Raw genomic sequence first — 51,347 nt, 5'->3', positions numbered from 1 at the left:
ATTTTATTTCCTGTTTTTATTATTATTATTAATAATTTTTCGAGGCGTGAAAAAAAAAAAAAAAGAAAATAAGATTTTGAATTATTAATTTTCGAAAATTTAGAAATTCGATATAATTTTTCTTCCCTCCCTACCTACCTCCCACCCTCCCCCTCTCTTCCTTCCCTCCCCCCACGCATTTCTTTTCACATTCGTACGTTTCGCATTACTCAACTTTTTTATTTTTATAACTTTCGAAAAAAAAAGAAAATCAAAACGAGAGAGGCTTAAAAGCAAGAAGGATTTGAGTTTTTTTTTTTTTATTAAAAAAAATAAACCGCCGCGATGAGATTTTTTTTTCGGGGGGAGGGGAAGCGAATGGGGGGGAGGCAAATTCAAATTTGAATCACGTTTATTGCAAAGGAAGGAAAAAAAATATATACACACACTTCCATACATAGATATAAAACCCGAAAAGCACTTCCATACGATTTTTCGAAAAACCATCATAAATCATTGTCTTATGACTCGATGGGGGGCGGGGCGGGGTGGGTGGATGTGTGGGGATTAAGTTAAAAGGAAAAAAGAAATTTGAAAATCTCTCGACTTAATTTTTCCCCATCACATATAAATTATTATCATTTCGAAAGCAGAAGAAAAAAAAAAAAGGAGACGAAAAATTCGATTATACCGAAATTTACTAACCAACCCAAAAAATATTATTACGCATAAATAAAAACATTATCATTATTATTATTTTATTGTTTTTTTGTCGTAATTCGACTAAAAAAATGTGCGACAAAAATTTTGTCGCATAAATTTAATTTTTCCCTCCTTTTTGTTTTTTAATTAATTTTTCCGAAAAAAATTTTTTTTATTTTTTTTTACGCTACGTTTTTCGGTTATCGTGATTCCGAAATTTTTTCCCTCCCCTCCCTCCATTCCAGGGTCATAAATTCGTTCGTGGGGTCCGTTGTTTGTTTGCATTATTCGTTGTAAACACGTTTTGTATGCGAACACGCGCGCACACACACACACACACACACACACACGCATAACATGAAACGATCGCATGATTAAAAAAAAAAAAAAAAATATGGAGAATTATGCTTGTGACTTTTTTTTTGTTTTGTTTTAATCACAGGGTTCGAAGCATGTTTTAAATCTATTATTTTATGTTAATCAGATTGAATTTATTATTATTATTATCATTATTATTATTATTATTGTCGTTGTCGTTGTTGCTATTATTATTATTTTTTTTTTTTGTAATTTAAAAAAGGGAAAATAAAATGAAAGAATGCTGCATGACATGTCTTTCGTAATGACTTTTTTTTTTATTTCGGTTTTTTGGTTTTACGACGTCATCGAGAATCGATCGATATTTTCAATTAATCGATAATTATTATTATTATTAATATTATTATTATTATTTTCTCCCTCGTGCACGTACGTACGGATTATAAATATTTAGTTATTTATTTGGAAAAAGTTTTGCGTGAAGAGATTTGTGCGTACTGCGTACGTTTATTCGTTTGCTTGTTTGTTTGTTTGTTTGTTTGAGTGTATTTAAATAAGCACATCTCACTCATTTTTTTCTCTTTTCCTTATTGGATCTTAATAATAATAATAATAATCGTTAAAGTTAAAAAGGAACGAAGCGACGAACGAAAACCGAAAAATTAATAACCGGTAATATCGTTTTTTTTTTTTTTCTTTTTTTTTTTTTTCTTATTTAAATTGTCGTTTATACGTGAATGCGTGTGCGTGTGCGTGCGTGTGCGTGCGTGCGTGCGTGTGTATATACATATATAAGATAACAGTTTACAAAATAAAATACAACACAAACACAACAACAACAACAACAACACAATGGAGCTGCTGCTTTGGAACGATCAATTGGAGGAAAACAAAAAAAAAAAAAAAAACAAAACAAAACAAAACAAAATAAAAACTCAAAACAGAAAAAGTTTTCATCGGAATATCTGTCGGATGATAACTTCTGGAAAATCTAATTTAAAAAACAAACAAACAAACAAACAATCGTTCATCGAAAGATTACCAACAACAACAACAACAACAACAAACATTCAACAATTATAATAATTTTAACTTGATTAATTTTTTTCTTCTTCTTTCGATAAATTTTTCATTTATTTATTTCGGGATACGATTGATAATGAAAGAAAGAAATGGGGAAAAAAACAATAATAATAATGATAATGATAATGATGATAAACAGCCAAGGCAGAGATCCAAAACAACACAATTTAAAATATACATATACTGTCACACAAAATAAATAAAAAAAAAAATCAACCACAACATTTTCCACTCGAACAACGGAAGCAGAAAGAAAAAAAAAAAAAAGAAAGAAAATTGATTTCATTAAATAAGAAAAAAAAAAAAAAAAAAAAAAATTTTTTTTAATTTTTAAATAAGAAAAAAAAAAAAGAAATAATAAAAAAAAAAGTTTTGGTTGATAATAAGAAAATTGTGTTTGTTCAGGATTTTTGACTTGGCTGGAGGAGGGTCTTCGTCTCTCTCCGACAAGAGGATAAAACAGCATCACGTTAAGATGCATGCAAGAGATGTTGGTTGTGTGTGTTTAGTTGTCAATGATTGTTGTTGGACGCCGATCATAGCGACGAGGTAATATTTACATTTTATTTTACTATTTTTTTTTTTGTTGTTGTTGTTGGCAACATTGTCGCGTTTAACTTTTAATAATAATAATAATAAGAAGAAGAAAAAAAGATCAAAACAAAAAAAAAAAACAAAAAGATCCATTAACGGTTAAACGGAATTAAACGGATTAATTTTTACGGATTTTGAGAAAAAGGAAAGAAAAAGGAAAAAGGAAAGTTTTAAAAGGAAAATAGAAAATTCGAGAAAATGTATATCTTAAATTTGAATCATCCGAATTTTTTTTTTTTTTTTATTTAATATTTTGACGTCATTTGGAAAAAATTTTTTTTCTAAACTCGACGCCACACAACCGCCAAATCGATTATTGATTTTTTTTTGCTTCTTTCGCCCCCTTGCCCCCCTTTCCCCCTTCCCTCTTTTCCTCTTTTCCCGTGCTTTTCCTCCTTTCCCTCCCTTTTCTTCATACTCCCCTCGCGGCTCACATTTATTTGCCTGTTGCGAATTTCGAAACGTTTTTTTAATTTTTTTAATTTTTTTTTTATTTAAAATTTTAATTAATTAATACGAGTGAGATAGATAGATAGATAGGTAGAGAGAGAGAGAGAGAGAAAGAGAGAGAGAGAGTTTCCTGTTTGGATGGGACTCTAGGTCATATACAAAAAAAAAAAAAATTTAATTTGAGAAATTTAATATGAGAAAAAAAAAATTTTTTTTTGTTTTCTTCTGCCTAGCGATCGAATATTTGTCGCCATATTGTTTGTAAAAAAAAAAAAAAAAGAAAATTTTTAAACCGGAAATTTAAGACAAAAAAGAAAAAAATTTTTTTTTTTTTATCGTGGATTTCCGCTTTATAAATCTCGGGTTTAAATTTTGATAAAATTTTCTTTCTTTTTTTTTTTTTTTTTTTTTGTACGACGTTGCATTTAGTTGATAAAGAAAAAAATATGGTCAGTCAAATAATAATTCACCTCTAGAATTTTCTAGAAAGAGAGAGAAAAAGAAAATAAATTTTTTTTCTCTCTCTCTTTCTCTAGAAGTTTGTGTTGTTGTTGTTGTTGTTTCTGCTGCTGCTGTTGTTGTTGCCGTGGCATTAGCTGTTGTTGTTGTTTTCGTATTAAAAAAAAAATTTTCTTTGTCTTTTTCTCCTCATTGTTTAAATTCCCCCCCCCCATTTCCATGTATTTTTAATCATTGCATTTATTATTAATGACGATTATTATTATTATTATCATCATTATTATTATTATCATCATTATTATTATTTGATCAGTTTTTCTTTTTTTGTGAATCATCGAGTAAAACAAAATATTTCAATAAGATTTTCTTTTTTTTGTTTGATTTTTCATTATTCGAAAAACTCGAAAGGTAATAACAATAATAATAATAATAATTTTTTTTGTTATTAAAAGTAATTATGAAAATTCTTTTTTTTTTTACCTTATTTTCTCTTCCCCCCTCTCTCTCTTCCTCCTCCCCTGTTTTCTCTCTTTTTTCTTCTCGTTTTCTTGTTACGAAGGGATTTTCAAAGTTCCATTTTAATAATAATCAAGCATTTTAACATTATTAGCATCTGTTTCGTGTTTCGGAATCATTAATTCTTCCTTTTATTATTATTATTATCATTATTATCATTATTATTACTATCATTATTATTTTTCTTTCTGTGTATTAAAAAAAAAAAAAAAAAAAAAAAAAAAAATTAAAATCAAGGTTGAATTAAAGAAAAAGGAAAAAGGAAAAAAGAAAAAAAAAATCGTTTTAAAAAAATAACCTTTTTAGTAAATAGATTAATCTCTCTCTCTCTCTCTCTCTCTCTCTCTCTCTCTCTCTCTCTCTCTCTCTCTCTCTTTCTACCTCCTTCCCCCTTCCCTTTCTCTCTCTCTTTCTACCTCCTTCCCCCCTTCCCTTTCTCTCTCTCTTTCTACTTCCCCCTCTTTCTCTCTCTCTCTCTCTTTCCAACAACCTGGCAAAAAACCGTATCGAATCCATTTACTTCTTCTCCTTCTTTTTCTTTACTTAACCTTTTCTTTTAACTTTGTTTAATTTTAATTACGTGAAGAGAGGGAGGGGGAAGGGAAAGAAGGGGAGGGGAGGAAATTAACGAATTTCAACGATGAAGAAAAATGAAAAAAAAAATTTTTTATTTGAGGTTAAAAAAGAATCGAAAGAAAGATTAAAAAAGGTGGATAAAAAAGGACTGGAAAAGATTTTTTTTTAAAAAGAAAATGTTTGATTTTTCCAAAAAAACTTAAATTACGTAACCCACATCTTCGTGGATTTTTTTTTTTTTTTTTTATCTTTTTTTTTTTTGCTGGAGAAAGAGTTTTTGATTTATCGCCATTTTGTTTTTTTTTACGCGATGAAAGTTTTTTTTTTTTTTTTAAATCTTCAATAGAAAATTTTGTTGTGCTGAAAAAAGTTTTACTTCACTTTTTAAAACCGTATGATTTAATTTATTGCATTTGATTGTTGTTGTTGTTGATGATGATGATATAATGGAAAAGTTTTCGGTTGTTTGTTTGCAGGTAAAGGAGATTATTTTCCATTGCGACCTCCTCCACTTTTGGAAGAGCCTAGATTAGGTGCCGGTCCACAGCCTTACAGTAAGTATAATATTACCTTCGTTTGTTTTCTCTCTCTCCCTCCCTCTCTCTCCTCGAAGGAAAGGATAGGGTGAGGGAGAGAGAGAGAGAGAGAGGGGGGGGGCGGGGGATTCGGATTTTAAAATGGGGAAAAAGAGAAAAAATTTACTTGAAAAAGAAAGAGAATGAGAAAAAAGAATGTTAAAATTTTAGGACCCGATTTCGGTCGAAATTATCCCGGAGGATCATACGGAAATACTGATAAATATGATGATTTTCTCGGTGGTGGTGGTGGCGGAGGCGGAGGAGGCGGTGGTGGAGGAGGAGGAGGAGGTGGCGGAGGCGGTGGCGGCGGCGGCGTAGGAGAATACGGCGATCATTATCCTCCGGAAAGATTTTCTTCCGTTCACGCGAGCGGTGAATTCAATCGCGACTCATCATCCATGACACCTTCCATGAATTTTCGTCATAATCCAGGTTTTCAAGGGAGTCCGGCTTTATTGAGCACTTCCGGAGCTCTCGGAGTCACGACGGGTCCCGTCATGATGGTCTACGGTCTCGACACGAAAAAACTCAACTGCGACAAATTGTTTAATTTATTTTGCCTCTATGGAAATATCGCGAGGGTGAGTTTTTTTTTTTTTTTTTTTTTTTGAGAAAACCGGAAATGAAATTTTCCCCCGTTTCCGGTTTATTTATTTATCGTGACGTAATTTTCAGATAAAATTTTTAAAAACGAAAGAAGGTGCGGCCATGATACAAATGGGTGATGGTTCGGCCGTGGAAAGATGCGTTCAACATTTGAACAACGCTCCAATGTTCGATTCGAAAAATCGTTTGCAGTTGGGTTTTTCAAAGCAGCCATTTTTAAGTGACGTAACAAATCCGTTCGTGTTACCGGACGGAAGTCCATCTTTCAAAGATTTCATTCGTAACAAATACAATAGATTTGCTAATCTTGCTATGTCTCTTAAAAATAGGATTCAATCACCTTCGAGAGTGAGTTTTTTTTTTTTTTTTGTTTGTTATCACCAATAATGATAATGATAATAATGATAATGATAACGATGATGTTTAAAATGTGCAGATTCTTCATTTTTTCAACACGCCTCCGTCGCTCACGGAAAAAATGCTTTTGGATTTATTCGAAGAAAAGAAAATAGTACCTCCGTTGACGATAAAAATATTTCCAATGAAAAGTAATTGATTGATTGATTGATTGATTGATCCATTGATTGATTGATCCATTGATTGATTTCGATAATTTTGACGATAAATTAATTTTAATGTTTAGGCGAAAGAAGTTCTTCTGGTCTCATTGAATTTGAAGACATCGAAGGTGCTATAGAAGCTCTAGTGGTTCTCAATCACGCTCCAATAGAAAATCCAAACGGTAAATTTCCATACACTATGAAATTATGTTTTTCCTCGTCGCGACAAGTGAACGTGAACGGTACGACAAGAGTAGTTCAAAACAACGGTAATAATAATAATAATAATAATAATAATAATGATAATAATAACGGACAACAGAGTACTTAAAAATTATTAATTAATTAATTAAATGAATAAATAAATGAAGAAAATGTGTACGAAAGAATGATTCTGATTCGTTGAGGTCGCGAAATAATAATAATAATAATAATAATGATAATTAATTAAAAAAAAAAAATGAGGAACGAAAAAAAAAAAATCAACGTTCGTTAAAAAAAAAAAAAAAACAAAAACAAAACAAAAAAAAGGGAAAAATGTCGACAAAGAGTTAAAAAAAAAAAAAAAAAAAAAAAAAAATTTCCCTGTCGTTTGTTTTTGTCTCATTACAAGAGTAAGGAGGAGAGGGAAAAAAGTAAAAAGAATATTTTTTTTTTGAGGGGGAGGGAAGGGGAGGGAAAGGGAAACGTTTCAAACAAACATTTTTTTTCGCGTTTGTTACAATAATAATAATAATAATTATTGTTATAACAAGGGAAACCGTTTCACAGTTAAAAAGAAAACGTTGATTTTTTTCGTTTTTTACTCTTTTTTTTTTCCCTATTAATAATTATTTAAATAATAGAATGTAAGTATAAAAAAAAAAAAAAAAATGTAAAAATGTATTTTATTATTATTATTATTATTATTATTATTATTATTATTAAGAATGTTACCAGTCGAATGGGGGTAAAAAAAAAAAAAAAAAAAAATTAAAATTAAAATAATTAAAAATTAAAATTAAGTCAAAGTGTAAAAAGTCACGAGAGAAAAAAAGTTTTTCTTTTTTTTTTAAAAAAAAAAAAAAGGAAAACTTTTTTTTTTCATTTCATTATTATCATTATCATTGTTATTATTATTACGATTATTATTATTATTATTATTATTATTATTACTTATTGTCGTTGAAAAGTTTAAGCAAGAAAAAAAAGAGAAAAGAGAAAAGAAGGTAACAATTTTGAATTTTTTTTTTTTTTTATTGGACGAGAAGAAAAAATTATTATTATTATTATTCATTTTTTCCTCCCGATTTTTATTTGGGAAAATGAGTTGAGCGGGGGAAGAGTGGAGTTAGTAGCAAAGTGGGCGTGTACCGAGGGGGGGGGTGGGAAACGAAGGGAATCTGTTTGGTACGTTCGTTGACAATTAAAACAAAACAAAGAAATAAATAATAATAATGTTTATACACGCACGCACGTGAGACACGCCACGTGACGTGACGTAATGCGGCGTTGTCAGACCCCCGGGGAGGAGGAGAGAGTGAGGGAGGGAGAGAGGAAGCTTCCCCGTCGTTTTTTTTTTTTTTGTTATTGATAATCGTCCAGTTTTTCCACAAACAAAAAAAAAAATGTTTATTAATAATAATAATAATGATGATGATGATGATGATGATGATTACGTTTGTAGAATCGTTATTATTATTATTATTATTATTATTTATATTTATTTATTGTATAAGAAAATGAAAAGACATTAAAGTTTATTATTTTATTCCTTTTTTTTTCTTTTTTTTTCGTTTCTTTTGTTTTATTATTATTATTATTATTATTATTATTATTAATATTATTAATTTAATTTTAAATTGTCTTCCATTCCTGATCGGTAACACGGTCCGTTTTATTATTATTATTATTATTATTAATACTTTATTAAACCGTTTCCGGTTTTTTTTTTTTTTTTTTTTTTTAAACGAGGGTTAATTTAAAATGGGCTACTACTACTACTACTACCTACTAATGGTTACTAATAAGTACAAATTAAATAAATTATTATTATTATTATTATTTTTAATTGAACATAATAATATTTCATTTATTGATATAATTATGTATTATAATAAATATTATTATTATTATTAAGGTTTTATTTTAATTAATGATAATGATGATGATGAGAAAGTATCTAAATATATTAATCGAAGGTACGAATGACGTTTTGACATGATTAAAAATGATAATAATAATAATAATAATAATAATAATAATAATAATATTGCGTTTTTTTGTTCGTTTGTTTGTTTGTTTTTCTTTCTCTCTCTCTCTCTCTCTCTCTCTTTGTATTTTGGAAGAAAAAAAAAATTGTTACCTTTTTTTTTTAGTTGTTTATCGATTAATTAAATTTTTTTTCTTCTGCTAGAAAACGGAAATCCGGCCAGAAATCTAAAAAAAAAAAAAAAAAAAAGATTTTTTTTTTTTTTTAAAATTGTTTTTATATCTACAATTATTATTATTATTATTATTATTATTATTTACTTTTATGAAATTCAATCGTGAATTAAAATATAAAAAAAAAACAAAAAGATAATAATGATGATAATAAAACTATTATTATTATTATTACATATATTTATTTATTGAATGTAAATAATAAGTGGAAACAAAAAAAAAAAAATTATAAATATTTATACATATATATATAAAATTAGGATAATGATGATGAGAAATTAATAAACATACGATAATGATAAATGATAATAATAATAATAATGATAATGATAAAAAAAATAATGATAAAAAAAAAAAAAAAAAAATTTGAGCTTGACTGAAAGAAATTCCAGGGAAGCTGACCGAAACATATCAATATAGTGCTTATTAATGTATAATAAATAATAATAATAATTATTAATATTATTATTATGATTATTATTAATGTAATACAAAACCTAAATGTGAGAAAAAAACCACACACCGCGCCCCCCGCCCCGCCCCAAAAAAAAAAAAAAGAAAATTTTTTTTCTTTTTTTTTTTTTTTTTTTTGGAAATTGTTTGTTTGTTTTTTTTAAATTTTCAACGGTTTTTTTTTTTTTTTATTTGTCTAGTCTAAATTAATATTATTATTATTATCAACAATTGTATAAATGTTTTTTTTTTCTTTTGTTTTTTTTTTGGGGTATAAAAAAAAAAAAAAATGAATATTATAAAAAATTAATTGAAGAAAAATTCTTTAATGATATAATCTACTAATGATGATAATGATGATAATTTGTTTTTTTTTTTTTATAAATAAAATTATTTGATTTGATATTCAACAACAACAACAACAAACTAAAGTGGAAAAAAAAAAATGTGTATAAATGATTTATATTAAACAAAAATATTATTTATTTTAAAGAAATAATAATAATAATAATAATAATAATTGATAATTTAAATTGTTTATATATATATAACAAACATAAATTAATTTTAAATTTTAAATATTTAAATTGTTTCATTTTAATTACCCTCCCCCTTTTTTTGTTTAAATTATAATTTTTTGTGTTATGTAAAAAACAAGATGGCGCTCCGTCAAGAAAAACAAAAGAAAAAAAGAATTTTTTTATTTGAAAGAATGTTTAATGTTTAAAAAAATCCCCCACCCCCCTTCCCCTCTCCCGCCGTCATAAAACATTATGATTTATTTTTACTTACTGATTTGTTTATTACCTAATTATATTAAAAACATTATTTAATTCTTATATTGAGAATAATAATAATTTTAAAAACAAATTAGTAAATATTAAATGGCGCGATAATTATTATAAATCACCGCCTTTTCATATAAACAAGTCCGCCATTTTTCTTTACGTTGACCGCTTTTTCATTTGTTTATATTCATTCGTCATGCAAAGTCATTCGAAATTAAATTTTCTTTTTTTTTTTTTTTTTTTTTTCTCATTTAATTTGATTTTAGGGAAAGTTTATTATAATAAAAATGTGTTGTTTTTAATTGTTAAAAGAATAATTTTATTGTTATTAAATTAAATAACGTGAAGTTTATATAAATTTAAAAAGTTTTTTCTTTTTTTTTTTTATCATTAAAATTATTTATTTTAAATGAGAATAGAATTTGTGTTGTTATAACGCGCATGATATTTAACAATAAATAATAATCGTTTAATATTTAAATAATAATTATCACGAAATAAAAATAATTTATAATAATTAATATTCATGATATAAAATAAATTAAGCTTTTTTTTTTAACAAGATTTATTATAATTAGTTTTTTTTGTGTGTGGTATTTGATATAAAGTTTAATTGAACACGTTTAAAAAAGGAATTCAAGGGGTAAGTTTTTATTCTTTTTTTCTTTTTCTAATTTATTTTTTACTAGAATCTTATTTTCAATGAAAATGATTATATAATTTTTACCTGCTTGATAAATTTTATAATTGAAATTACATTTTTTCTTCTATCAAATCTGCCATTTTAAATTAAAACGTTAATAACAAAACAAAAAAAGGTTTAATCAGTTGTTATTTGATATAAAATTTCAATCATTTGAATAATTTATCATTTTAATAAACTTTTTTTCAATTTTCTCGCGTTTTTTATATAAATTTTACAGGGAAAGGAAAAAACGCAACGGTTAAGTGTGACGTAACGTTCGAAAACGTTTAAATTTAAAAAATTTCCGTTAGGACGCTACGTTGGGGACGTCGGTTGGGAAATTTAAAAATATAATTAATTTCAACGTTTAATAAATATATTAATCGATTTTAATTCTATTTACAATCGTGTAATAAATATAAACGTTTGCCCAAGTTTTTTTTTTTTCTTATTAGTGTAAAAAAATATTTATTTTAGCTGGTCAAGGGTCCGACAATTCTTGTTAATATGTTTTCACTTATGTACCATAATTTTTTAGCAAGTTCTTCGTCACGTCCTTCTTTACTCATCACGCAAGGACAACAATTGTTTAGGTATATCCCACCGGAACCAGTCATTTCGGAAGCAATGGCGGCATATACGGTTGTAGCTGCAGCTTGTTGCTTTTAACGGAAAATGATTAAAATTATTATTATTATTTTCTTTATTTAATTACTAATTTTAATAAATTGTTTTCATTTACCAGTGATTTAGTAAAAGGTCTGACGATTGTAAATATCAAACGATAGAGACAGGAATGTTTTTTTAAGTTTGTATTAACCATGTTTCCAGGATGAACCATGAATACATCTATGTTACGATGAGCCCATCGATTTTGTAATTCGACACCGAATAAAACATTACATAATTTACTGTTATTATAAATCATCATGTCCCAGTATCCGCTGGGAGAAGTTGGATTTAATTTTTCTTCACTTATATTCAGTTTGTTAATGTTGCTAAACCTGAAAGAGGAGGATTATAGGATTATTAGGATTTTTTTTGTAAACCGCAATCACAAGTCATTCTTGGAGATCATAATATACCTGTGCGATTCAGATGAAAGAATAACAACTCTCGAACCAGATTTTAAATTGTTTTGAAGTAATAGGGTTAAGTAAAAATGCGATAAATGATTAACTTGAAAAACAGATTCGATTCCATCGACTGTTTGCATCCAACCAACCCCCATAATTCCTGCATTCAGTATAAGAACATCTAAAAAACTAAAAATTATTTTTTAAATTTAAAACAAGGTTGAGGTTTCTCATTAAAAAAAAAAAAAATATTCTAAATAAAGTATTTTACTTACTTATAATGGTGTTTAACAGTTTCAGCTGCGTACTTAACACTTTGTAAAGATGTCAAGTCGATTTGCAGTGGTCTGATTTTACCATTTGGATAATCTTGTAATATTTTATTTTCAGCTGCTTTACAAGTTGTTTCAGTTCGACCGCAAAGAATCACTTCTGCACCATGTCGAACAAATGATTTTGCTGTTTCAAATCCTTAAATATTAACCAATAGTTTACAAAGTTATAAATAAATTCTTCTTCTCGATTTATAATAGTTTCTAAATTAATGTTTTTAGCAAATGAGTACTTATACATTTTGAAAAATGTGGCCATAAGATGATTTGTTAAAGTCAAATAAGGGCAGTTTCAAGTTACATGCTCCTTACCTATACCGCTTGTGGCTCCAGTAATTAAAATAACTTTTCCAGACAAATCGATTCCATGTAAAACTTGAAGGGCAGTAGATGATCCATCGAATCTTTGTCTAAAATCCATTTTATGATTTTTTTCTTCGACTGCAAAAGCTAAACGAGGATCAGTGAAAGTTTTTTGTTGAGTCGTACGATCAATAAATATCATTTGTCCATTTTCAATTATTTTTTCCCAATTAGGAGGAAGTTCTACATGATGAAAAAGAAAAATTCACAATTTTTTTCGGTGTATCATTTAAAAAAAAAAAAAAAAATGAACTAACCACCAAATGTTTTTTTCTTTTTTCCCGTTCTAGGATGCGTCCACTGATAACTTTTGGTAATTTGACTAAAAAATAATAATTCGAATCAGGTACAGCTTCAATGTTTAATAAAAAAAAAAAAAAATTTCATGAGGTACGTACTTTACGTAATACACGGTACCATCTAATGCTGCTCTTTCTTCCCATCCAGGCGGTAATTCATCTTCGCTATCAGAATCAGGGGGAGCGGTTGCCATTTATCTTAATTAATCTTCATTAACCTCTTGCGGTAATTATTCATCAAATTATGTACAAAAAAAAAAAAAAAAAAAAACCACTTGCGGCGAAGAAAGGTAAATTTTCATAGTCGTAGAATAATTTAAAATAAAAAAATTTTTTCTTTTTAAAAGATAAATGAAATAAATTTACATTTAAATTATATTTTTTCATTAATTATTATCTATAATGTGATGATAAACTTTATATATCGAAGTCTTGTTGGTTAAAAAAAATTTCATAGAGTAAGAAACACGTACACTTGATTTAGTGTGTAAACGTTTACTTGCTTGTAAAAGTATTCATTTAATTAATATTATTATTCATTTATCGAATTGTTGTATTTGTTTATATTAAAATAATATTTTAAAATGTCTTTAAATCGGGATATGATGAGATTAATGGATAAAAATGATTCTCCGATCGATTACGTACAGATGGATGGTTTGGTGAGTAACCATATTAGGTTATATCATTTTAATATGATTATTTTTTTTTTAATTGTATTTTTTTGTTAACAGGCCGTTATGAAAATGGTTAAACACTGTCACGAAGAATCATCTGGAAATTTTGAAATAGCACAAGGAGCTTTGTTGGGTCTCGTAGTCGAAACGCGACTCGAAATAACAAATTGTTTTCCATTTCCAAAGCACGATGATAGCATCGACGAGGAACAATATCAGCTTGATATGATGAGACGTTTGAGAAGAGTTAACGTCGATCATTTTCACGTTGGATGGTATCAAAGCTCGGACGTTGGAAATTTTCTTAGCCTTCCACTTTTAGAATCACAATATCATTATCAGATCTCAATAGAAGAATCTGTTGTTGTTATATATGGTAAGATTTCTCATGTTTCCTTTTTGAAATTTTTGCATTTTGTTCGATTTACAAAAAAAAATTAAATTTTTTTAGATACCCAAAAATCTGCAAATGGTTTTCTGACTTTAAAAGCATATCGTCTAACTCCTCAAGCAATAAACATGTACAAGGATAATGAATTCACTCCAGAAGCTTTGAGAAATTTAAAAATTGGATTTGAAAATTTATTTACCGAAATACCGATTGAAGTTCGTAATTCTCCACTAACAAACATCATGTTGTCGGAGTTAACGGAAATGGTTCCGGAAGAAGAAGGAAATAATTTTTTGGATTTGGGCACAGCGTGAGTTTTCAAATTTTTTTACTCTGTGAAATTTGAATTAGAGATTTAATTGCCAAGTTCTTTAAAATTTATTTATAGGTCTGTACTTGAAGGACAATTAAGAGCCATGATGTACAGGGTAGATGAATTAAATCAAGAAGCCATTAAATTTAACAGGTTCCAACAGCAAGTTATCAGGCAGCAACAAGATAAACATAGGCTATTGCAAAAAAGGGTAACGAAATAATAATAATTATTTTTTTTTAAATTTTTTTTAAATGGTGATAAATTTAACGATTGATTCATTTATTGCAGGCTGTTGAGAATTCAGCCAGGCAAGCTAAGGATGAACCTTTATTACCTGAAGACGATATAAATAAAATGTTCAGACCAATCCCTACTCCTCCGAGATTAAATCCAATGATTGTATCGGGTCAAGTAAATGCATATGGTCAAGCCATAACTCAGTTCTGTGCTCAGTCGTTAGCCAAACTTTATGTAACTCAAGCTTTGCAAAATGCCAAAGAAGGTAAGTTTTTGATAGAAAAAAAAGACAGAGAAAGAATTCAAGATTTTGTTTTTTAAATGGCTATTAACCTTAAATTTTTTTTCTCTCTCTCTCTCTCTCTCTAATTACAGAAACCAGAATTTAATTAAAATCATCGAAGAAAAATTTTTTAAAAAGGAAGCTGACTGAGGATTGGAGACAACACATCGTATAAAAAAAAATAATAATTTGTTTGTTTTTATTCTGTCTGTTTATCAATAGGGATTAATAATTAATTGTTTCCATTTCATAAAATTAAAAAAAAAAAAATAATAATAATAATAATAATAAATAAACTTATAAGAATATTTCTACCGAAAAAAAACTTTTAAAAAAATTTTTTTTTCTTATCTTTATTAAAATTTGCAGGAATGCAAATCTCACGTGACGGGAAAAGAAGGAGAAAAAAAAAGTAAGATGGAGGAAAGAGAGAAAATAAATAAAATTTTTCTAAATATCATTCATATACGTATTTTTATATATAAACACGTGAGCATAAATTTAAACGAACGGAAAGGTTCGATAAAAATTTTTATTTTTTAATTTTTTTTTTTTTTTTACAATCTAATAATAATAATAATAATGATAAACATTTTTTTTCTTTATTTTTCGTAAATATTTAGAATAATAATATCATTATTAAATATGAATTTTTTTTTTTTTAATTTTAGCACACACAACACTACGAAAACGAATAATTTTTTTTTTTTTTTTTTTGTTAATTTTAATTTAAATGGACAAATCGGTATATATATATATAAAAAGATAAAATGGACGGGATGGGAGGACGGTGCAAAAGTATTTGAAATTGGCACAAAATTTCGTATCATTTTTAATTGACGACAACGATTCTAAAAAAAAAAAAAAAAGCGAATAGAAATTTTAGTTTTTCCGTACGACTAACGTTTAACTAATACCTAATATTTAATACTGGCGTAAAATTTCGTTGTATTATTATTATTATTTAAAAAACATTTTAGGTACGAATCAAGTGCAAATCAAGTGCAGCACAATTTTTTTAATAATAAGTGTCGTGATGATGATGATGATAATAATAATTAATTAATTAATATTTAGCATTTGTCTAAATGTAAACAGCTGACAGCAGTTAAAATTACAATCAAGCTACTAACGATAGTAATTATTATTATTATTATTATTATTATTATTGCTACTGCCGAGAAAAAAAAAATTGTTTTTTTTTTTTTTTTTATTAAAACATTTTCTCTCTTTCTTTTTTAGTTTTAATTTGTTCAACCTATGAGTTTGCTAAAAATATATGGATAAAAAGATGGAGGATTTGAATGTACGATAAGCCTTCCTCTATTCGGCCTCTGTGGATATTCATATTCGTTATTATCCTTAACGAAATCAATGGCGTTTCTCGGCGCTCTATCGGTTTTTTCGGTAACTAAAACATCCGTTTGTTTACTCGATGACGTCATGATGTGATTTTGTGTATTGTAAGTACCGGAAACGGTGTTTAAAGTAGTCGTCGTAACCGTCGGAGTCGGATCGTTTTTCTTTTCGTTTGACATATTAGTGACGTTATTGTTAATTTTTTCACCCATTCGTAACGGATGAACTCCGTGATGGATTTGTGGCGTGTTTGTCGTCGTTGTCGTCGTCGCCGTCGCGGTTAACGGGATTTGACTTGTTTGTTCGGTCGAATTGTTGTTATTTTTAACCGTTGTGAAATTATCTATTTCAACCAAATCGACGTTAATAACTTCCATCGGAGACATGGGCGAATTATTTATCATCGTATCAACATTCAATGGCACCAAATAAGATTCAGCAAAATTTTCACCTTCTTTTTCATCTATCATAAATACCAATTGTGGATTATCGGATGATGAATTATTATTGCTGTTGCTGTTGCTGTTGTCGGGTAATGTTTCGTTACTTTTTTCACTTGTTATTATTAGCGTGGGCAATTCTTTTCCAACCATCATTGGTGCCGATGTTTTGTCGTTTGTATCTTTGTCGTTAATTTTAACCGGGCTCAAAAGAAACGTTTTGTTATCCTTAAAAGGTTTCGTGGGATGTGATATTGTGCCGTTGCTTTTCGTGACTTGTGCCTGTGACGTCATATTGTTATTAGGTGTATGATCGATTTCGTTCGTTGTCAAACTAACCGTGTTCTGTGTCAAAGTCGTTAGATTTTCCGTCGTCGTCGTTGTCGTCGTCGTCGTCGTCGATGCTTTTGTCACGACGACATGAGATGAATGTTTTTCAAACGGTAAATGTGGGGGATGTGGAAAAGAACTCTGAGGAGGGGGGACTTTTAAAACGTTTGGATCTTGCGTTGATGTTATTTGGGTCGATGATTCGACAGGTGTGACAACATCGGAAATCAAAGTCGAAGAATTTACGTCTCGTCTGTGTCTCGTTTGTGAAAAATACGCCGACAAAGATTTCAACGATTCCGAATTTCCGGTGTTGCGATTTTTCAATTTCGAATTGTTGTTGTTGTTGTTGTTGTTGTTATTCGCACCGGAAGTCTCGCGATTTTTATCGTCGTTAAATGCATCCGTTGTTAACTTATTGAAAAACGTACTCGCAAATGCATCTTCGTCGCAAGATAATCTTTTCATTAATTTTTCACGATCCTGAAATATTAAAATTAATCACGTGACGTTTCACAATGGGAAATTTTTTTTTAGAAAAAAAAGGAGTCGCTTACTTCGCCACCCTTGCAAGCAATTCTTCGTGTACCATCCAAACCGCAATCGGAAAACAATTGAACGATATTCATTTCCGGTATGAAAGTAACAGTTAAACTCGGAAGTGACGTTATCATACAACCATCTTCTTTTTTGGTCCATTCCGGTACTGAAACGAATGAATTTTTTTTTTTTTACCGGTTCATCTTTCACTCAAAAAAACAAACATGTCGGTGTTACCTGGTAGCTCGCAAACAAACGATGCCATTTGAGGACCCCGGCAATAATAACTATTCCAACGAAAATCAGAAATCGGATCAATGGCGGCACATAATCTTTCGTTCGTTTTCGGTATGGGTTCCAACCAATAACCGTCGCCCAATAGTTTTTCACCGTTTCTGCAATTATTATTATTATTATTATTATTATTATTATTATAGTCAAAAAGGTCGTAAAAAAGGGGAAATATTTACTCACGTCCACGAAAATGGTTTTTCCGACGATTCTTTTCTTAATCCTATCCAAATGTTGTCGGTGACGTCGAGTTCTTTTAAATAAGCTCGAGCCGCATCCATTTGAACATTGTTTTGAACTGGAAAATTTTTTTTTAAAAAAAAAAATGTTTTAAGGGGTTTTTCTTTTTTAAAAACGTTTTTTAAAAGAAAATGTACCTGAAAGTAAATCGGCGTGATGAAATCCGCAAATGGCTTCGGCTTCGTTCCACGTTACTTTATTATTAAAAAACCGGTAAAAAACTGGAAAATTTTCCTGTGGTAAAAACCATACGTTCGATATGTTTACCTAATGAAAAACAAATAGATTTTTTTTTTTTTTTTTACGATGTTGTTTGTTTGTTCAGAAACTTGTTCAGAAAATAATTTTTCTTTTTTTTTTTTTTTGTGATTTCAGTTATTTGAAGGGGGCATCGGTTAAAACGCGGGGAGTCATGTCACCAAAGAGAGAGAGAGTCCTTGTTATGTGGAAACCCTGGAATGAATAATTGAGGAAAACTCGGACCAATTCCGTCAAAGGAACGTGTCGTGATGATAATGATGACAAAATCAACGTTACAAGGTTTTTATTTTATTTTTTTTCTATTTTTTTTATAAGAGATATTATTATTATTATTGTTGTTAGGGTTTCCCCTTACGTATTGACAAACGATTTAATTATTAAAATTAAAGGAGGTGGGAGGAAAATAGGGGAGGGGAGAGATGTGGGGGGAGGGGTTAGAGAACCGGCGAAAAAATTAATAAAATTTTCTTTACGAATGATTTTTCCGGTTTGCACGATGGATTTATCAGTCGAGTATATTTGGGGGGAGGGGGGAAAAACAAGAAAATTAAATCGTTTTTCAAATTTAAAAAAAAAAAAATATTTATATATATATATATATTATACTCACGGATTTTCCGTCGGCGACGTAACCGTAAAAATTAATAATTAATAAAAATCCCGAAAAAAAATTCATTTCCGAAAAAATTTAAATATTTCACATGAGAAAATTTTGTTTAATTGTAATTTATGTTTTCATATTATTAGATTTCTTTCTTTTTTTTCTTGTCTCCAAAAAAAAAAAAAGCGCGTGCGCTCGCACCGATAAAATCGATACAACGTAATAATTATATTCTATTTTGGAATTAAGTTAAAAAAGAAAAAAAAAGGAAGAAACGGGAAAAAATCGGAAAGGGAAAAAAAATTATTATTATTATTATTATCAAAAAAATTTTCTTATATTAATCATTTTGTTTAAACATTTCATTTTTTTTTTATTAATGAAAATTATTTTTTTAAAATATTCGATTTCGCTCGTCCGCCATTTTTGTTTTTGTTTTTTTCAAAAATTATTAATTTTTTTTTTTTTTTTTTATAATGTTACGTTTTATAATTTTTATACTTAATGCCCTATAAAAAACATTAAAATTAAAATAATAGATGTGTTGGGAAAAATGGCGGCAAAATTGTATATATCTAATTCCACGTTTTGATCACGTGTTTCTTACAGCCGATTATTTAAATTCACGTCTATGGTTAAAAATGTATTATTTACGTTACTTGTCGTTGTTTCAAACTTCACTATTAATTTTAATGTATAATTTATTTAATTTTTACGATTTAATCACGATGAATGATTAGTTAATACGTCATAATAATAAAAGTATTAAATGTTATTAATGCAATCATCTTATTTCGGAAAATAAAAATGGATTTGGATGAATTTGCAAAACCGAATTTCGATCCTAAAAAATGGATAGATAACATGACGAAAGACGTTGATAAAGGAGAAGAAAGAGAGAAATCCGTTATGAGTTTAATTGCCAAACTTCAAGTACAGTTTCATAGATTAAATGGTGATTTCGAATCGACGGCACGTGACGTGATACATCATTTGCCCAAAATAAATAAGGATGCTGGCAAGCTGTCAGAAGATGCGGGTGATTTGCAAGATAAAATGAACGCCGTACGAGATGAAATTGATAAAATTAAAAAGAACACGGATATGACGATATCGTCATTGGAAAAAATCGACAGGGTTAAAATGGAATTGATGAAATATAAGGAAGCTTTGCACGAAGCTGACAAATGGACAATGTTGAGCAACGACATAAAAGCTGCTTTGGATGTCAGAGACATTGACACTGTCACATGTAAAGTTTTGACAATGCAACAATCTTTGAGCATATTGACAAATGCTCATGATTACGAAGATAAAAAATTAGAATTGGAAAGTTTTAAAAATCAATTGGAAGCCATGGCCAGTCCACTGTTGTTGCAAGCGTTCACTTCGAAATCAATCGAGCAATCTAAAAAATATGTTGAAACGTTTAAAAGCATAAACAGGTTGCCACAACTTTTGAAACTTTACTCTCAGAATCAAAAATCATTATTGATACAAGCGTGGGAAATAATGAGCGATGTTGACTCTGATGAAAATGTTGTCGAATCATTTCGAAATTATTACAATACACTGTATTCGACATGGATTGAACAAATCAAATGGTTTGATTGTGTGTTCTCTGAGAAAACCGGTGTCGACGTATTGTTGGAACTGTTCAAAGATTTATGTCAAGCATTGAGTCCGAAATTTATCAAACACATGGACAACAGTTTGAAACAAGTGTCAGAACCTCTCATCTTGCTCATGGACCTGAAAACATGCGCTCAACAATTTGCCAACAATCTCAAATCAGCAATCGGTACATTGAGCAACAATTCAAACATTGATAAGGTCAAAAGTCTCGGGAAGGCAATTTATTTACCCTACAAAAATCACATATCCAAGTATGGAGTATATCAGGAAGCAGCTCTTCATCCTCACCTGGCCTCATTGAACGTTCTGACTGACGACATAATGGAATCCGTTCAAAATCTGGGTAGTCAAAATTCCAAAGCGTTCTCTTATTTGGACGATGCAAATAATCTTTGCGTGAATTTGACGGAATCCTGCGGGTATCCCGGGTACCTCAAAGTCGCAGAAAATTTTTTAAATTCTTATTTGAATCAGTACAGGCTCATAAAGAAGAAAATAAACGAAAGTCAACAGAAAAACTACGAGGAAGTCAACATGTTTCAAATGTGTCTCAACATATTGCAATATTTGGGTAATTTTTTAAACCGGGTCAAACAATTGGATCAAGAATGCATGTTGAATTTAACAAAAGTCAAAATGGAATATTCAAAACCGGATGTTCATCCATTTTACAATTATCCGGAATTATTGCTCGACGAGACGAAGAGAGGAGAATTCGACAACGTTCTACGAAATTTGTCGGAAACGAATCAATTGAACGAATTCAAATCCGTTTTCGACAACGTGAGAGATTTGTGTCGAGATGTTTACGACGCGTCGTATAAAATAATGTTCGAACCAATATTGACGATACTCAATTCTTTGGGTACGTCAATGTGGGATGTGAAAAGGGGAACGACGACGTCGACGTCGGATTTACCGGATTACAGTTTCGTGCCGCAAGAGTACATAACGCAAATCGGACAGTATTTGATGAACATGCCGCAACTTTTGGATCCTTTTTCCCTTTCGAAAAATTTAGAACTCGCTCTGGCTTTGAGCTTGGTCGGATCGTATTATTCCGAATTGCTCGACAGCACCGCGACGGACGAAAATAGTTTTGCGGAATTGTTTCTGAGTCAAATTTCGAAGGGAACGTGCAAAGCGTATGCGAAACAAATTTTGGCAATACAAAAACTGTCGAATTTCGCATCGAAACAATTGGCGACGGACATTAATTATTTGGGTAACGTTCTCGAAGACATGGGATTCAATTTGACGAAGAAATTACAGGACATTGCAATTTTGTTGAAACTCTCACCGTCGGAATTCAATGGGAAATGTACGGATTGTTCGCCGCAAATCGTGGCAGAAGTGAGACAAATGAGAAATTTGAACATTAATTAATATAAAAAAAAATTTTCTTTTTAAATAAATAATATATATATATATATAAATTAATACAAACGCCAAATAAAAATTCAAGTTTTTCCTGTTTTCGTAATAGCGGGATTCATTCCGATCGGTCGTGATTTTTTACTCGAAACCGTTCGAACGTCTTTTGACACGTCGTCGTTATTTTTTTTATTATTTTCATCCGTGGATTTTTTTTCACCGGATTCAATTTCATAATTGACGTCTTCTATGGCTTTTAATTTAAGTCCGAGTTCCGTGCAAAGTATCAAAGCGTTGAAAAATTCCAAAAATGTCAACTGTTTGGAAAAATGATAGCCGAGTGTGATCAGTCTTGCCGAAAAAAAATCGATGATGATAATAATGATAAATTAACATACTCTGTGATTCATGTTTATGATGATTCCGTCGGATTCGAATCCCGGACAAACTTTTGTCAGGCATTCTAATATATTTTTAGCATTTAATTTATTAAAATGTAAAATTTCGCATTCGGGTTTTTCCGTATTGATTTCTTCGCAATTTAATACTTCCGGAAAATTAAATGGCAAAGGACTCGGAATGTATTTTAATTCGCCGGCAACGGTCATTGCATTTTTTCCAGACATCATGTAATTGGGTAACTTTTCTAACGTCCCGAAAAAAGAAAAAAATTCAACTCGCGACGATTTCACATAATAATAATAATAATATAGTTATTAATACCGAAATATTTAATAATTTCCGGTTTTGAATTTTCATCATCGCATTTTTTCTGATAGGTTTTCATTAGGAAATCTCTCACAGTGTGAGGTTCGCCGATTCTTTTATAAATTGCATACATGGCATCGAGGGGAACGATATCCGTTTCTAAAAATTTTTTCTCTTCTGAACAAATTGAAAAAAAAAAAAAAAAACAATTATTATTATTATTATTATTATTATTATTATTTCAGTAGAAAAATCCGAGAAAAGGGTATGAAACGCATGAAAAGAAAACCTTTATTATTATTATTTTTACAAAAATTTAAAAAAATTTTTTCAATGTCGTTTTTTAAAAAATATTTAAAAGCGGACGCGAGAATGTTTTTTATTTCTAAATTTTCATAATAATTAATAAATTGTAATATTTTATCATCGTCTAATTTGACTTTGTCGTAGAGTATGTATTTCCCGTAGGAATCCCAGGATAAAAATATTATTATGTGTACGAATTGTCCGAGTCGTATGGGTTCGAACGGATCGTGAACGGTTTTCAATAATAAATAATCTTCTTGTGCTAAAAAAAAAAAAAAAAAAAAAAAAACAAGATGGGAACGTTAATGATGTCTTTTTTTTTTTGTTGTAGGTGAGAGAGAGAGAGAGAGGGAGAAGGGGATATGGGATACCTAATTTTTCATCCATATCAACGAGGGATTGATAATTATTTGGTATTTCGCAATCAATGAGGAATTGCCATAGGAAAAGTCTTAGGAGAACGCATTTAAACGATGGGATTTGTTCGCATGCCAAAGTCGCGTAAAGGTTATAACAATTCTATAATTAATTTTATTATTATTATTATTATTATTGTTATTATTATTATTTAATGAATTTGTTTGTTTGTAGGCGTTTTTTTCGTACGTACTTTCAATTCGGATACGCTACACGTGATTGCATTTCTTAAATATTTTTCTTCTTGCGTTAGTGCAAGATCCGATAGGAAAATTTCTTCCATGCAATGAAAAGACTCGACGTCGTCGAAATCTCCGGATTTTATGGGGAGTTTCGGATATGGATTTAAATCCTTTTCGAAAAATTTTTCCACGTGAGTTTTATATCTTGTTAAATGCATTGTTAAATCTAACGATTTTATCGATGAATGCGCCGGAATGGTGATAACTTTTGACGTTCTTGAAACCGTCAAATAATTTGCCAAAGCCTACACGGGGGGGGGGGGGGCGTGTCATTAGAAAAAAAAAAAAAAAAAATGGGGGAGGTCATTTGTTGCATTGCAACATCACTCACTCACTCACCTCGTTTTCCTTACTCTTAAATCTTCTACCGAGCGTACGATTTTTAACATCCAAACCTAATAAATCATCATCGTTTGAATTTAACAAACCTTGTTTGTCGTTGTAAAAAAGATTTTTAGCCGTGACGACTTTGTTGTTGACGCACACGACGGTACCGGATCCCCATTTTAAATCATCTTTCCAAATCGTATCGATGAGAACCCCTTGTATCGTTTCTAAAATTCCATTTCCGTTTCTTTTCTAATTAACGTCAAAAACGAGTAAAATAAAATTAAGAAGGAAAGAAAAAGTGGGGGGTGGGGGTTGCGGGGGGGGGAAAGTGAAAAATTACTCCGTCGATCCAATAACCACGATAAGTGTTCGTTGCCGGATATGATAAAGTTTTATTTATGAATCCGTTCCAAGTGTATTCGCCGTAACCGTTCATCAAATCGTTTTTCCATTCTCCGCGATATATCTACGAAAATACGAAAGAAAATTCTTATTTTTCTTCCCCGTCCCCTATCCCCGTTTTCCAGGAGTGAAAATTTATATACAAACGTCGTTATTGTTCCAAATCATGACACCGTTTCCGTTTCTTTTATCTCGGCTCCAGTAACCTATATATTTCGAACCGGATGGATATTGTCTGTACCCGAAACCTTCTTTCATTCCATTTTCCCATTGCCCCCTGTAAAAATCCTGTTCTTTCGATGGATCTTTGTAAACGATCAAACCCTCGCCGTGTCTTTTACCGAGCCACCTTTTTTTTTTTATAAAAAATGATTTCGTCACGATGACGTCAGCAAAGGGGAAAAAAATTGAGAATATCCCTACCAGTGACCCGTGTACACGACTGGAGAATTGTACAAACAGTAAATCCCTTCTCCGTGCCTGTACGCTTTATAAACACCACCCTCGTAAGTGTTTTGATTGGAAAAATCAAATCTTCCTTTTCCCGTCGCGCAACCACCGATAAAATCACCCTAAAAAAAAAAAATTCCAATCATAATAATGATAATTACGCACACGCGTGCACGCACGCACACGCACCGCGAAGACGGTTCCGTCGTTCCAAAAATAAGTTCCTTCTCCTTCCATTAACCTTCTCGAAACTCGACCCCTATACCAGGCACCGTTAACGAAAGTCAAATTAACATCTTCGTCAGGTTCAGGTTTTGTAAATTCATTTATATCGAATATTTCGGATTCGTATTCGCCGCATTCGAATTCGGTTTCGTTCGATTCGCTACTCATAAAAATAAAATTTTTAATCAATCAACCAATCAGTGAATGAATGAACGAATGAAATTTGTATAAAGTTTGTACGAACGTTTTCGAAGGATTTTGTTGTAAGTTATTTTTATTGCCCAATGATAATGATGATCTTTTCGAATAAACATTTTTTAAAAAATCAATCTAAATAAATAAATAAGGATTTTATTAATAATAATAATGATTTTTTTAAATAGGGATTAAAAGAAAAAAATACCGACGGAAACAGTCGATGGATATTCGCAGGGATACAATTCGCCATAATCTTCAGTGTCGTCATTTGATAACAAATCGGGATTATCTAATTTTTCCTTCTGGCAAAATTTACCATTCCAACTGTAAGTTAAAAAACATTTTATTTACGTCATCATCATCATCATCATCATTATCATTATTATCATCACCGTTTGAAAACAAACGGGGGGAGGGGAGGGGGGGTGTCGTCGTACCTTTTTACGAGTACGTCCAAAGCGCAATTGATAAAAAAATAAATTAAACTTTCTCGTGCCGTTACCGGACATCTTTTATCCGCTTTCACGCTGTCCAAATCTAATTTTTCATCCGATTGTGATTTGACACCTTCTTCTATTTTCAATAATCAATCAATCAATCAATCAATTAATTAATTATGGGGGGGTGGGTGGGTGCGTGGGAGGAGTTACACAAACGACAATTTTATTTACCGTGTGATAAAAGGACGTCATCATCCAAATTAATCGAATCCGGTTCCGGTTTTTTGATTGATTTTAATTGATCGGCTTTTATTTGAGCCGGAGTACCTTTCGGACATTTAAACATAATTTCAATAATAATAATAATAATCTTTACATCATTCAAAACAAAAGGGAAAAGGGAAAAAGAATTTGAAAATGACTAGGGAAATTTTTTCCCTACTTTTTCATATTCGATATATCGAAATGCGAAAACGATCGATATATCGAAATGCGAAAACGATCGATATATCGATCCCGCACGCACATTTTTAGTTTAAATATCATATAGAAAGAGACAATTTAAAAAAAAAAAAAAGTTTTATTATTATTATTATTATTACTATCAATAGTATTTTTTTTTTTTTACATGTTTTTCAAATTTTTTTTTTTTGTAAAAATTCTTAATAGTTTTTGTGCAAATTGAAATTTTTCTAAAAATACGCGTCCCTCGTTTCGTGTTTGTTTGTGTGTGTGTGTGTCGTTGTGTTTGTACACCCTAAATGTTGTTTTATAAAACAAACAAAGTTTTTTTTTTTTTTTTTGCCAATTTTAAATTTATACGAACATCATCACTTGACAGAATTCGTTTACAGAAAAATCCTATTAATAATAATAATAATGATAATAGTTTGCTTCGTTTGTTTGTTTGTTTTTCACGTTCGTAATAATAATGATAACGTTTATAATCCATTGGTTTATTGTCTTATGTAAAGAGAGAGATAGAATGAAAGAAAGGTTCGAATGTTTTTTCGATTGAATTCGTTACGAGCGGCAGTGCGTTTGTTTGTGTTTGTCTCTGTGTGTGTGTATGAGCGCGCACGTTTGTTTGTTTATAAAAATTTACGTGGAATTAACGGGGGTGCCATCATGCATTTATACAAAAAAAAAAAAAAAAAAAAAAAAAAACTTAATTTAAATATAATAAAGTAAATAATGTTGAACGAACGCGACGCATTAATCTGTATATATATATATGTACAATTATTATAGTAGATCGATACAAAGGTTAAATGTGTGGCTACTACGTGTCGTAATCTTCATCTATAACACATTCTTTAGCAACGTTTTCTTCGTCTTCGTGATATCCATTTTCTTTCTTATTATTTCTTTCGTCACTCTTTTCATCATCGTCTTCCTCTTTGTTGTCGTCATCATCATCTTCATAATTCTCATCATCATCATCATTTTTATTTATTTTTATCTTATCCTCCTCCTCTTCCTCGACTTCCTTTTCACCATTAGATTTAAAATTATCACTCATTTTAGAACAATTAGAAAGTTTAAGTTCGTTGAGCTGAGTTATATTACGACCCGACATGTTTCTTATCGAAGATGGCATTAATTCGTTTGTTTTCACGTTCGTAAAAGGGAAATTTGTTGAATAATTATTTGACATCATTTGTGAACTCGACGTGTGTTGTATAACCGTTGTCGTACCAACAAACAAAGAGGACGGAGTGATAATATTAGGTTCCGCAGGTTTATTCTCCTATAAAAATTTAAGGTTTTTCCATTAGGTTGTTACTTTGTCAAAATTTGTGTCGAATGATTTGATTGAATGAAAACTTACATAATCATCACTACCGATAGGAATTTCTTTATAAAACTTTGGTTGAGATGTTTGTAATAGGGGAGGTTGACTAGTAGCAACGCTTGAACTTCTCGATGAACCCCCATCCGATTGTGGTGGTGGTGGTGGCTGATTTTGAAATTGAAAACAATTATAATATTTAGTCGATGGTGCAGGACTTATGACGACACCTGCTTGACTGTTGTTTACGCAGGGAGATGTAAAATCATCTTCAATACTAGACACATCTGGAATACCTTTGACTAGATCTTTTAAAAAATCAAATCGACTTTCTGAAAGTATGCACTGTTTCCTGCAACACCACCACCATTTAAATTAATACAAGTTTATTATTATTATTATTATTATTTCAAAATTATCGATAATACATTTATACAATCGATTGTAATGAATGCATCACAAATAATAATAATAATAACAACGGTGACAAGGTTGACAAAAATTAAAAGCTTTTATTTACTATTTACTCATTTACAATTACAATCTCATACAAATATAAAAGGAATGTAAGAATGAATAATAATAATAATAATGGTTAAATGAGTGTGGACACTTACATGTGTGTAGGAGTCAATGTTTTAGCATTTTTAGCACTAGTGATCTGCATGGCTCTTTTTAATAATGATTCGACAAACAATTCTAACGTTCTTGATATGATAACTGGCACAGCTTGAGCCACTTTTCCAATTTCTTCATCTGTTTGCATTATTTTTTTTATACGCCCCTTTTTATAACCAAACCAAAAAAGAAAACAAACAAACAATAAATAAATAAAAGCAAACTCATAATAGGATTTATAAGAATGTTCTAGAAACGTATCGAATAAGTAAAATAATTAAAATTAATGTGAATATGTATAAACACATACACGCATAAATAAATACTCACAGCTGGAAATCTAGCGTTATATTTTTTCTTTTTGCTAGGCATTTTCAATATATATGTGTGTGTATTTAATTATCGAAAATAATTCTCGTTTTATATTTATATAAGAATTAATCGATCGTAGGTTTACCGATGATAATAATATTAATATTAATAATTCTCATGTTTTTACTCGGTTAGAAAAAAACAAACAAACAAACAAACAAAAAAAAACAAAAAAATTAAATGTTATATATCTCCTCGTTCTCGCGACTAACAACAATCTCGTTTTCTTTTTTTTTTAACCATAGAGTTTCCGGTTTAGCGATTATTATGATGGCGGTGGTGGCGGTAGAAGCGGTAAAGTCGGCAACTATGGTGACTGCTCAACTCATCGTTAGAGCCACCATAGTTTTAAAAATTGGTTTTATTTATTTATTTATTTATTTATTCACTTTCGATTTTATTAAAATAAATTATGATTTTACGGTTTTTTTTTATTAAGGTTTGGTTAGTTAGGACGCCATGTTAATAATAATAATAATAATAATTGATTGCGTGTTAATAATTTTATTATTTATTTATTGTGTTTATATTTTTTATTGGTCGTTGAGAGAGAGAGAAAACATGCAACAATGGATTCGTAACATTTAATAATAATGAAAAAAAAAAAAACATAAAATTATGTAAATGGCCTTGAAAAAAAATTGACAGGTTTTTTTTTTATTAAAAAATGTGCGTGTGCGTGAGTGCGTGAGTGCGCGTGTTAATCGTTTTTATTTATTTAGGGAGACCGACTCGTTTCCCCCCTCCCCCTTCGCCACTCCCGCACGACGCCATTTTGGTTTAGTATCAAATTTCGACGAGGATTTCGTCGAGAGATTTTCTTTTCAAATCCGGTACGAGTGCATTTTCCGACGGGTATCCGACGGGAAGTAACAAAGTTAATTTTTCATAAGTTGGCCGCCCTAGTAAATTTCTCAAAGCGGGACCACAATTTAATGGCGTGCTAGTCAACGAAACTAATCCGGCGTTCTAATTAAAAACAAAAAAAAAAAAAAATTTTTTTTATTAATATAAATGTTCTGGTTGTTGTTGTTGTGGTTGTTGGTGTTGTCGTTTGTGTTTGTTTCTACTCACGTGAATGGCTGCTAATAAAAATCCGGCTGCTATCGATACGCTTATTTCATTATAATAATGTATTTTTTTCGTACCGTCATTTTTATAACTATATATTTGTTTGAAAACTAAAATCAAATATGGCGCATCCGTTAAATATTCCTTTATCCAATTTGTTTTTAACGGTTTTAAATCTGTCGTCCATTGAATACCTGTCGGTGGTTTAGACAAAAATAATACGAATTGAAAAAAAAAAAAAATTAAATGACGTGGAAGGAGAAAGTAAGTGTTATACCCATTCTTTTTTCATAATTGATTTTTTCTTCTTCTTCGACGATTTCTCGTATTTTTAATTTCATTAAAGGATCCGATACTGTGACGTATGTCCAAGGTTCCGTATGTGCTCCACTTGGTGATGTACCTGGAATTTTAAAAGGTTCGTGTCATTAGCATTGCTCCCGTCGGACGGTTTCTCTCTCTCTCTTTCTCTCACCTGCCGTTTTTATTATGTTACGTATTATTTCCGGGGATATCATTTCTTTGCTAAAATGTCTTATAGTTCTTCTTTCGTTCATCAAATTGTAAAAATTCAAAGAACGTTTTAAACTTTCTTCCATTGGTAATTTATTAAATTTGTAAGGTACGTGTTGTAAATTTTCAGGTAGAGAACTTTGTACGTACTTTTCACCATCGAATTCCTTTTCATCAAAATCATCTTCCCCTAAAAACAGGCACACAAAAATTAATCGAATAACCTCTTCCCTCCCCTCCTCCCCTACAAAAAAACAAAAAAAATTGTTCGTACCTTCGTCGTGTATCCCGTCGCGTTCGTGATTCATCCTTTTCATCTTTTCATCTATTTTCACGTCATTTTTATTTTTACTTCCACGATTGAATAACGTAAACGATAGAAAACACAAAAATGCACAAACGAATATATTACTCCAATTATCAATGACGAATTTATCGAATTTAGACATTTTTTTTTTTTTTTATTAAATAAAATCCTTCGTTCACATTTAAAAAACTACGCAATGATAATAATGATAATAATAATAATAATAATTAACAATCTATCGGAGACGTTGACCGATTTTTTTTTTTTTTATATACGCCCGATTGATAAGACCGCAATTTAAATTATTATTATTATTATTATTATTATTGTTCTGTTACCACTTTTTTTTTTTTTTTTTTTATAGTTAATCCGTGCGAATGTTAACGTAACAATGTTTTTATTATTATTATTATTTTTTAAATAATGTATAATTGATAGCAACGATAAAATTTATATAAAACGAGAAAAAAAAAAAAAAAAGTTTTTTAATTTCAAGGCGGTTAACATTTGAATAAATTGCGCAAAATAATTGGCAATAAACCATGACCCGACTCACTTTTCTACTGCCACTTTAAAATTTTTTTTTTTTTTTTTTTTGTATTGGAAGTTTTTAATGCGAATGAAAATTAATTAACGTCGTGGAGTTAAAATATTGTTTGTTGTTTGTCTCGTTTCCTACCACAATTTTTTTTAGGTTGTCTCTCTCTCTCTCTCTTTCTCTTTTACGTACATCTCCCCTCTCTCTCTTTCTCTTTTACGTACATCCCCCCTCTCTCTCTTTCCCTCTCTCTCTCTGTAATTTTCAAAAGTTAAAATTTTGTTTTTCCGAGGTTATCGAAAATTAATTAAACCGGTATTAATCAATCAATCAGTCAGTCAGTCAATCAATCCGTTTTATAAACGTATAAATTGTTAAAATTTTCATTTTGGTATTTTTCAAATATTTTTTCCAGGGGTACCAACTTCATTTTTATACAATGATAATAATAATAATAAATTTTTCAAAGGTCGTAAAAGAAATTCGTATGTATCGTTATACGTTATTATTATTATTATTATTATTATTATTACTGATATTCGTTATCAATGTGTACTCATTTAATTATTTCCTATTGATTACCAATAATAATTCGAACGATGATAATAATAATATCTGTACGTAAAAATTTATTTATTAAAAATAAATCGGTCGAACGATTGAAACAAACGCATTATTATTATTATTATTAATGTCAAATATTACGGACGGATGAGGTGAAAAAAAATATTGTCGAATTTTTATTTATTTAAGGCGCTTGCGTATCCACCCACGCATGCACGCACGCACGCACGCACGAAAAAAAAATTTTTTTTAAAGCGACGGTAAAAATAATAATAAAAAAAAAAAAAAAAATTGAGTTAAAATTTTGTTTTATTTACTCACAAACACCGTCAGCCCCTGTGGCCTAATGGATAAGGCATCGGTCTCCTAAACCGGGGATTGTGGGTTCGAGTCCCACCAGGGGTAACGCGAATCAAAAAATTTTTTTTATTTATTATTATTATTTTAAATCGCGAATGGTTGTAATTTTTAACGCCGTAATTATTATTATTATTATTTTTTTTTTACGAGGCCGAGAAAAAAAGAAGAAAAAAAATTCCGACGCGAATCTCGAATCTTTAAATATCACTGTTATTATTATTATTATTATTCAATAGAATTTTTTTTCTTAGAATCGGATTTATACGCTGTTAGAGTTCGTAATTTACCCGATAGATGGTGTTGAAACAATCTGTTAACTCTACCATAATTTTTATAAAACATTCAGTAAATTTATTCGACGCCGTAATAATAAGTAATCGTAGCGACGTAAACAAATTTCGTTTGTTTGTTTTTTCCTTTTGTTTGTTTGTTTGTTTTAAACTAAAAAAATTACATAGAGTATTTAAATCAGATTTAATCGACTGTGTCAATCATTTTTCATAGAATAAAAAAAAAAAATTTTACACGTGATACAATTTACGTTAATGTGACAAACGTTTACACAACGTCGATGAGAGAATTTTTTTTTCATTCTTTTAGAAATTTATTAATAATAATAATAATAATGATAATAATGATAATAATATTATTAATAATAATAATAATAATGATAATAATAATAATAATGATAATAATAACAATAAATCACTTTCATCTTTTACTTTTATATTTACGAAAAACATTCATTGGTTTAAATTTTTACTTTCTACATAAAAAAATGGAAAACCTCAATTTAGGTTTAGGTTTAGGTTTATACATTCATAAATATTTAAGGACAAAAAATTTGAATGCGAGTAGTATTATTATTATTATCATTATCAATATTATTCTAACTGTTACGATTAGTTATTATTATCTTGAGTAACATTAACCTAGTGACACGTTTACTTACCTTAATTAATTACTTGAAATTTTTTTATTTATTTTAAATTTCGAATTACCCCCACCACCACCACCGTCAAGCACGAATTTTTCTACATAACAATAAATTTACTTATAAAGATTTTCTAGAACGTTCTAGAAAAGAAAAAAATAAATAAATAAATTTATGTAATTAAAAATGTTAATAGGAAAGTTTTATTAAAACGATTAAATGTTAGTAAATATTTATTTATTCTCTCTTTCTCTCTCTCTCTCTCTCTCTCTTTTTAATAATTAATTACGTAATAAAATTATTGTTGCTGTAACATATGTTAAAATCATCATCATCATCATCGATAGGAAAAAAAAAATGGCAAATTTTTGTATCGAAAGTGAAACGTGATTTTTTTTTTTAAACGAAAAAACTTATCATTATTATTATCATTATTATTATTTATCCAGGACTTTCTTTTTTGTTTAAGTAACCGACTGACCGAAATCTGTCATGAATGTTTTTTTTTTTTTTTACATAATTGTTAAAAAGTATTAAAAGGCCGTTATTTAAATGTTAGGCGGCGACGGGGCGGTGGTGGTGGGGAGGGTGATGGGGGCGGGGGGTAGGGAAGGGAAATTTTAACGTCCTTCGTTAACGACAATAATAATAATAATTTTTTATTTTTGACGACCGAAAAAAAATCGTTTAATATATATTGTGAGGGAGAGTGAGAGAGAGAGAAGTCGACCGAACTTCTCACGATAATCGCAGTAATGTTTCTTTTTTTCACATTAACAAAAACTCGACTCGCTAACACACTCACACACACACACACGCACGCACGCACACGCACGCTAAACGTCGTCGAAGCTTTTCTTTTTTAAATCAGTTTGCTAATAGTAGTAGTAGTAGTAATAATAATAATAATAAATAAATAGTCGACTTTATGAAACGTAAACGGATTGATATAGAGTTTATCATTTGAATAACGATAATAATAATAATAATAATAATAATAGTAAGGAAAAAGAAAAAAGGAAAAAAAGGAAAAAAATTTTGTTTTTTTTTTTAAAATTTAAATCCCGAGTGTATCCATGGTTTTGTTTTGTTTTTCTAAATATTAATTAAAATATCATTATTATTATTATTATTATTATTATTATTATTATTATTATGTATTAATAAATTGCGTCGTCGTCGTTTGTTTATGTTTTTTGATTGCTATGTTTTGCTTATGAGTAAATTAATATCAGTGCGTTTGTTCGTTTGTTCGCGTTGACCGTACGTATATATTCGTGTTTTACTTATTTAATTATTATTATTATTATTGATGTTAATTATTATTATTATTATTATTATTATTATTATTATTATTATTATTATTATTATTATTATTATTATCATTATTATTATTATTATGCGGCATGTAAATGTGTTGAATGTTTTTTTTTTTTTTTTTTTTTTTCGCGAGGATTTAAAAAGAAAACAAAAAAATACTAATAATAATGATAATAATTGAAATGTTTTTTTTTGACGTCCTCGACCTTGACCCCGTTCCCGTCTTCCCACCACCACCGCTGCCGCCCCCACTCCCTCTCCCACCGAACGGTTACTTTTTCCCCGTTGTTAATTATCATTATTATTAATTTTTTTTTGTAAATAATTGTTTGGGGGATTCGATTCGGGAAAGTGATTTGATTTCCGGGTTATTTTATATTATTCGAGTGATATGTACACGTTTGTCGTGTCAATAGACAAATAAAATTAATTAAAGGCTCTTCTACTACCACTACTACTAAATAATATAATAATTCGGTTGATGATAAATTTCGTTTTCGTTTTGTCGCACGATAAGTAAATCGATGAATGATGATGACCTTGACTAATGAAAACAACCTTTGAAATTCGTTTGTTGTTGTTGTTGTTGTTGTTTACTAAAAGGAAAAAGAATTTTTTTTTTTTTTTTAAATTTGAAATTTTTGACGTCGTAGAAATTTCCGTATCGCGCATGACGACGTGTAAAAGGTTATGGATTTTATTATTATCATTATTATTATCATTATTATCATTCACCGATTTAAGGTTTTTTTTTTTTTTTACTCAGGTTTTTTATTTTTACGAACCTTGAAAAACGTTATTATTATTTGGAAAAATAAAAACAAACGTCGTAATCGAACGAAGCATATAAAAAAAAAAAAAAACTAATCGATAAATTAAAAAAAAAAAAACTTTTCTTTTTTCTCTCACTTCCGTTTCCTCTTTCACCACCACCACCGCCGCCATCTTTTATTTCACACAATACCTGACGATGAGAAAATGTATAAAAAAATTCGATTAAATTTTTAAAAGGAAACCGCTTTAGTCGTACAAAACGTCGAACGAAAAAACAAACCCAAATCGTTTGTATGCAAACGTTTGTTATCACGTTATCAAAATACGTATCGACTTCTCCCCTCTTCCCCTCTTCCCTCCCCTTCCCCCACCGCCTCCTCCTCCACCTTCCCCCTCCTCTTTATTACGTGATTGAATTAATTAAAAAAAATTTTTTCAACCGGAGGAAATGAAATAGAAAATTTTTAATAATCGATCGCCGCAATGATTATTAGTATTATTATTGTGATGGTGATGGGGGGAATGTGGGGAGGTGGTGGGGAAGGTGACATAATGAATCGTCAGTCGGTTAGGTGATAATCATTATTATTATTATTATTTATTACGTGTAATAGTTTTTTTTGTCGATTCGCCACGTGTACATCATAAAGAGAGAGAAAGAAATTTTTTTTTTTTTTTTCTGTTTTCTTTATTTCTAATTTCTTCTGCTCACGCTAAACGATAGAAAAAAAAACATCATCATCATCATTATCATCATCATTATTATTATTATTGTTATTATTATTATTATTGTTTTAAAAAAATGGCGAGAAATCATGATGAAATGTTGAATTTTTTATTTTTTTTTATTTTATTTTTTTCACATAGTAGGTGGGAAGGGGGGCTGGGAAGGAAAGGAAAGGGTTGTTACAAAAAAGGGGGGAGTGAGGAAGACGGGAACGAGAAGGAGGAGGGATGATGAAAAAAAGGGAAGGGGAAGCGTGGGAAAAAATTTTTCTACTAAAATCGAAAAAAAAAAAAGATTTTATTTCACGCTTGTTCAAAAGAATTTTTTTTTATGCTTTACCTTTTATTATCATTATCATTATCATCATTATCATCATCATTATTATTATTATTATTATTATCATCATTATTATTATTATTAGAAAAATATTTCGCGCGTGTATAAGTCGTATAGGAATTTTTAAACTTTTTTATATTTTTTACCTTATTTTTCATTTTTCCACCTTTTTAACCTTTTCCGACATTTTTTTTTCTCTTTTTTTTTTATTCACTTTCTTTTAACCCAAAACCTTTTTTTTTTTTTTTTTTTTATTCTTTTCATAAACTTTAATAAATTTTCTTTTCCTTTTTCTTCTCTGTTGTTATTTAACAACTTAGAACAACAACAACAACAACAAACACGTCGTTGAGAAAAATTTATTTCTAATGCGCTTGTCTTATTCGTACAAACGAATGAAAAATAAAAAAAAATTATTCGTAAAATGATTTTCGAATTGTTTTGTTGTTATTAAATTTTCACGATTTAAATTTTCTTTTTTCTTTTTTTTTTTTTTTTTGCAAATGTTGGTAGTAGTGACGTTATAATAATAATAATAATAATAAAAACGTGATTTACGTAATTTTTCTTATTTTTTTTTAATAAAAATTTCCACGAATGTTTTTGACAGTTATTTCGTTGTGAAAAAAAAATTAAAATTTTTTTTATTATTATTTTTAATTAATATTAAAAACGAAAATTATTATTATTATTATTATTATTATTATTATTATTATTATTATTATTATTATTATTATTATTATTATTATTATTATTATTATTTATTTAAACAAACAAAAAATAAAAATAAAACAATAATAATAATAATAATAATTTTTTTCTGATGTTTCCAAATCGAAGAACAAACAAACATTAAAAAAAAAAAAAAAAAATTTGGCAATGTTATTGTACTTTTTCTTCTTTTAAATATTTATTTTCTTCTGCTTGAAATTTTATTCGAACGTATTGAACGCACTAATAATAATAATAATAAATAATTTTAGTTTAAAATTTAAGGGATTGGGGGGAAAAAAGGAAATAAGTAAAAAAAAAAAAAAAAGAAACGAAATGTATAAAAAAAAAAATAACAATAGTGATAAAGATGATGAAAAAAAATTAAAAAAAAAACTTTGTGATAAAAATAATGATGACGTTTGTGATAAGGGAAGTGATAAGAAGAAGAAGAATTTAAGTGACGAAAGGTTAAATACGGTCATAGTGAAAAACGCGAGTAAAAACGATGATGATGATGATGATGATAGTGACGATAGTGAAAAAATAAAATCACGGAGTGATGAAAATGATGAAAAAGTTCGCGAACGTGATGACGATGGTGGCGGTGACGGTGGAGAAAACGAAAACGACGGGGAGGAGGAGGTGGAGGAGGAACAAACACAACAACAACAACAACAACAAACGGGAAAATTATTGAAAAAATTAATACAACCTTACGAAGAAACAGTCACTCACGTCCTCACATACGGTGAGTTTTTTTTTTACTTTTTTACTTTTTCTTATTCATTTCGTCCGTTTGTTTGTTTGTTTGTTTGGGTGTTTGTACCTGTTTGTTTATTACCCGAATGATTTCGTCACAAATCGGAAAAATTTTGCTTTGATTTTTTTTTGACCTTTCGACCTCGATGTAATGATTTTTAAACGATTTTGTTGTATATTTAAAGTATACAAATTTTTTGTTCCCTCGACACGATAAGTTTTCCATTCATCGTTATCATTATTATCATCATCATCGTCATCATCATCATTATTATTATCATTATCATTATTATTATCATTATCGTTATTATTATTATTATCAATTTATTTATTATTATTACAATATACAAAAATATTTAAAATGTTTATAGCGGTAAAATAAAATTTATGGAGGATTAAACGGGATCCCCGTTTTATATGGGAGGGGGGGGGAATATACCACGTGATTGATTGATCCCCTTTGTCTTTATACGGGATTTTTTTTTTTAATGATGATGATGATGATGATTAGATTTCATTTTGATATATATATATTTACGTACATAATTTTATTAATAATTAGATTAATATAAGTTAATCGGTTCACGATATAAAACGATTGATTGATTGATTGACTGATTGATTGGTTGAATCGTGGTAAAAGAAGAGAGAGAGAGAGAGAGAGAGAGAGAAAATGGTAACGATACGTCGTGTCGCTGTTAAAAATATTTATTTAAAAAAAAATTTAACAAATTATTATTATTATTATTATTATTATTTAAATAATGATTTTGTTGACGGTTTTCATGTCGATGATGATGATGATGATGATGATGATAATAATAATTTGTGTAATGGATTTTAACGGAGATTTAAAAAAATAAAAAATAAAAAAAAAACAAATTAATTAATTTAACCGTTCGGGGCGGGCGGACGGGGAGGGGCGGCGGCAGCGGGGGGCAGTCTAACGAGAACAGAAATTTTAATTTAATTTTTTTTTTTTTTTTTTTTTTTTGCGGTCGTTAATAAAATTTTGGCGTATTTTCGTTTCTCGTTACAAAAAAAAATATATTTTGGTCGTTTTTTTTTTTTTTTTTTGTTTTCGTATTTATTTTTGCTGTCGTTTACATTTAACCGTTTTTTTTTGCCAAACGTCCAAAAAAAATACGTTCGATTATAATAAAGTTTTGAACGGCAAGATGATGATGATGATGATGATGTTACGACGGGGTTCGAACGAAATTAATTTTTTTATTTATTATTATCATTATTATTTTCGGGGTATTCGTATGGTCGGTATTAAAATTAGTAATACGTTTGTTTGCCTGTTTGTTTGTTTGTTTGTTTGCGTTTTTAAGGGGGGGGGTGTATGTGTGTTATAAATAAAATTCGCGGCGTAACGAATAAATAAGGTTGGATTGATAAGGAAATTTTTATTTATTTATTGATTTAGTATTTTTAATAATGTAAACAATTTATGGGAGGGAGATGTGGGGAGGGGGAGGGAGAATTTTTTTTTAATCAATGAACACGTGAATAATATTTAACTGGAAAATAGGAAAAAATTTTTTTTCCTTTATTTTTGAAGTTTTTGTAAATGTTTAAAGTTTCCGTTTCGGGTGCGAAAATGATTTTTTTAAAAGGTTTTAATTATTCGAAAGCTAAGTATAATTACAGGATGGCTTTTTATATTCTTATTTTTATATTTTTCCCTCTTATTATTTTAAATCTTTTTTATTTTTATTCCTCTTTCTCTTTCTCTCCATTTGTTTTCTCCTTCTGTCTTTATTGACTTTTCTTATTTTTTTCTTTCTCTTCTTTTTATTCCCTTCTCTCTCTCTCTCTCTCTTTTTCATTTTTCCGATCTCTATCTTTTCTCCTTTTTTTTTTCTTCGTATATATATTTGTATCGTTTTCATCAATATTTTTATTTTCTTTTTCCTTTTATTTCTTTTTCTCTCTCTTTCTTTCTCTACTTTTTTTTTCTCTTCTTTTCCTCCTCTTCTCTTCTTCAAAATTTTTTACTTACTCCCTTCACGTTTTTATCTTTTTTTTTTTTTTTTTACGATTTACTTACTCCGTTCGATGTATTTTTATTTAATTTTTTTTTTTTTTTTTTAAATTTTTCATTCATTTTTTAAAATGTTTCAGTGTTAAATTACATTAGTTTTTTTTTTTTCAACCCCCGCCTTCCCCCGATGATAAAAAATTCACCCTTCGATTTGCGCGCCATCTTAAATCCAATACCAAAACTAATAATGATAAAATAAAATTTCGGATCAATTTCTGAGAAAAAAATTTTTCTTTTTTTTTTCATTTTGAATTTGAAAAGGGTTGATTTTATTAAGCGACGAATGCCGTTTTGGAAGGCGGGGGATGAAGGAAGCAATAACATTATTTACACCTGGAAAATCTTAAAGGATAATTTTTGTACTAAAAATAAATCTAATTAACAAAAAGAAGAAGAAGAAGACGAAAAAGTTTTAATTGCCTTTTATTTACAAATTACCGGGGAGATTAAGAAGAAAAACGTAATTTTTTTTTTTTTATTACTCTCGTAATATTTAAATGTAAGGAAGAAAAGAGAAAAAAAAACGGGTAATAAAATAATTTTAAAATGTATAATAATAATAATAATAATAATAATAATAATAATAATAATAATAATAATAATCATCATCATCATTTAAAAAAGAATAAAATTTTAAAATGTTGAAACTTACTACACAGATGGTAATAGAATCGTACGATGAATAGAAAAAACGAGAGAGAGAGAGAGAGAAAAAAAACTTTTGTAACAAATCTAAATGTGTATGAGGAGAGAGACAAAGAGAGAGAGAGAGAGGTTAGAAATAAATGTCGATTTTCCATACAGGTAGTAGAATGAGAGAGAGAGAGAGAGATATGTTTATTCAAGGTTAAAAACATGTTTATGCCATTTTTGGCACTCCCACGCCTTAAAAAATAATTTTTTTTTTTTTTTTTTTTTTTACGAAATGTAAATTAATTTGTTTAAAATTTATTATCATTATTATTATTATCATTATTATTATTTTTACTTTAATTATAATTCGTAGGTGTGAATGAAATAGAATGAAAAAAAAAATTATTTATTTATATGACCTTTGACACGATAAAAATTATAATATTTATTTATTTTGTGTAAATGTACAATGAAAACTTTACCACTTCTCTCTCTCTCTCTCTCTCTCTGTTTCTCTTTCTCTCTGTTTCTCTCTCTCCGTTTCTCCCTCCCCTCTCTCTCTCTCTCTCTGTTTAGAAAAATGCGATTTTCTTCTTGTTCCACGATCGTCGTCGTCGTCGTCGTCGTCGACGCCACGACGCAATTTTCAACGCTTTCGCATTTCGTTACTATTATTATTATTATTAAATGTTTTTTTTTGGGGGGGGTAAAAACTCGGTAATGGTGTTGATATGACGTCGTTGAATCCAGCTAATTTATGCCCCTCCCCTCTTCCCCCTCCCTCTTTCCCTTCCCGCCCGAGTTTTTTTAAAAAAAATATTTATTCGAAATAAAATCTTTAATATTTTTATTATTATTATTATTATTATTTAGTGTTTCTTAATAAAATTTTCATTATGCAATTCGGATGTGAATAGAAAATTCGAGAAAGAGTGAGAGAGTAAGAGAGTGAGAGAGTGAGAGAGTGAGAGAGTGAGAGAGAGAGAGAGAGAGAGAGAGAGAGAGAGAGAGAGAGAGAGAGAGAGAGAGAGAGAGAGAGAGAGAGAGAGAGAGAGAGAGAATTCGAAGTAAACGAACGAAATTTTTCTATTCTATTCTATTTCGACTTTAAATAGGTTTTTTTTGTGTGTGTGTGTTTTTGACAAGGTTGTTTGTTTTCTTTTTTTCTTTTTCCATTTTATTTTATTCGGGTCGTAGTCGGTGAGGGGGGAGGCGAGCGGGCGGATGTAACGATGATGATATTGTTTATTTAAAAAAAAAATTTCTCAACAATAAAAAAATAATGATAATAATAATAATAATCGGAATAATCGTGAATTTATTTATTTTTTTTTTTTTTTAAATATTTTTCTCATGTGAAATCCTCGTTTTTGAAAACGTTTTTTTTTTTTTTTTTTTTCTTATTTAAAAAGAAAAATTTCGAAAAGTTGTAACGGGGGGAGAGAGAGAGAGAGAGAGAGAGAGGGGAATGTGGGAGAAGGGGAAGGGGAAGAGAGAGGGAGGAAGGGAAAAGGAGAAGGGAGAGAGAAAGAGAGAAAGGAAACTGATGCGGTTATACCTAAAAGTTTATTTATTTTAAGAGGACGTGACATCGATTACCGTCGGAAAATTGTAATAAATTCGACAGGACCGTATTAAGGAAATATTTCGTTAATTTTTCAATATTATTATTATTATTCGGTTATGATAAATGATAAAATGACTTTGTTGTTTGTTGTTGTTGAGAAATATCAAAAGGCGAAGGTGGACAAAAAAAAAAAAAAAAACAAATCGAAACGTGGAGATATCGAGAGTGGGGTGGAAGGGGAGGGAGAAGGAGGGTAGGAACAGCTGTTTGGATTTATAAAAAAAAAAAAATTTTTTTTACGGTTAACCCGATACTTTAAAAATTCAAGTTTCCGCCATTTTTTTTCTCCCTTTTTTTTTGTTCCCTTTAATTTTTTAGTAGCATTTCAAAAAAAAAAAAAAAAAGTTTTATTTTGTTTTGTTAACCAAACTTTAGCCGATTTGAAAAAAAAAAAAAAAAAAACTTTTCCACTTTTAAAAAATTTTTTGTTGTTGTTGTTTGTTGTTTGTTGTTGTTGTTTTTGTAATTAATAACAAACAAAACCTTTTTTTTTTTAATAGAAAAATAATATTTTGATAAAAACAACCAAAAAAAAAAAAAACTTTTAATAACGATGACCATATCGTGATTTTTGATAACGTCCTCATTATTATTATTATTATTGTTGTTGTTGTTGTTGTTGTTGTTGTTGTTGTTCTGGTTGTTGGGATTACAAACAAAACGTTTTGAAAAAAAAAAAATTTGATGATTCAGACGTGAAAAATTAAAAAAAAAAAAAAAAAAAAATTTTCGTTAAATAAATTAATAATAATTATTCGATCACGTGTTGAGAAAACGTGAACCTTTTTTATTTTGGAAAAGGTTAAAAAGGTCAAAAGGCACAAAAAGGTATTTATATATAAAAAGGTTAAGAAGTTTTAAAACACAAAATTTTCTTTTCATTGATTTAATTTTACAAGCAAAAAAAAAAAAAAGGTTACGAAACGATTTCTTCCTTTTTTTTTTTTTTGTTTTACTAAACAAATAATCGTTTATCGATCATAACCTGTTGTGATTGTTATAACCGATTGGTAAACCTTCTCCCCCCTCCCTCCCCGAAATGTTCCCTTGGGAGGAGGAACAAATGCTCCTGCTGCTCCTGCTGTTGTTTGTACGTAATCCTATTAATTAATTTATTTAAAAAATTGAAATTTTTTGTATCTTTTTTTATATATATAAAAAATATTTAATTTGGGTTTTCTGTTTGTTTGTTCGTTTGTTTGTTTGTTTATAAAAAATAATAATTTTAGGTCAAAGGTCACGAAAGAAAGAAAATTTATAACTTTTGGTGAAAAAATTTTTTTTTTACTCTTTTCTCTACCGCTCTACATTTGAAATTATTTACAAACAACGATTATTATTATTATTATTATTTATTACTTCTTCGGAGTAATTCGTTGTTGCCACTTTCCTCCCCCTCCCTCCCTCTTTCCGCCGCCTCCCCAATTAAAAAAACTTAATAAATTAAATATTCAAAAGAAATGAAAATTTGAAAAAAGTTTGGGGAGTAAATTCAAAGTAAAAAAAAAAATTTTTTTTTTCGTTTCGACCCCACCCCTCTGCTCCCCCCCCGGTCGTTTCGCTCCCCTCCTTCTCTCCTCCCCTCCCCCCGTAAACCCTTTTAAAATGTTTTTTTTTTTGTTTTTAAAAAGTAAATTTTAACTTTTTTTTTTTTTCTATTTACTCCTGATGAATTAACAAGAAAAGTTTTTAATTAATTAATTTATTAATTTATTTTTTTTTCTTTCGAAAAAACATAATTAAAGTCTTAAATTTATTAAGTAATGATTATAATGATGATAATTTTGATTAACGTTTTTCCCCCTTCCCCCCAATCTCTCTCTCTCTCTCTCTTTCACGTTATGATTTTTTTAATTTTTTCGATTCGATTTGAATTTGATTTATGTATAATCAATCATTTATTTTTATTTGTCGATTTTTGTTTGTATATATATTTTATAGAAATTTCCAGGGAAAAATATTGCTGCTGGAAAAAATTTTTATTTATTTTATTTATGTTGGCAAAACTGGACGAAAATTAAATTTATCAAAAAAGCATTTTTCACGTTTTTTTTTTTTTTTTTTTTTTTTTTTTTTTTTAAATGAAATGTTTATTATTATTATTATTTTTTTGAGGAAAAGAGGGAGAGGGGGGAGAGAGAGTGAGTTCTAGACGAAAATCAATCAATAAATGATCGATAATAATTATTAATACGTCAAATAAATTTTTATTTATTTATTTATTACTGTTTAACTAAATAATAATATAATGTAATGTAAAAAAAAAGAAAAAAAAATTTCCGGCGGGCAAAGAAGAGATTAAATAAAAGAGTGAGAGAGAGAATGAGAGAGAGACAGAGAGACAGAGATTGAATAAGAGAGAAAGAGAGAGTGAGAACAAACACACAGACAAAGGCACAGAGAGAAAAAAAAGACAGGGAGGGAAAAAGGGAGAGACAGTTAAATTCAGAAAGAGAGAGAGAGAAACACACACACACAAACAGCAGACAGATAAATACAGAAAGAAAGAAAAAGAGAGACAGATAAATAGAGAATGAGAGAGAGAGAGAGAGAGAGGGAGAAAGTTAGAAAAAGATTGTGAGAGACAGATACAGACTATCAAAGGGACAGGGACAGACTATCAGAGGGATAGAAAAAGAATGAAGAGAGAGAGAGAGAATAAGAGATAGATGAGTAGAGAATGAAAGAGAGAGATAGACAGACAAATAAATACTGAAAGTGAAAGAGAATAAAAGAAAGAGAGGCATATAAATGGCGAATGAGAGAGAGAAATAGTTAGAAAAAGATTATGAGAAACGCAGACAGATTGTCAGAGCAACAGAGAAAGAATAAAGAGAAAAAGAGAGAGAAAGAGAGAGAGAGAGACAGATAAATACAGAAAGAGAGAGAGAGTGTGCGAGGGGGAGAGAGAGGGGGGGAAATTAAACAATTTTAAAAAAATTATTAAAATTTTTTTTTTTTTGTAAACGGTTATAAAAAAATATGTAAAAAAGAATCAACAGGTCGATTTGTAACTAAATAAACCATAGAAACGCGGATTTAAATACGCGACATATAATAAAATTTTTTTTTATTTTCAACCGTACAAAGTTCGACGGAAAAATAATAATAATAATAATAATAATAATAATAATAATAATAATAATAATAATAATAATAAAACCGGAAATGGAAAAACAAAAAAACAAAACTTTTTATTTTTTATTTTATTTTAAATGTTTTTTCCGTCACATTATTTCACAGATTTTATTCGATATAATTTTCATTTTGACGTATCAATAATAATAATAATAATAATAAAACGATACAAAGTACGAAAAAAAAAAAAACATTTTATTAAACGATATATATATGACATCCTGCCACGTTTTCATTTCATTTTTATTGTTGCTAACACGGTTTAAATAAAAAAAAAAATACACATCGTGTAATTAGCAGAACTTTTTAACATTTCGACCTTCTTCTTCTTCTTAAAATACATTTTTAACAAATTAGCATGAAATTTTATCGTCTGCTACGGTTATAAAAAAAAAAATGAAATGAACAATTCGACGAAAAGTGAAAAAAAAAGATATACGTGCGTTATTATTTCGTAAAATAAATGATGACGTCATTTGACATAAACGAAACCCATAATTATTATTATTATTATTATTATTATTTATTTTTCCTATACCTAAACAGGTATAATAGAATTCGTAAACAAAAAAAAAATGATGAAAACCTTTTCAAATTCGTACAAAAACTAAATTTAATTAAAATTATTAACGACGTGTCTCGTGAATCGTGGTTTTAATTTATATACGTGTAATTTAACGTGTAAGAAGAATAAAAATCGATGAAAAAAATTTAAAATAAAAAAAATAAAAAAAAAAAATAAAAATTTTTTTTATTCGAAACGTTTTCTCTTCTTTTTACTTTTTCCATTGGGAAAATTACAAAATTTTTAAATTATTATTCGCGAAGGGAAAGGGGAAGGGGAGGGGAAGGAGGAAGGGAAGAGAGAAAAAGAGAGAGGGGAGAAGGAGAGGAAGAAATTCAAAGGTTAATAAATAAATAAATAATTTTTAATACCGAAATGAAAAAGTTATTTAAAAATTTTTTTTTTTTTTTTGAAATATTCCCGCCAAAAAAAAAACTTATTTCCGGTTTATTATTATTATTATTATTATTATTATTATTATTATTATTATTATTATTATCATTATTTAATTTTTCACATTACGTTTTTCCACGTTTTAAATTTTTTAAAAAAAGGAAAAAAGGGAAAAAAAATGATAAAACCATTGAAAACCTTTTTCAACCTTTTTTTACACTTTTATAAATCGTTACGTGTTGTTTCAATATGGATAAAAAAAAAATTCAAGTTGGGAAGGAAAAAGAAAAATTTTTTTTTTATCTGGAAAAAGAGTCATGGAGAAAGAGAAATTTATTTTTGCACGGTAAAAAGGGTTTCTGGAAACGAAAATGAAAAGTTTTTATTACGAAAAGAGAGAGAGTGAAAGAGAAAGAGAGAGAGAAAAAAAAAATTAAATTTCTTAAAAGTTTTTCCTTTTTTTCTTTTTTTTTCTAGAACTTTATTTATTTATTTATTTATTTCAAAGTTAAAAAAAAAATTAATAATTTATTAATTTAGATACATTATTATTATTATTATTTAATACGTTTCGAAATTGTTTTTCTTTCTGGAACATTAAAGGAAAGAAAAAAATGTACTGGAAAATTCGTGAAAATTCGCCATTTTTTCCTTTTCCATCGTTTTCCACGTGATTTTCTTATTTTTTTCTTTTTAAATGTCGAATACCTGAAAAGTACGATAAGGTACTCCCCAAGGAAAAATTAATTAGGTTGTTGCAAGAGAGAGAGAGAGAGAGAAAATTCAAAAAGCAATAAAAAAAAATATTTTCCGATGCCATTATAATACACACATAAACCGAGTCAATGTCAAGTGCTTATTAAACATACGGCAAATTGCCAATCGAATGAGTTAAAAAGAGAGAGAGAGAGAGAGAGAGAGTAAATAAAAATTAAATGAAACGAATTAGTTAGAAAGACAGAGAGAGAGAGAGAGAGAGTGAAAAATAAAATTAAATCGAGAGTCCCACATCGTCGTATTAAAAACCGTTTTTAAAAAATTAGATTTTAGCGCTCCGAGCGGATTTTTCACGAAACTATATTTTTTCTTTTATTTTTATCTTTTCCATTTTTCTCTCTCTTTTTTCCTTTGAGAATTTTTTTTTTAGTTTTTCACGTATAAATAATAATAATAATAATAAAATGTAACCTTTTTAAAAGTTACGTTCTAATAATTAAATAAATAAATAAATTTTTCTAGAAAAATCGTCGTTTGTTGTTTGTTTTCCATTTAAATTTATTATAAACTCGTTTGTTTTGATTTGTTTAATATAATAATCATCATTATCTCATCGTTAAGTTTGTGGTTGTTATTTATATACGAGTTAACGAATTTTTTTGCTTTTCGCTTCGGTATTAGATTAGAATAAGAATGGTTGGTTAGGTTAATAAACTTTAAAGATATCATTGTTAAATTGTAACAAACACAAACAATGAAATGAACAACAACGACAACAACAACAACCACAACAACGACAAAATGTTTTCCCGTTAAATTAATTCATTCTAATTATTATCCTAAATTTTTTTTTTTTTTTTTTTTTATTATTAATTTTATTCGTGTGTGTGTGTATATATAATCATCATTATTAATACGTGTGTGCGTGCGTGTGTGTGTTATTGTTACGAATACGTAAATCGATAATAATTACGTGTCCGATTCGATTCGATTCGATTTTTTTTAATCGTTTAAATAACGTACATTATAATTCACGTAAGGAAAAACGTTTGTTTTTTTTTTTTATAACTTTCGATAAACCGACGTAAACGATTATAATTATTATTATTATTATTATTATCATTATCATCATCACGATATCATTTTTTTTTGTTTTTTTTCCGTCGTCGTAATTAAAAAATAACGGTTTTTTTGTTTATTAATCCAAGTCGGCGGCGGCCGCGGCGGCCATTTTGAAAAATAATTTTTTATTAATTTAGTTCCGATAAAATTTTAATAGATGGCATTGATATCGCGAGTAAATAATAACATCACTTGTTTTCGCGTGTATTGAAACAAATATTATTATTAAGAGTTTAAAAAAAAGGAAAAAAGGAGAGAAAAAAAAGGAAGAAAAAAAAATGGCGGTGAATTTAATTAATACCGTTTTAAATATTAATTATTAATCTTACGAAAAATTTCGTTTTACTTTTATAAATAATTAATTTATTTTGTTATGAAATTAAAAAAGAAAAAAAAAAACATTGAAAAATTCTCACACGTTGGAAAAACAAAAACAAAAACAATTTTTCTTCTGCTTTTTTCTTTTTTTTACTTTTTAAATAATAACGTTACGTTTACATTAAAAAAAGAAAATTTGAGGTGATAATAATAATAACGATACAAGGAGAATATAAAATTATTATTATTATTATTATTATTATTTTCTAATTTTGCTTAATATTATTATTATTGTTATAATTTTTTTCTATAATTTTGCTTAATATTATTATTATCATCATCATATTGAAACAATAATACACGAGTAATAATAATAATAATAATAATGATAATAATAGTAATTTTGTTTTAACAAAAAAATTTGTTTTTTTTATTCCCTTCCTGTTCAGGTGATTAAATTACCTGAGTTTTAAATATCACAGAAAAAAAAAAATGATGATGATGATGATAATGACGATAATAATAATAATAAAATTCAAACCGTGTGCAAAATTAATTGAAACCTTTTTCTCTCTCTCTCTCTCTCTCTTTTTCTCCATGCACCTTATTTAAAATTTTTTGTATCGATCCTTAATAATAATAATAATAATTTATTTTTGTTTTAAATGTAAAGGTGGTTAAATGATAATGATGATGATTATTATTATTATTATCATGAGTATTATTATTATTATTAATATTTATTTGTAAAAAGAATACAAGGGAAACCATAAAAACCTTTTCAGGTATATTTACATTCATTACCTTTGTTAACGTGACCTTTGTTCCCGGGTTTTCTATCTCTCTCTTTCTCTCTCCCTCTCTCTCTCATTCGTGGTTGTGGAAGGTGGGTGCACGTGTGTGCGTGCGCGTGAATATTTTTAAATTTAAAATGTTTTTCTGGTTTTTAAAATCGAAAATTAAAAAAATTTTTTTTTCCTCCTTCCTATTTTTAAGAAATGGGAGCGATGATTTTGATTTTTGTTTGTAGTCCCATTCCCCCCGCATTCTAGCTCCCCCCTTCATCGTTCCCCCCCTCTCGGAAAAAAAAAAAAAATTTTAATTTTCTCATTGAAACTCTTAGAAAACTTTAAATAAGTTTATGTTTAATTGAAGTAACATGTTTTATAAATTATTTAAAGATTTCCTTGTGTCGCATTTGGCAAAACTTTCCTTTTAAAATAATTGATATTATTTTATATTGTGAAAATTTAAATTGTTACAACGATTTCATCGCCCCCCCCCCTTCTATCCGTTCTTGTTCTTCTTCTTCTCAGAATTATATATATATAAATACATACGTATGAGTATTCATAAGTGAAAAATAAAATGGTAAGAAAAAGGAAACAACGCACGCACGCACGCATACACGCATGCAGTTAGTTGACAAAATTTCAATTCTTTGTTTGGACGAATAAATATTATTAAAAGAGTTATTAGGAAAAGCTGTGAAAGCCAGAGGCAGAGACAGAGACAATGTGAGGGAAAGAGAGAAAAAGGAAAAAAGGAATAAAACAGAGAGAGGAAGAGAGAAAAAGGGAAAACAGAGAGGAAAAGTACAGAATGGAAGAAAGTAGAGAAAGAGATAGGAGGAAAGGAATATGCAAGAGAAGAGAGAAAAAAAAGAGAAAGAGAGGGAGAGATGGAGCGAGGGAAAGAAAGAGAGAGAAAGGAAAAGTACAGAAAGAAAGAAAATAGAGAGAGAGAGAGAGAGAAAGCAAAGGGAAAAAATCAAGAAAAGTGAGAGAAAAAGGGAAAAAGCAAGGAAAAAGAGAAAGGGGGGCAGGAAAAACCGAGAAAAGAGAGAAAGAAAGGGAGAGAGAGAAAAAAGTACAGAAAGGAAGGAAATAGAGAGAGAGAAAGGGGGAAAGGAAAAAGCATGAAAAGGGAGAGAAAGAGAGGGATAGAGAGAGAGAGAGAGAACGGAAAAGAAAAGCGTGAAAAAGGAGGAGAGAAAGAAAGGTATGAAAAGGAAAAAAGCAAAAAGAGGAGAAAGAAAAAAAGAAAGTGAGTAAGAGGAAAAGGAAAAATGGAAGAAAGAGAAAGAAAGAGAGAGAGAGAAGAGGAAAAACTATAAAGAAAACGTCGTTAATTATTTTTTTTAAGGAAATTTTTTCTTTTTGTTGATTCGACTTAAGCCCTTTTTGCACGAATACATATTTATTACTCGTTTTCCCAAAAAAAAAATTTATAAACGTTTTTTTTCCCACTTTCATATTTATACACTTATTTATGTATGTATATATTAATTACGTTGCATGTAAAGTAATAATAACCGCGCACGCGCTCACACACTCACACGTACACGTATATAACGTTATCAATTATTTTTTAAATGTTATCACAACTTTTACTTTTTGATTTTTTTTTATTTTTTATTTTTATATGCAAACACAAAAGCAACCGTCGTAAATATTCTCAACTTCGGCTCAGCTTCAAATAATAATAATAATAATTTTTTTTTATTTAACGTAGCGATTAACGTTACGTAACAGTAATAATAATAATAATAATAATGATGATAATAATGATGTATTCGAATATCATTTGTTTCGTTTTTTTTTCGGATGAAATTAAAAAAAGAAAATCAATCGTGATTTCGTAAATAAGTAATTTTGCGTTTATCGCCTCCTTCCCCTCTCTCTCTCTCTCTCGCCCCTCCCCCCATCCCGAAAGGAATCTTTTTTCGTTAGGAAAAAAAAAATCTGGGGATATAGGGATTATTATGAAAATAATTTTTTTTGTTTTTTTTTTTTTGAAAATTTGGTTTCACGAGAGAGCAGTTAACCAAGCGTGTAAGCAGATGGTTTAATAAACGAAATTCATTTTTTTTTGTTGTTGTTTGTTGTTGTTGTTGTTGTTGTCGTTCGACTTTTCCCAGCTGAAAGATAAACAAACAAGATTAAGTTCTTTGAACTTTATGTCGTTTCGTTTTTCTATTTATTTATTTATATATAAATTATTAAAAATTTTTTGATCATTTTTAAAATTTCTGTCGTTTTTTCTTAACCCCTCCCCCCACTCTCTCGCCCCCCTCTCCCCTCTCTCTCTCTCCCCTCTCTCTCTCCCCCCAGCAATCTCGCCCTTAATTTAAAAACTTTCTTTATTATGTTCTTTAAAAAAAAAAAAAAAAACAAGTTCTTCAATTTTAAATGAAGTGAAAGTGAAAGGAAACAAACAACAAAAAATTATTTCAATACAACAACCAAAAAAAAAAATGGCAAAAAATTAAAAAAAAAAAAAAAGGCATCCTCGGATATCGTGGGCACGTTTAAAAAGAAAGAGAAAGAGAGAAAAACCTTTTTAAAAAGGTTGTACAATGACTTGTCAAAAGAAAAAAAAATGTAAAAACGAAATTCCAAAAAAAATGACGCCGGGAAAAAACAGGAAATAACCAAAAAAAAAATTTTTTTTTTCGGGGGGTTTAATTTTAAATATTTCATCATAATTATTATTATTAAATAAAACATTCTACAACATTTCAAAAAGGGGAGGGGAGGGGAAGGGAGGAG

The 51,347-nt window shown here is 28.8% G+C and overlaps 9 protein-coding genes and 1 non-coding gene across 10 annotated transcripts; 4 read left to right on the top strand and 6 right to left on the bottom strand.

The window, feature by feature from the left end:
- Window positions 1-5,653: 5,653 nt before the first annotated feature.
- Phum_PHUM509110 (heterogeneous nuclear ribonucleoprotein L, putative) lies at window positions 5,654-6,752 on the top strand (the record flags this gene model as incomplete). Its single annotated transcript, XM_002430989.1, has 4 exons — window positions 5,654-5,836; window positions 5,931-6,209; window positions 6,298-6,409; window positions 6,505-6,752. The coding sequence occupies 4 exons, from the start codon at window positions 5,654-5,656 to the stop codon at window positions 6,750-6,752; spliced, it is 822 nt and encodes a 273-aa protein (XP_002431034.1).
- Window positions 6,753-11,244: 4,492 nt separating this feature from the next.
- Phum_PHUM509100 (WW domain-containing oxidoreductase, putative) lies at window positions 11,245-13,035 on the bottom strand (the record flags this gene model as incomplete). The annotated part of the gene is made up of 7 exons (XM_002430988.1): window positions 11,245-11,433; window positions 11,514-11,775; window positions 11,857-12,036; window positions 12,123-12,318; window positions 12,492-12,725; window positions 12,800-12,864; window positions 12,941-13,035. The coding sequence occupies 7 exons, from the start codon at window positions 13,033-13,035 to the stop codon at window positions 11,245-11,247; spliced, it is 1,221 nt and encodes a 406-aa protein (XP_002431033.1).
- Window positions 13,036-13,443: 408 nt separating this feature from the next.
- On the top strand, window positions 13,444-14,783 carry Phum_PHUM509090 (eukaryotic translation initiation factor 3 subunit, putative; the record flags this gene model as incomplete). The annotated part of the gene is made up of 5 exons (XM_002430987.1): window positions 13,444-13,503; window positions 13,576-13,894; window positions 13,970-14,219; window positions 14,298-14,433; window positions 14,514-14,783. 5 exons carry the CDS (start codon window positions 13,444-13,446, stop codon window positions 14,781-14,783), a joined length of 1,035 nt encoding a protein of 344 aa, XP_002431032.1.
- Window positions 14,784-15,998: 1,215 nt separating this feature from the next.
- On the bottom strand, window positions 15,999-18,359 carry Phum_PHUM509080 (uncharacterized protein; the record flags this gene model as incomplete). Its single annotated transcript, XM_002430986.1, has 6 exons — window positions 15,999-17,357; window positions 17,432-17,580; window positions 17,652-17,809; window positions 17,889-18,003; window positions 18,083-18,212; window positions 18,348-18,359. The coding sequence occupies 6 exons, from the start codon at window positions 18,357-18,359 to the stop codon at window positions 15,999-16,001; spliced, it is 1,923 nt and encodes a 640-aa protein (XP_002431031.1).
- A 1,255-nt stretch (window positions 18,360-19,614) lies between these two features.
- Phum_PHUM509070 (uncharacterized protein) lies at window positions 19,615-22,149 on the top strand (the record flags this gene model as incomplete). The annotated part of the gene is made up of 2 exons (XM_002430985.1): window positions 19,615-21,743; window positions 22,083-22,149. 2 exons carry the CDS (start codon window positions 19,615-19,617, stop codon window positions 22,147-22,149), a joined length of 2,196 nt encoding a protein of 731 aa, XP_002431030.1.
- Window positions 22,150-22,205: 56 nt separating this feature from the next.
- On the bottom strand, window positions 22,206-25,064 carry Phum_PHUM509060 (uncharacterized protein; the record flags this gene model as incomplete). The annotated part of the gene is made up of 8 exons (XM_002430984.1): window positions 22,206-22,462; window positions 23,202-23,349; window positions 23,441-23,734; window positions 23,829-24,068; window positions 24,160-24,285; window positions 24,369-24,570; window positions 24,645-24,793; window positions 24,861-25,064. The coding sequence occupies 8 exons, from the start codon at window positions 25,062-25,064 to the stop codon at window positions 22,206-22,208; spliced, it is 1,620 nt and encodes a 539-aa protein (XP_002431029.1).
- Window positions 25,065-25,282: 218 nt separating this feature from the next.
- Window positions 25,283-25,880, bottom strand: Phum_PHUM509050 (uncharacterized protein; the record flags this gene model as incomplete). Its single annotated transcript, XM_002430983.1, has 3 exons — window positions 25,283-25,418; window positions 25,532-25,667; window positions 25,766-25,880. The coding sequence occupies 3 exons, from the start codon at window positions 25,878-25,880 to the stop codon at window positions 25,283-25,285; spliced, it is 387 nt and encodes a 128-aa protein (XP_002431028.1).
- Window positions 25,881-26,816: 936 nt separating this feature from the next.
- On the bottom strand, window positions 26,817-28,316 carry Phum_PHUM509040 (negative cofactor 2 transcriptional co-repressor, putative; the record flags this gene model as incomplete). The annotated part of the gene is made up of 4 exons (XM_002430982.1): window positions 26,817-27,284; window positions 27,366-27,678; window positions 27,944-28,110; window positions 28,275-28,316. 4 exons carry the CDS (start codon window positions 28,314-28,316, stop codon window positions 26,817-26,819), a joined length of 990 nt encoding a protein of 329 aa, XP_002431027.1.
- Window positions 28,317-29,102: 786 nt separating this feature from the next.
- Phum_PHUM509030 (Iodotyrosine dehalogenase 1 precursor, putative) lies at window positions 29,103-30,349 on the bottom strand (the record flags this gene model as incomplete). Its single annotated transcript, XM_002430981.1, has 5 exons — window positions 29,103-29,285; window positions 29,391-29,581; window positions 29,665-29,790; window positions 29,863-30,090; window positions 30,175-30,349. The coding sequence occupies 5 exons, from the start codon at window positions 30,347-30,349 to the stop codon at window positions 29,103-29,105; spliced, it is 903 nt and encodes a 300-aa protein (XP_002431026.1).
- Window positions 30,350-31,641: 1,292 nt separating this feature from the next.
- On the top strand, window positions 31,642-31,714 carry Phum_PHUM509020. The gene has a single exon. It is a non-coding gene; the product is annotated as a tRNA-Arg (tRNA).
- Window positions 31,715-51,347: the final 19,633 nt, after the last annotated feature.

The sequence above is a fragment of the Pediculus humanus genome, genomic scaffold (assembly GCF_000006295.1).
Source record: "Pediculus humanus corporis 1103172108279 genomic scaffold, whole genome shotgun sequence".
Taxonomy (NCBI): Eukaryota; Metazoa; Arthropoda; class Insecta; order Psocodea; family Pediculidae; genus Pediculus; species Pediculus humanus.
The sequence above is the reverse complement of the archived record's forward strand: the minus strand, read 5'-3'. Positions and strand labels throughout refer to the sequence as shown.